A 72089-nucleotide genomic window follows, 5' to 3' on the forward strand; every position below is an offset into this window, starting at 1 on the left:
GGTTTTCATATTATACGTAGAATTATGAAATAAATTAAACGAAGCGTACTTTCACACAAACCACTAAGTACATATATAATGATATCATCTTTTGTATGTATGTGTTAATTTTAAATTCAGTACGTATATAGGATTTATCAAATATATATATATATATATATATAATGATATTAATGCAAGTTATATAACAACTAGTAAATTGGTAAATAATGTTAGGTATAAGTTTTAAATAGATAAATATCGCATAGTCCTTTTGTTAAAAAGTAGATCACACAAAAATAAATATCGCATAGTCCTTTTGTTAAAAAGTGGACAACTTTTTACAAAAATATTTGTACAGAATTTATCTATCGGGACTTGTATGGATTAGGCTTTAATTGAATGTTTGTCAGTCTAAAACAGCCCAAATAATTGGCCGAAGTTTATTTGTGTCACGTGAAGATGCAACCCAACGAACTGAGTGTTCAATGTGGGCTTTGTTCCCATTCTCGTATAACTTACCACTCACAAACATTCAAGCCCAATAAAATCTTTAAGCAAATCTTTATTGATTTTTAACGTAATCATGCATTATTTTGAAGAAAAATCACAGATTATTCCTGAAATTGTCACTTATTTTGCAAAAATGACAATAAATTTAAAATCAATCATGGTCAACATGCAGGTTCATTTACTGATCGTTAAACAAAATTATATAAGTAATTTAACCCCTTGTTAAAATTCTGTCGTTGATAGCTTGGAGATTGATAATTGAAAAATAAGTAATGTATTACTAGTACTGGTATGATCTAAAAGGTTGGATCTTAATAGGAGCAGGCATTGCAAATTACAAAAAGGAGAAGTTTGAGAGATAAAGTTAGATTAGTTTGATGGTCACCTTGTAAAATGAGTACTACAGGTCGTTTGAGTAGATGAAGGGGTATTTCATTTTACTATCATCTTGTTCAACTTAAATGCTTGTCCATATCCAAATGTGCTTTCCAACAAATACGATCCAGATTCGTCCATGAGTTGAGTGAGAAGGATGTTAAAGTTTTCCAAATCTTGTAACCTAGCTAGTCTCCAAATTCTTTATCTTTATTATTATTATTTTTTTATTCTTTCTATTTGTAAGCTAGTGTGAAGGACACACCATCCACATCATTGAAATGACAAGAATTGATTTACAGTATTTAATTCTAAAATCTCTCTTGTAAATTAAATAAAGTCAAGTCTAAGATAAACTGCCTAAGATAAATTATTTGTACTTCTTGTCATGGTGATTCCAATTTCAATTCTCAAGTTTCAATGACAAGATGAACTACAACTAAGTTAAAAGAGCTTTAGATTAGGTATTGAGAAATTTCTGATTTTCCCTACAATTATAAGCCTATTTTTCTTCTTCCAATAATGTTTGTGCATATTAGAGAGAGAGAGAGAGAGAGAGAGAGAGAGAGAGAGAGAGAGAGAGAGAGAGAGAGAGAGACCTGTGTTGTCTGAACTTGAAGAGTTTTCTTCATCAATTCTCGAATCATCATCTTCTGTCTGTATTAACTTGTCATGTCCATTACTTTCCATGAACATTTTAGCTAACATTTTCCAAACAATTTTTGCAGAACAATTGTTATTGATCCGAGATAGTATGTCCATCCCGCATGAACTTTGAATTGCTTGTAAAGTCGTATCATTCCTTTTCCTCCAAGCCTCAAATTCAACCACATCATCATCTGGTTTGGGGGGTTTCGAGCTGCTTGTTTCAACAATATCCCAAAGACCTTGACCCAACAGATAGTTTTTCATCTTGACACTCCAGTTCGCATAATTATCATTTCCAAGAAGTTCAAGAGGAAAATTGTTTGTTTCCATGTTGTGATCTGTCAATACACAGATTAGTGGACACTCCAAATACCAAGAAATACTATTGTGATATGTTTAATTTTTTGTGTTATTTCCAAATATAACATTTCTTTGGCTTTGAAAAATAACAAAATTAATTAAATTTCTATGACTTTGAAAACTCAATTAAAGCCATGTTTGATTTCACATAAATTTCCAAAATGTTTTCCAAACCAAACCAAACATCTCTAAATCTCAAAAACAAAATTCTATTTCAATTTTTAAAATTTTCATCTAATCATCACTCAAAAGCAAAAATCAATACAACTTTTACAAACTTTAAAATAAAAAGTAATTTTAAAAAATTATATTTGTTGAGGGAAAAATGAGCGTGTTGGCATATTCTTGTGAAAACCTGTGTAAAATAGTGTTGTAACAAGTGTTGTTGCGAAAGGCTTGAAGTGTGCTCATTATTGGTCAAAAGAAGCGACTTCGCTCGACCCTCGCTCGACAGAGCGCTCGAGCGAACTCAGGCAGATTCAACCGCTCGACCATCGCTCGACATACGGCTCGAGCGAACTCAGGCAGATTTAACCGCTCGACCCTCGCTCGACACTGAGCTCAAGCGAACCCAGGCAGAGTGTGTCGCTCGACCCTCGCTCGACACTGAGCTCAAGCGAACTCAGACAGAGTCGACCGCTCGATACTCGCTCGACATGGCGCTCGAGCGAACTCAGGCAGATTTCGGCGCTCGACCTTCGCTCGACACTTCGCTCGAGCCAATGTTCCAGATCACTTACAATGTAGGGTTTTGAACGTCTCATTTGATGGGAACTATAAATAGAACATGTTAGCTTCTGTTATATGTGTGGAGAATCAGAGCAAAAACCCTAAGGGCCTCCAAGAACTTCTTAGAGCAACCTCTCCCCCATTTGGTTGATTCTTTCTTGGATAAATATTTCTCCATCACAACACATACAAAATCAACTCTTACTTGAGTCCATTGAAGTGGACATTTTTGTTGGCCGGAAGAGTCCGGAGCTGCCGTTGATGCAGAGATCGAGAAGTTCTCGTGGGAAGCTATAGGAAGGTCGGAGTTCCGACACTACATGCGTGTAGAGATCGAGTGGGTCACTCGTGGTGTTGCAAGCCAAGTTTAGCTACTACAAAGGTTTTGTGAGTGTCTCTAAATTGGTTGTAACAAACTAAAGTTTCTATAGTGGATTTGAGGTGGTGTCTTACACCCGGAGTGGTTTTAGATTTTGAAGATGTTCTTCAAATGAGTTTCCACTCCGTGAACAAAATCATGTGTTGATTATTTGTGTTATTTGATTTATTTATTAACTGCTTGTTTGATTAATTTTCAAAAGGCCATAAAAATTAGATTACACCTATTCACCCCCCTCTAGGTGTAGTGTTGTGTAGAACCACTGCTTTTTCAATATTCAAATAATTTTTCAACTTTATTTATCAACTTTTACAAACTCTAACAAAATACTTATTTTAAAAGAGATTTTTATTCAAATTTTTCTTACATTTTTCAAAACCCAAACAAATTCTTAAATACTTTCAAATATTTTTGGCTACCAAACGTGGATATCTCTCTAACTAACTAATTTTCTTATAGCAAGCACTTATTATGCTACTTTTCTTTATCGGTCTTAAAAGCAAGAAATTTATGCTTTACAGTGTCAGAGAGTACTTCCAAAACGTAAATCAAATGATGGCAATTATCAATTAAATAGGCGTGTTGCCGTATTTAGGGAATTAGTATATAAATCAAACTATATATTGACACTTTTTTCACGCATTGTTAATTGACATACATCTCACACAATATTAATGTGTCTTATCCTCATTTAGGTGTCAGACTTTGTACAGGGATTCTAAGGATCTCAATATATTATATATATATATATAGGTACCATTCATATTGAATTGAAGGTGATAAATGTGATATTTAAAAGTGATGCAAATGATTTAAACGATATGCCTTCAACAAAAGTACGTTGACAATTGACGTGCTATCTTTTTCCTGGCGAGAAACTCTACTCGGCAGCCGGTTTAAAATTCCTACACCGCACACGTGACGTGGCAAACCCGGTCTGGGCTCCACATCACGGTTCTGAGCTTCCTCGAACCGATTTGATTTCCTCCCCTGAAACATGTGATTTCCTCCACTGAAACAGGCGACGATTTCCTCCACCGAACGTCTGAAACATCCTCTCCTCATGCCCAGCCGATTTCATCCACAGAAAGCTTTCCTCTCCTCATCTCTCTCTCTCTCTCTCTCTCTCTCTCTCTCTCTCTCTCTCGTGCTTCTCCCGTGCTCTTCTCTATGATTCTAGGGCAAATTCGTCCCTTGCGAACTCAAGTCGACGTTGAATAGAGACCATGCCTGCATCCAAATCTGTGGCCACACCAACGGTAAGTCTCCACAAACATAACCTGGCTTTTGGTTCTCCTGTACTATTACGAGGTAAACTAGTTTCTATGATTTAAACTAATTTTTTGTGGGTGAGGCGTGATTGAAGTCTGTGGTTGTGTATAGGTTTTGTATGGAGGTTGTTTTCTGTAAATTTTTGCATGAATTCTTGAATTTTTCTTGTTGCCCATCAGCTGTTTGATATTGGACCTGAGATATAACCCATCATAATTTTCAGTACGTATGCTTCTTTCTAAGAAGTGCTTATTTATGCCAAATTTAGTGAATCTGCTTTGATCCTTCAATATTCTTTATATATGATCACTCTATGTATCCACGTTGCTTGTGCATTACTTATGTCTGGAGAAAATCTTGAAAATCATATTAATATGAAGAACATTTTGGTCGAAATGGGAATTTATTTTCATGTACAGGTAATTGTTTGTTGCAAAAAGGAATCCATCTTTCATTTGATTGCTGAAAAACTGTGAAGTCACAAGTATGTACCTGAAGCGTTACAACTGCTGTTTCAATAGCAAATTATAATAGCCATGTTTTTCTTTCTTTTCCCATGTCTTGTCAGCAAATGTAGATATGTCTATGTTCGTGTATGGATGTATATTTGTAAATTTGCAATTTTTTTATGGATAATTTCCCAAAGCTTCTGTGGCAGTGTTAATGATACTCTGTTCTGTAGGATGAGTACACAAATTATTTTGGTGCTCTTGAAGTGGTCGGTAAGGTGCATTATGGGATATACTCATATATGACTCAATTAGTACTGATATTTCCTTCAATATTCATTTACCCATTTTCTTCTTGAATTATTATTATTATTATTTTAAATTTATAAACTACTTATGATGCAGGGTGTGATTGCAATTTGTGGAGTATGAGAGTGAGAATTACGAGAAGCTTGTAAAATCCATTGAAGCTCATACAAGCGAATCAATCCATGGATGTATAACTGCTGGGTTGTTGCAGTAGGCCTAAGACAGTTGAAGAAATCCTAAAAATATATATGAAACCTGGTTGGAAGAAGGGCATGAAAAATAGATATGAAACCTGCTTGTCATCATGTAGTCATACTCAAAAAGATAATTTTGAGTCTGATCATCATGGATGTGTGTGAGATTAATCATTTATTGATTAATGTCTTTGCTTTGTTTTCATCATGGATGTGTGTGTGATTAATCATTTCTACATGTAAATTTGCATGAACTAAATTCGATTTTACCACATTGTCGTTTTGAAAGCCTTTTGCTGCTAAGTGTTGTAATTGTACTACTAGATATATATATAAAAATAAAATAAAAAAATAAAAAAATAAAAATAAAAATTGTACTCCTAGTTTTGGTTTGATTCGGATAAAGTATGTAAATTTATATGTTGTATGGAGTATATCATTTTTTAATGGTCCCCCTATGTTTTGGTTATGATGTACAAAATGGGTATATGTAGATTCATTAAATTAACTTGTGTAATGAAAAGTTCAGTAATGAAAACAACTTGTACACATGGTTTGATCTCTATTGAAAGCTATTTTAAGAGCCCTCGTAAATAACTAAAGTACATGCTCATCACTACTGTGTACATCAATCTCATGAATGAAACACACCTAGATCCTTTTGCAATCTTGCCAAATTCCCTCATCATATACAAGTGAAATAAACTTACAGTTTTCATCTACACACTAAAACTCGTGGTCTTGTCTCTCTCAATATAGACAGAGATCAGTGCATACTTAGCAACCACATACCAAACTAAAGTTATACATGAACTAAATATATAGCAAATGAAAATTGTGGTCTTGTCTTCGCTTCCAATCTTGTCAAACTCCTCCTTTTGAAGTTTGCACCACAAAGCCATTTAGAATGCTGGGTGGAATGTTTACCAAAGTTCAAGACTAGATCTGAAAAATGGCATAAACAAACACATCAGATATTGAAAGCCATAATAAGGATAATCTGTCTAAAATAAACTAGAAAAGGAACACAAAAAGGAGTAATGATGAAACTTAAATAGTCAAAATACTCAATTATTACACCAATCTGCACGTAACTAACATCCATAATTGATCTAGAAAAAATTCAAGCAAAGTACTCCAAACAATTACGAAAGTACAGTAAATTTTAGTAAGAGAAAGGAAAGAAACAGACCTCCTCATGTAGCTCATGATCAAAGACACAGATAACCAATGTACACATGGATGATGCTACCAGAAACCCTTTGCATGTGGACCACTCGGCTGATGCTACCAAAAATCCTCTCCAAGAAGTACAAAAATTAAACATAGCATCTCCACAAAGATATAGCCTCTCCATAAAATACAAAAATTCTTAAAACAACATAATCTCCACAAACTGCACCACATGGCATACTGACATCGCATCTCCACAAACATAATCTTCACAAAATCTTCATGGAGTTACAAAGTATCAAGATGGTCACACATTTGAAAGACAAGCTTACAATGGTTAATAATAGCAAACCAATTACAGTTCTCCATGAAAATTAAAGATTTCAAAGTGCAATCCAAAGTCAAAGATTTCAAAGTCCTCCATGAAATATGGGGTTCAACAATTACAGTTTCTTTTAAAAAATTTATTTTCAGATTTATTTCCAACGAGAAAAGTAATGTGCTTTCAACTCAACACCCACATCATAGCTATTTTTTTCAAAAATAAAAATAAGAAATTCTCACATCATGTGGTGGGAAGAGTCACCACTCAAGCTCAATATCTTCATATTTATTATTCTTGATATTATCACCTCTCTTTTTAAATTTTGTGAAGGTGATTGGAACAAAAAATATTATATGATGTTTTAGAATGTAAAAGACTATGATCATCTCTAAATATAAGTTCATATTGAAAACTTAATTATCAAGTTCATATTATAATATATATATATATATATTATATATATATATATATATATATATATATATATATATATATATATATATATATATATATATATATATATATAGGTACCATTCATATTGAATTGAAGGTGATAAATGTGATATTTAAAAGTGATGCAAATGATTTAAACGATATGCCTTCAACAAAAGTACGTTGACAATTGACGTGCTATCTTTTTGCCGGCCCTCTGAATCGACGTGTGTTTTAAGCTTTAAAACACGAGTAATGATATGCCCGCAAAAAGACTTATCAATTTTTTTTTTAATAAATCGACATGGTTGGATAAAACATGTTAGTTTTCATTTTAAGATTGATGTGACGTACAAAATCAAATCACGATTACTCAAAATTGATCGTATGCATGTTACTTGATCAAACACTAAACAAACGAATCTTCTATAGAAAAATCTAGTCGAAATTATAATTATACATTAATAATATATCAATTTAATATGATTAGTAAAAAGGTAAATTTTATTAAAAATAATATAAATTTAAATTTTAAATATGAAAAAATCAATATTGATATGCAGATTAGTACGTCACTTTATTTATACGTAATAAAATTCATATTCTATTGACTGGTAGAGTTACATGGATCACATCCAATGTTGTTGGAAAACAACAATTCCACGACTGATCGATCATTCATACATATGATCCTGGCGGACGTTGCCTCATGCTAGGTGATCAAATTAAAATTGAACTTCACCTCTACATTGATGCGTGGATATGAAAAGTATGATGCAAACAATGATCGAATTAAGTAGATCATACTCACAATTAGAAATATGGATGGATGGCGTGCTACCTGTTCCAAAGCTGCCGCCTGTAAATCCAACCGCGCACACGGCTCATAGTCGATCGATGTACCTAGAGAGGGATGGTTGGATATATATATATATATATATATATATAGGGATGCTGACGTGAATGAGGTTAAGAGAATTTTGTTAATAGAAAATTGTTTGTGAATAGTAATAAAATAATTTAAGTTAAAATGTTTATTGGAGTTTGGGAAGTGAGAGAGAAAAAGTTAAATAAAAAATATTATAAAGTTGACATATTGTTAAAATATAATATTTTAATATTATTTTTGTTTTGAAATTTAAAAAAATAGTATTATTTTTTATGTTTTATTTAGAAGTTTGAAAAAGTTGTAATGATTAGGTATTTATTAGATGAACATGTTGAAAGTTTAAAATTAAAAAGTGTTTGTGTTTATATGATATTTGAAAAAAAATTATGAAAAATTTTAAAATTAGATGAGATAAACTTTACCAAACACGCCCAGAGAATGTAATGGAATGACAAATGGTTTAGCTAACTTTAAATCAATGGGGATTACTTTCTCTTTTCATCTACTTCACAATTGTCTTCACAACTTTGTGGCGTCTTTGTAATTGATAAATTTAGTTTGCCAAACTTTAGATGGAAATAGAAGCTTCAGTTTTGATTTTATAAATTGTTACTCCATTGCAAGAAAAGTGACTTTTTACGTCACTTAAATTACATACAAAAAATACAAAATAATTGTCAAAATTTTTTTCGTAACTATTTTGTGTAAAGCTCGTATTATAAAGTATAGGAATTTTTTGAAACCTTGATTAGAGACTTTTGTAACTGAATTATACATATATTTAGATACTAGATGAATCAATGAACTAACAGAATTTTTCCAATCAATCTACTTCTAAATTGACTGATACGAGAGGTCCAAAATATAAAATATTAAAGAGTAATAGAGTCAACTCCAATACCAAAAGACAGCTTTAAACAAGTTAATTAGAGCTGGCCAACATCTCGATATGAATTGTTGTACGTGGGAATAAAGAGGGATTCCAAAAAGTGTGGCTTAAATTATTCCATTTATTTATTCGTCTTTCTTTTTTTATTATTTTTTATGTCGTCGAATGAAAGCAAGTATTAGAGATTTGGTTCGTACAACTTTTGGATGTCGGCAATTGGATATACGTACATTTGGATCCCATAGCTAGTTTTCTCTCTCTCTTGACGTCCCTCTTCATCCTTAAAAAACTCTCTTGCTAAAACTAAATTTAGATGAAGAAAGTTCAAATCAATACATATAACTTTTCAATTGCATGAGTTTTTCTGACGGAATGTTTAGTTTTGTCCCATCTCAAATGATAGAAACGAAGGATCGATTTAGATCTCCTAAATCAATTATTGCCGGAATTAGGAGGTGTAGAGTGGGTGACTCGGTGAGCGTTATATGCATAAAGTGAGTTTCGCAATATTTATAATTGTCATTATTAATTTATTTGGCAGCAATAAATTGATCAATAAATATTATAAAATAAAAATTAATTATTTGTTTATATCTTTCCTACTCTAAACTTTAGGGTTCACTAAAAATTCCAGAAAATCCAAATTCAAAAACTATATATATATATATATATGAATTTTACTACGTACAACTGAATTTATGTATTGATCTGCATACCAATACTGCTGCATTTATATTCAAAGTTCAAATTGGTACTATTTTTATTAAAATCTAGTTTTTTGACCAATCAAGTTGGATGCGTGTGTGTATTGATACGTAGAATCACTTATAACTAGATTTTTCCTCTATATATATAAGGATCCTTCAAAACACAATAAAGAGTACGTCATCATGATTTTATGGTCGATTGGGGAAAGACTCCTTTCATGGTGACGCTGGACAAAATTAGTATTATCTTGACAGTTAATTAATTAACAAAAACTAGGGGTTGAGATAGGGAAAAGATACAAAACAGAAAGAAGATACTGAAAAGTGTTGATTAATAATAAAATTCAAGATTATTTTATGAAGACAACAAAACAAAAAGCTACAAAATTCGAAATTATGAAGATTTTCCTAAAAACCAAAAATCCAAATTATTGAATGAAAATTAATTACGCAAGTAAACAAGAATCCTGGCAAAATTTTAACCAATATCAAAGTTAGAATCACATCCAAAACTTAAAACGAAATATTTCTTAAAAATACAAAAGCACAATCAATATGTTTTATTCCCAATGATAACTAGTGAGACTAAAGAGGGATTTCAACGGGTATCACTTTATTACATTTGCTTTGGATATTGCCGAATGAAAGCAAGGTATTAGAGACTTGATTCTCACAACTTTTGGAAGTAAGCAAATAAAAGCAAAGTATATTAGAGTTGGCTCCCCACAACTTTTGGGAGTCAGAAAATGAAAGCAAGGTACCATTTGATTCGCATAATTAATTTTGCCTCTTTCAGATGTTCTTCTTGTTCGTCCACAGAGAGTATTTTGTTCAAATCAATATCGATCAAGGATGATCATTTACTTTTGAATGGTATATGTGTTTTTCTTTTTTAATGTTTAGTTTTGATGATTCTCCCGATCGATGCGCGAGATAGATTGTGATAAGAAACGAAGCCACAAAATTTATTTTGTTAAAAAATTATTACGAATAAAATTTAGGGATAAGGAAAAATTATTTATATATATATATATAGAGAGAGAGAGAGAGAGAGAGAGAGAGAGAGAGAGAGAGAGAGAGAGAGAGAGAGAGAGAGAGAGAGAGAGAGAGAGAGAGAGAGAGAGAGAGAGATTCATGAGTAGTACAAAAAATTCAGCTAATACGTGTATAAAATTAAGTATATATATATATATAAAACAAATAATAAATACTGAAATATCAATGCACAAATTTTGGATAGAATGAGATAGTAATTAACATGAAATAATAAATACTTAATATATCTTTTTGTGTTCTAAATGTGTTGGGAAACTTTAAATAATGTGCATTTTTTTCTCTAAAGATTACACTTAGAAATCAAAATTTTTTGTTATTAACAAAAGAAAAATTTTATTATCAAATCGGTGTGTAAAATAATACTTAGTAAAGTGTTGATATGAAATAATTTGATTTAAAGATAAATTTTAAAATTTAAATATTACAAATCAAATATTATTATTTAAATCATGACATAACTAGACAATGTGCTCTACACAACACTAGAAAATAAAACAACTCTTAATAAATTGAAAATGATCTGTGAATAATATTAAAAAAATAATGATAAAAGATTAAATAATAATTAATAATAATTAAAAAGATAGATAAAAAATAATAATAAAATATTAAATAATAACGCAGTGATTACCACTACTCAGACACAGTCTTAGTCAAGTTAGAGCTGGCCAACATTTCGATATGGATTGTTGTACGGGCCGGGAATAAAGAGGAATTCCAAAAAGTGTCGCTTAATTTATTCCTTAGTCTCTTTCCTTTTTTATTTATTTATTATTTATTATTTATTTTATGTAGTCGAATGAAAGCAATGTATTAGAGATTTGGTTCGTACAACTTTTGGATGTCGGCAACTGAAGGTTTGGTATATATACGTACATTTGGATCCCATACCTAGTTTTCTCTCTCTTTGGACGTCACTCTTCATCCTCAAAAAACTCTTTTGCTAAAGCCTAAAACTAATTTAGATCAAGGAAGTTCAAATCAAAATAAATAACTTTTCAATTGCATGAGTTTTTATGATTGGAATGTTTAGTTTTGTCACATCTCAAATGATAGAGAAGAAGGATTTAGATCTCTTAGATCAGTTATTACCCGAATTATGAAGTCTAGAGCATGTGAGAGAGGTTTCACAATATTTATGATTACCCTTATTAATTTCTTTGGCAACATTAAATTGATAAATAAATATTGTAAAATCAATATTAATTACGTATTTATATCTTTCTAACTCTAAACTTTAGGGTTCAGTAAAATTTCCAGGGGATCCAAATTCAAAAACTATATATATACACATAAATATACCCTCCAAAACACAATAAAGGGTATGTCATGATTTTAGGGTCGATTGGGGAAAGACACATTTCATGGTGACGCCAAACAGAAGTAGGATTATCTTGACAGTTAGTTAATCAACAAAAACTAGGGGTTAGAGATTAAGAAAAGTTACAAAACAAAAAAAAAAAAAAGACTCTGAAAAGTGTCGATCAATAATAAAATTCGAGATTATTTTATGAAGCCTACAAAATAACTGCAAAATGCGAAATTGTGAAGATTCTCTCAAAAAAACTTTTTTGCTAAAACTAAATTTGAATCAAGAAAGTTCAAATCAAAATAAATAACTTTCCAGTTGTATGAGTTTTTCTTATGGAATCATGTGAATATTTGAACATACCTAATGATGGAATATTATCTATTTTTTCATTACAAATGACAGAAATGAAAGATTTTAGATTTTCTAGAGTTCTTATCTGAATTTTAGGGTCTATAGTGGGTAAATGATAAAGATATAAAGTGAGTTTTACAGTATTTATAATTGCTCGAATAACTATTTTGGAAAGTATTAAATACTCAATAAATATTGTGAGATCCACTTTATGTATCTCTCTCTCACTCTAAATCTTAAATTTCAAGCAAAAACTACCTTTGCGTTATTCAAAGGGGTTCACTTTATTACCTTTGCTTTGGATGTTGCTGAAAGAAAGCAAGGTATTGAAGCCAGCTAGGGTTCATTTTCGCAACTTTTGGAAGCCGGCAAATAGAAGAAAGGAATATTAGCTAGAGAGTTGGTCATTGGTTCCCCAAACTTTTGGATGAAGGAAAATGAAAGAAAGGTACTACATTAATTTGGTTCCCTTAATCTTGTCTCTTTAGATGTTCCTCCACAAAAACTATTTTGCTCAAATCAGTATGGACCATTAAGGATCATTGATTCTTTACTTTTGAATGGTATTATATGTGTTTTTTTTAATGTTTAGTTTTGAATATTGTAGTCCCAATGCATAAGTATTAGATAGTGTGTGACAAGATTAATTAACCAAGCCAAAATTAAAATCTTGAGAGCTAATATGTGTCGTTGTTTCAATGTTTTTAATAGCACTAGTAATTAATTAACGAATATCATTTTGCGTTGAAAAATTATTACAAATAAGATTGAAAAATTCAGATTCAAAGGTAAAATACCAGAAACTCAAGTAATTTTTTAATTAACTAGTGTATAAATTTGAGTAAATGTAGATATTTAAAAAAACAATGATAAATACTGAAAATTATATGAATAAATTTTGGATAAAAAGAGTTGGTAAAAAACAATCAATACTAAATATATATTTTTGTGTTTTAAATTTGTTGAGATACTTTAAAATATATGCATAAATTTTTTTCTCTAAAAATTTTCCTTGGAAATCAAAAGTTTTATCTAATAACAATTTTTGTTTTTAAAAATAATAAAAGAAAGGTAACATTAGGATTTAAGTTTCAACTGGTTCAAAACAATCAGAGAAGAAAAGAAAGTGCCTTTTTAAAGGAAGAAAGTGTCAACCATCGCAGGGCTAGGGCTCCAGAAGGAAGGTGATGATGGGTTTGATGGTGCGTCGTGGGCCGTCTGAAGGAAATGGATTAGAGGCTGCTGATGAAACTGGGCTCAAGGCTGGAGTGGGCCTTAGTCATTTAGATGGAACCATAGCTTATTTTCTTCTTTTGTTTTAGTTATTATTGTAAGGCCCATGGGTCAGATCAGACGTAGAAGTAGTCTAGAATGATAGTAAGCATTTTACATTAATGTCCTTTATTTTGTTAGCCGGGTTGTTAGTCATTTCCATTGTGTGGGAATACGTCTTAAGGCAAGATCTCAAAATAGCAGTGGGACCATTCTGTAAGGATTATCTGGAAAATCAATAAAATCTTTTATTGTTATAAAACTTTTAAAAGGAAAAACAGAGATAGAGTTCAGAGAGGTTATGAAACTTATGAATTTCTTAAAGGATTCAACGATATATATAGGAGTACAAAGGGGATTATGCATTTGACGGCTAGCTCACTATGCTAATACTATGCTAGCACTATGCACTGTGCATTTGACGGCTAGCTCACTATGCTAGTACTATGCTAGCACTATGCAATATGCATTTGACGGCTAGCTCAAGGTGGTCATACAATTATTTTACAACAATGTTATTTTACAACACTCCCCCTTTGGATGACCACATATAATGAATATGCCTCGTTAAAACCTTGTCAAGGAAAAACCCTGTGGGAAAAAAACCAATGGCGAAGGAAAAAGAGTACAATATTCATGTGTACCGTAAAATGCTTTAAGATTGCCTCATTAAAACCTTGCAAAGGAAAACCCAGTGGGATAAAACCTTAGCGAAGGAAAAAGAGTACAATCAACATAAGTCTTCAAGACATTACTCTCCCTGAAAAGTGCATGATAAAAGGTCTTCAAGTCTCCGCATTCCAATGTTCTGCACAATCTTCTTAAATGTTGCAGTTGGTAATGCTTTTGTGAATAAATCTGCTAGATTATCACTTGATCGTATCTGCTTGACTTTAATTTCACCTTTCTCTTGAAGTTCATGAGTATAAAAGAATTTAGGTGAAATATGTTTGGTTCTATCACCTTTGATATATCCTCCTCTAATTTGAGTAATACAAGTAGCATTATCTTCGTATAAAGTTGTTGGACTATCATTAATCACTGGAAGACCACACTTTTCTTGAATATGTTGGATCATTGATCTTAGCCAAATGCATTCTCGACTTGCTTCATGAATTGCAATGATTTCTGAGTGATTTGAAGAGGTAGCAGATAGTGTTTGTTTGACAGATCTCCATGATATAACAGAATTTCCATAAGTAAATACATATCCAATTTGAAATCTACCTCTGTGTGGATCTGAAAAATAACCTGCATCTGCATATCCAACTAATTGTGGACTTGAACCATATTGATAAAATAATCCCATATCAACCATACCTCGAAGGTATCGAAGGATATGTTTAATGTCATTCCAATGTCTTCGAGTTGGTGCGGAACTATATTTTGCAAGTAAATTAACTGAAAATGCAATATCAGGCCGAGTGCAATTTGCAAGATACATCAGGGCTCCAATTGCACTGAGATAAGGTATTTCAGGACCAAGAATTTCTTCATTGTCTTCACAAGGACGAAATGGATCCTTCTGCACATCAAGTGATCGAACAACCATTGGAGTACTCAGGGGATGAACTTTGTCCATGTAAAAGTGTTTCAAGACTTTCTCTGTATAATTTGACTGATGAATGAGAATTCCATTTGGCAAATGCTCGAGCTGCAGGCCGAGACAAAATTTCGTTTTGCCAAGATCCTTCATTTCAAATTCATTCCTTAAATATGTAGCGGTTCTTCTGATCTATTCAGGAGTTCCAACAAGATTTAGATCATCAACATAAACCGCAATAATAACAAATCCGGAGTCTGATTTCTTAATAAAAACACATAGGCACATTGGATTATTCTCAAATCCTTCTTTCAATAGATATTCGCTAAGGCGTTTATACCACATGCGTCCGGATTGCTTTAACCCATATAAAGATCTTTGAAACTTAATAAAATACATACTTCTGGATGTACTCAGATTAGAAGCTTCAGGCATTTTATATCCTTCAGGGATTTTCATATATATGTCATGATCTAATGATCCATATAAATATGCAGTGACCACATCCATCAGCTGCATATCCAATCTTTTTATAACTGCCAAACTGATCAAATATCTGAATGTGATTGCATCCATAACAGGAGAGTATGTTTCCTCATAATCAATCCTCAGTTTCTGCAGGAAACCTTGTGCAACAAGTCATGCTTTATATCGCACAATTTCATTGCTTTCATTACGTTTACGTATAAATACCCATTTATATCCAACGGGCATTACACCCTTTGGTGTTTGTATAATTGGTCTAAAGACCTCTCGCTTTGCTAGCGAGTTTAATTCAGCTTCAATAGCTGATTTCCATTTTGGCCAGTCATTTTTACGTCGACATTCTTCAACAGTTCTTGACTCAATTTCTTCATTATTTCTGGTAATGTCAAGAGCCATTTTATATGAAAATATGTTGTCGACGACAATTTTATTTCTATTCAAAATTTCTCCTGTACTCATGAAATGTATCGAGATCTCGTTATTTTCAGGTACCTGTCCCTCTTCAAGGGAAGACATTTCATGAAATACCTCTTCAGGAGGTTCTTTCCCAGGAGATTTACTCTCTTCAGGAACATCAATTACTCTTATGGACTGTGTTGGTATGGACTCTTCATGAGTACCAAATTCATTTTGTATTTTCCTCTTCCGATGAATTTTTTCCTTAGCACCAATAGGCCGTCCACGCTTCAGGCGTATCTTAGACTCGCCTATTGCTGTTTTGGCAATTTGTCCTTCAGGGACTGCAATCCTTGCTGGAATATTAACAGCAGGAATATATGATTTTACCACACCTTTAGTGTCAGTAAATACATCCGGTAATTGGTTTGCAACATTTTGCAAATGAATAATCTTTTGAACCTTTAGATTGCATTCTTTTGTACGAGTATCAAATTGGGAAAGAGTTTTATTTTTCCAAGTAATTTCCTGTCGTGCTTCAGGCACCGACTTCTCATTACCCAATGTTGGAAAAATGGATTCGTCAAAATGACAATCCTCAAAACGTGCCTTAAACATATCCCCTGTAAGAGGCTCAAGGTATCTGATAATAGATGGAGAATAAAACCCAACATATATCCCAAGTCTACGTTGAGGGCCCATCTTTGTACATTGTGGAGGTGCAATTGGAACATATACAGTACATTCAAAAATACGAAGATGAGAAATATTTGGTTGCTGACCAAATGCAAGCTGTAATGGTGAATATTTGTGATATGCTGATGGCCTAACTTGAATTAATGATGCTGCATGAATTATAGCATGTCCCCAAGCAGAAATAGGAAGATTTGATTTCATGAGTAAAGGTCTAGCGATTAGCTGAAGCCTTTTAATCATTGATTCAGCTAAACCATTTTGAGTGTGTGTGTGAGCAACTGGATGTTCAACATCTATTCCTATTGACATGCAATAATTACCAAAAGCTTGAGATGTAAATTTTCCTGCATTATCCAATCGAATAGTTTTAATTGGATAGTCAGGGAATTGTGCTCGTAGCTTAATTATTTGTGCAAGAAGTTTAGCAAATACAACATTTCTAGTGGAAAGTAGACAAACATGTGACCATCAACTTGATGCATTAATTAAAACCATAAAATATCTGAACGGTCCACTTGATGGTTGAATAGGCCCACATATATCCCCATGAATCCTTTGTAAAAAAAATGGAGATTTAAAAACAATCTTTGAGATAAATGGTTTGATAATCAATTTACCTTGAGAACATGCAGAGCATGGATATTCATTGGGTAAGATAATCTTCTAATTCTTTAGGGGATGCCTATACGAATTATCAATTATTCGTCTCATCATTATTGATCCCGGATGTCCAAGGCGATCATGCCAAGTCATAAATATTTTGGGATCAATGCACTTCTGGTGCATTACAACATGTGATTCAATTGTTCTCATTTCTGCATAATACAATCCAGATGAGAGGGCAGACAGTTTTTCTAATACGAGCTTCTGGCTCGAAATTATTTTAGTAATGAGAAGATGCTCTTTCTTGTCTTCGTTAATGGTTTCAATATGACAACCATTACGATGTATATCTTTAAAACTCAATAAATTTCTTCTGGATTGTGAAGAAAATAGAGTATCATCAATACAAAATTTGGTGCCATTAGGCAACACAATATAAGCTCTTCCGGAGCCTTCAATTAGATTCGATGAACCAGAAATGGTATGAACATAGGCTTTACACAATGTTAGATTTTGAAAATATTTTTTATCCTTAAGAATTGTGTGAGTTGTAGCACTGTCAGCCAGACATACATCTCTATTATTCATCTCAGAGATAGAAAGTTCATCAATAAGACTCATGATTCTACAAAATATATAAAACTTTTATTACTACAAAATATTGCAGAATATAAAAATATTTTACAATAATATAAAGGAAATACATTAATTAAAAAGGAACACTTCCATGATCAACTCTACCACTAGAATCCTCAAAGAAATCAGAAACATCAATGCTTGTAATATCTTCTCCATCTATAGAATCTAAAGCATATGATGGTTCAGCAAAATTTGTTTCAAATTTCTTTGTTTTTTCTTTTATAGAAGATTGGTATAAGTCAACCAAGTGCTTGGCTGTACGACAGGTACGAGCCCAATGTCCAGTCATACCGCATCTATGACATCCATCTTCATTTTTCTTTAAAAATTTGTTTTGAGGACCTTTGCCATTCTCTGAGTTGAACCACTTCTGGTGGTACGATGTATATCTATTATTATCCCTTTTAGTGTGGTCACTTCTAGGACCTCCACTTCTATAGTTTTTCTTACCACGTCCACGCCTTCTTTTTCTTTGAAAAGATGCACCATTCGCTTCTGGAATGATGTAAATCTAATACCATTCACTTCAGGGAATGATATAGAACCAGTAGGACGTGACTGGTGATTTCTTAACAAAAGCTCATTATTTTGCTCAGCTAATAGAAGACAAGATATAAGTTCAGAATATTTCTTGAACTTTCGCTCTCGATACTGCTGCTGCAGGAGCACATTTGAGGCATGAAAAGTAGTATATGTCTTCTCTAATAAGTCATCATCAGTGACTTTTTCACCACATAATTTCAATAGCGAGCTAATTTTAAAGAGTGCAGAGTTATACTCACTAACACTCTTGAAGTCTTGCAACCTCAGGTGCATCCAATCATGACGAGCTTTTGGGAGGATTACAGTTTTCTGGTGTTCATATCTCTCCCTTAATTCATTCCATAAAATAAGTGGATCTTTCACCGTTAGATACTCAGTTTTTAATTCTTCATGAAGATGGTGCCGAAGGAAAATTATTGCCTTAGCACGGTCCTGCAGGGACCCTTGATTTCCTTCTTTAATTGTATCTCCCAGGTTCATCGCATCCAGATGGATTTCAGCATCAAGGATCTAAGATAAATAATTTTTCCCAGAAATGTCAAGAGCAACGAATTCCAATTTTGTAAGATTTGACATTTTCTACATATATAAATCAGGAACATAAGTATGTTTAACATTTCATATTCATTTTGAAAACTACAAAAACATATTGAAAAACTTACTTGAAGTAAAGGACTACTAACTTCAAAAATCGTCAGAACTTTCGTGCTGATAACATGTTATAAAACTTTTAAAAGGAGAGAGAGAGATAGAGCTCAGAAAGGTTATGAAATTTATGAATTTCTTAAAGGATTCAACGATATATATAGGAGTATAAAGGGAACTATGCTTTTGACAGCTAGCTCACTATGTTAATACTATGCTAGCACTATACACTATGCATTTGACGGCTAACTCACTATGCTAACACTATGTACTGTACATTTGACGGCTAGCTCACTATACTAATATTATGCTAACACTATGCATTATATATTTGACGGCTAGCTCAAAGTGGTCATACAATTATTTTACAACATTTATATCATTTCTCTTAATTTTGGAGGTCTCACGTAAGTATATTCTTATGTGCTGGACAAAAGATGGACATGTGACAGAAAGCGAATAAAGGTGCAAATTACTGTCAGAACCATGGAAAACAATGTTTATTTTTGGAAAAGACCTCCAGACCAGTCGGGTCATGTAAAACCCATCTTTACACCACCACCCAATACTTACTTGCCAGAGCTAGACTTTCATTTAATTCCAGTAGTGTGCGCAACAAGAAGAAAGTAAATGATAGACCATTTCTTTTTATAATTTTCTACGTAATTTTATTTTAAATGAAAAAATATTTATATACAATAACTTATAAAATGGTCACGATAAGAAATATAGATTTTTGGGACGGCATTATTTTGTTGTAAAAATCAATTTTATGCCACAAAACACTTTATTTTGGTGAAAAACTTGTCGTCACAGGATTGTCAAAAATAACTTGCTACCAAAAATACCATTGTGGCAATATGTCATCTCCGACGCAAATGTTCAATTTTAGGCGAATATTTTTCGGCGCAAGAAGTTAAATATTTGCCACAAAAATTATATAAAATATTGTTATTTTCAGCGGAAATTTTCATAGGAAATAACTATTTTTGAGTAAAAGTTTCATCGCAAATGTTTATTTTGTGAATAACTCTTCTCTACAAAAAGTAACTTGCGGTCAAAAAAATATTTTCTACAAGTTATATTCTTCACAAATACTAAAACTTTCAAAAAATATATATAATCGTAAAACAAAGAAAATGAGAATGAGCACGATATGTTCAAAAGCAATGGTCTAATATAAGCCTAAATATAAATATAAGATCCAAATTCAGAATTATATAATAATTTTAGAAAAATATGTTAAATTGTGCTAACATGCTTACCAACTCAACGTCATCAAAGGAGTTTAATTTACATATTAGGCGGTTCAAGTCTTTGCATTCTGGCTAGAGGGCGTTTGGGCGAAAACAGAGAGGGCAAAAACAGAGAGAGACAAAGGGACGTTAAACCCGGTTAGGGTTTGGTTTGAGGGGTGCGGCAGCTGCCGATGGCCATGCTAGGTGGTCATGCGGGAGCTTCTGGGAGTGGGGGAGGCATCCCTGAACCGAGTAGGGAGCTTGCTGCTGCGACGGGCGGAGCTGGGGAGGACGGTGACAGAGCCGAGACGAGTCACGCAGGGGGTGGACGATCCTTTGCTCAGGCCCTCCAAAGACCGATTCCGACGGCAAAATTTAGGATACCGTTGAGGAAGCCAGAACTGATTTCTGGAGAGCTGGGCTTCGTTTTCTCGGAGGTGGAAATCTCAAGGGTTGCTAAAGAGCTGAAATATGCTCTGGTTCTCAAATTTTTCTCTAAGAGACCCTCTATCGACGTACTGAGACGGCAAATCATCAAATCTTGGGGTTTTTCTGAAGTGCCGATAATAAGTTTTATGGATGAACTCCACGTGCTCCTCCACCTGGCCAATGAAAAAGACTACCTTCATGCTTGGGCGAGGGAGGGAAGATATGTGGCGGGATGCTCTTTCAGATTGTTCAACTGGACAGCGGATTTCAACGTGAAAAAGGAACCGTCCATAGCTCCCCAGTGGATCTACCTTCCAGGTTTGCCACTACACCTTTACAGAATGGATATTTTACAGATTTTTGCTTCTCGTTTTGGTAGATTTTTAGGAACGGATAATGCCACCTTATATAGGACGAGGGCAACAGGGGCTAGAATGTGTGTTGAAGTAGACTTACTAGAAGAACCAGTGGCTGGTTTTCCGCTGGTTACAGGCAAAACACAGATTTGGCAACGGGTAGTTTATGAGAAAAAAGGTTTCTATTGTAAAAAGTGTTTTAGACAAGGGCACACAGAAATGGTTTGTAGAACAGGAGAGACAGTGAACAGAATGAGTAGAAGGGAAGGAAAGAAAGTCTTGGAAAAGGAGGGAGAGGAGAGAGTATGGAAGGAAGTGGGACAGAAATAAAAGAACCTTACCTTGGGGGGAGAAGAAAGTGTGAAGCTTTTGCCAGAAGAGAAACAAGACTCTCAACTAGGAGAGGAAAGAGGAAAACAAGCTTCTAATATTAGAATGATAGTGGAAGATGGAGAGGAACAAGAGGCAGGAGTCTCGCAGGAAGTTGAAGAGGGGCTTGATAGTGGTGGTGTGCAGGAAACTGTCAACTCCATAAGAATAGAGGAGGTGGTGGGAGAGGACAAATCTCTTGAAGAATACATGAAACTAGTTGAACAAGTGGAAGAAGGGGAAATGCGAAAGGTGGGATGCAGCTCTATCCTAAACACGGAAACGGTTGTCGTGGAAGATTTCGAAAGTGATAAAGAAGAGGATGCTGTAATTTGCAGGAATAGCTTTGCAATACTATCAGAAGAAGAAAAACAGAAATAGTTAGGGAAACACAAAAAGATTACCGATCAGATCCGGGGACAAGACCAACAAGTGAGAAAGGACTACAAAATTCAGATGACACTCTGGTGAGGAAATCTAGAAGGGCCAAAGCCCAACCAAAAAAACTGAATTTATGATTGAAAAAATGCTAGTGTGGAACATTAGGGGGTTGGGCACATCGAGAAGAAGACTAAGGAGTTTATTGAGGAAATATGAGGTTTCGGTATTGGTTGTATCAGAGCCTTTCCAGGAGGACTCAAAGTTACAGAAGTGGGCGGCAAGTTTACAGTTCTCCAATTATTGCTCTAACTTAAAAGAAGGAGGAAAGATATGGGTTGTTTGGAAGGATGAAATAAACATGGATTTTTTAGAAATCAACAAGCAGTCGATGACGGCAATAGTTGTGGACCCGGGGGGTAATTTGCGGATTACCTTTGTATACGCAAAGTGCTCCCAAGCTGAGCGTAGAGATCTTTGGGACAATCTGAAGGTCATGTCGAATACCAGTGATGCCTGGATGGTGTTGGGGGATTTTAACATAATTCGTTATGACATGGAAAGAGTGGGGGGCAGACCTAGACCCTCTTCGGCAATGGAGGAATTTAACGAGTGCATTAATAGCTGCGGTCTAATGGATTTACCATTAGATGGGAAACAACTATCTTGGTGTAATGGGCAGCAAGGCTTAGCAAGAAGCTGGGCAAAGCTTGACAGGGTTCTAATAAACACTCATTTTGGGCACGAGCATGGGCAAGCCACGGCAAGGTTGCTCAGTAGAAAAACCTCGGACCATTCTCCTATTTTTTTAAGCTTTACTAAGGTAGACGAAAGGTATGGACCAGCGCCGTTTCGATTTCAGAATATGTGGACATCACATGACAGTTTCTTAGAAATGGTACGGATTTCATGGAATGAGCCGATAAGGTGGGAGCCAGGTTTGCTGAATCTGGCCGGGAAACTAAAAAGGCTTAAACAGAAAATGAGGCAGTGGAATAGAGAGACTTTTGGCAGAGTTGATGCAATAATCAAAGAACTGGAGGAGAGGGAAGAAATCTACGAGGACATCCTCCAAGAAAACTACTCGGAGGATATTGAGCAAGATCTCCTTATCACCAAGGCAGAACTGGATATTTGGTATAAAAGAGAGGACATGAGACTAGCCCAACAAGCAAAAAAAATCTGGTTAGAGAAGGGCGATAAGAACACTAAATTTTTTCATGCTACATTGGCTCAACGTAGAAGGAATGCATGTATTAAAAGCATGAACCTACCAGACGGAACAGTTTTGGGATCGATGGAACTAGTACATGAGGGGGCGGTCAAGTATTTTGAGGATTTCCTTACGATAGAAGATGACGTTGAAACACCATGTTTGGAGGAACTGATCCAACCTGCTGTGTCGGAAAACATAGTACAATGCCTGAGAACAGAACCAACTGAGAAGGAGATTTTTCAGGCTTTTGCGTCCATAAAGGCAGATAGCAGCCCGGGACCCGATGGCTTCGGATCCGCTTTCTACGTATCATGCTGGAGCATTATCAAGGAAGATGTTATGGCTGCTGTAAGAGAGTTTTACTCGGGTCAAACTCTCCCAAGATATTACTCTTCTTCTTTTCTAGTGCTTATTCCAAAAATTAAAAATCCTCAGAGTTACGATAGCTTCCGTCCCATAAGCTTATGTAACGTGATTTATAAAGTTTTCTCGAAAACTTTAGTGGATAAACTATCCTTGATACTTGATGATGCTATTGCGCCAGAACAAGTGGCTTTTGTGAAAGGAAGAAATATCTTGGAAAACATCACCCTCACCCAGGAGATGGTAAAGCTGCTACACCGTAAGAATAGAGGAGGAAACATTTTGATGAAGATAGACATGAGCAAGGCGTATGACAGGGTAAACTGGAAATTTATGGACCACACTCTTAGAGCTTTTGGTTTGCCGGACTTCTTTTGTAGGTTGATAAAAAATTGTGTAACATCGTCGTGGTTCTCTATCATGATGCACGGCACTTATAAAGGGTTTTTCAAGGCAAAAAGGGGGCTACGACAAGGGGACCCTATTTCTCCTATTTTGTTTATCATCATGGAAGAGGTTTTCTCAAGATTGCTCAAGAGGAAGGCTTTGGAGAAGAGGATCTTAACTTTTTCTCAGCCTAGCGGAACCCCTCCTATCTCACACTTATTATTTGCTGATGACATAATGGTTTTTGCCAATGCTAGTAGGGGATCCATCCGGTGCCTAATGGAGGTGATAAAGACTTATGAACTGTGGTCTGGTCAGAAGGTTAATCTGGAAAAATCAGCAGTATACTTCTCTAAGCAACTGAAAAGAAGAAGGAGGGGAGAGATCTTGATGGAAACGGGTGTTAAAGAGGGACATTTTCCTTTCCAGTATTTGGGGGTCCCAATAGTGGAGGGTAAATTGAAGGCTAGAAACTTTGACACATTGATTTTGAACCTTGAGAGGAAACTTTCAGGTTGGAAAAGCAGACTGCTATCACAAGGGGGAAGAATGATTCTTATGAGACATGTACTATCTAGCATGCCTGTCTATTTACTCTCAGCAATACATATGCCAAAACTAGTGATCCGAAAGGTGCATAGTCTTTTTGCAAATTTTTTTTGGGGTGAACAAGGGGGTAAGAGCAGAAGAAAGTGGAGGTCGTGGAGGAAACTTTGTGCCCCTGAGGAAGAGGGTGGTATAGGTATGCGAGACGTTGCTGAGGTCCAAAAATCTCTCTTCATGAAATTCGGATGGAATATTCTAACTCAAAAATCACTTTGGGCAAATTTTTTCAGAGCCAAATATTTGAAAAATGGCCACATAGAAAGGAGACCAGAAAACAAGCTGGTATCTAATTTCTGGAAAAAAGTTAAGGAAGGAATTAAAGAAGTTTTGGCTAAATCAAGGTGGAAAGTACGGGAAGGAAACATCTCTCTTTGGTTTGATAATTTCCTACCAGGGGGTCCTATCTCGGAAATGATATCACAAGTGGAAGAGCCAAACACAAGACTAAAAGACCTTTTAGACAAAAACAGATGGGAAGACGAGAGAATACAAAGACTGATGGATAGACAGACGGCAAATGAAGTAATACAGCTTGTAGGAAAGTTAAAAGATGAAAAGGACGTGCTAGTGTGGTTACCAGAGAAGAGTGGAACCTTCTCCACAAAATCAGCTTGGAACGAAGTGAGATTAAAGAACCCGAAATTCGAATGGGCAAAATGGGTCTGGCATAAATTTCTCCCCAAAAAGATAGCTATATGTGTGTGGAGGGCAGCTTTTAACTGTCTAAGTGTTGATGAACAAACACGCAATATTGGTATTCCTATTGCGTCGGCATGCAACTGCTGCAAAGAAAGGCAAAATGAAGACTTGGAACACCTGCTAGGCAAAGGGGATCTAGCAGTAAGTATTTGGAAAAGGGCATCAGCTGAGATGGGAGTCCCTTTCCGGATACAACAGAACTGGAAAGAGAGAGTTCAGATCTGGTTTAACAGGGCCTCACGCAAAACTCAGCTTGGTTTCCTGCTGGGATTAACGCCATGTTTAATAATCTGGAAAATATGGAGCTGGCGTTGTGCAGCAAGAATGGAGGGGTTTTATAAAAACATCATGGAGGTATGGGGAGATATTAAATTCTGGTTAGGGTCCATAGCCAATACAATCATCAAAGCCCGGAAATTAACCAGCTGGGATAATAAAATGATCAGAAACTTAGGTATTCATACAGTGCTAGTGAAAAAGAAACAGGTGAAGATTATCAAGTGGAGGAGGCCGAATGTTGGTAGACTAAAGCTAAACATGGATGGTAGCAGCCTCGGCAACCCAGGACTAGCTGGTGGGGGTGGTATTCTGAGGGATAGTGGGGGAAAAATAGTTTATGGTTTTTCAAAACATTTTGGAAATGCCTCAAGCATGGAAGCTGAACTAAGAGCTTTACTGGAAGGGGTAAAACTATGTCAACATCTGGGATACACAGCTATAGACATTGAGTGTGACTCTATAATTCTTGTGAACTGGACACGGAAGCAAAAATGCACAGCTTGGTACCTTTGGGATTTCTGGGAAGAACTGCAGGCTGTTTTACAGCACTTTGACTTCACAATATCACACTCCTATAGAGAAGGCAACCAAGTGGCAGATTCTTTGGCTAGAAGGGGTGCCTTGGGTGAGTCATCTTTATTCTCAGAATGGAAGCAACTCCCAAGGATAACGAGAGGGCTGGCGAGAATTGAATCTATGGGGACTGCTTGTTTTAGATGCACATGATAGTGTATATTTTGTGTTAGCTTTTGTAAAGTCTTTCTCTTCTGTAAAGGCTGCTTTTGTGTAAAGGTTTTCCTCCGCTTAAAGTGAGGGTATATATATAGTTGGTGGAGGTTCCGTCCTCCTTTTAATCAAAAAAAAAAAAAAAACTCAACGTCATCAAAATAACATCAAAGAATTGAAAAAACATAAATAACACATTTATTACATAAATTGAAGATCATAATAGGGGAATGATAAAAGGATTGCAATTTCCAAAGGTTAAAAAAATTCAGAAGGGGAAAAGTAATCATTTGCAAGATTTCGAGGGGCAAAACTAGGTTTGGGCAATGGGTTTCTGGCCCCCAACCCATGTGGTACCTGGTGGGCAGATCAGATAGGAAATAATATTTGATCAAGCGAGGTCGGTTAAGGGCAGAATATCCACCTATCCGAATATCCACCAGCCTAGTCACCCCACCTATATCAAGACAAAAAAAAAAAAAAAAAAAAAAAAAAAACCAAGTTCAGTTTCTAACTTTCTAACCCTAGTTGACCCCAACTGCATCTTAGAGTCCCGAGCTTTTCATCATCTTCTTCTTCAACCTTCTTTCTCTTCTCGTGTTTATGCCATTTTCTTTTTCTTCTTCTTCTTTGCCTTGTTCTTCTATAGATCTCCCTTCACGTTCTTTGTGTTCTGTTTCTTCGTGTTCTTCTTCTTCATCTTTAGTAAATCTGATATTGTGTTCCTCTAGTCACGATCCAGAAATCCACGGCCACACGTCATCGTTTTCTAATTATGAACTAGAGATCCATGGTTGTACAACGTTCTCTGGTACCAAATTGATTCTTGTTCAATTTTTCATTGGAGTTTTGTTCGATTTTGGTTGGTTGATTTATTTGTTGCTTTCATTTGGTTTTATTTTTGTTGGATGATTTATCATTGTTAGATTACTGCAATTTTTTGTTGGATTTGGGTTTTTAGTTTAGATATTGGTCTCTATCTATCTCATTCTTTGTTAAGCTCTTGGTCTCTATCTCAAGTGGCTGGACGGCTTGTTGGCCACCCATTCACATAAGACGGGATAGGGCGGCCAGGATAGAAAGAGGGCCCCTCCCATGTTGTGGCAACAGAATGGCTGCTTGCTTGCCCACATAGTGCAGGTAGCAAGCCTAGGCAAAACTATACATGGAAAACAACTTTTACGTTTAGGAAAAATCTTCAACCTGGTGAGTTTAAAGGCCCAATTTTTACTCGCCACGTACACTCTCCCTTAATTCCAATAGTGTGCACATCACATAGGATAATCTCTTTAATTTGAATTGCTAATACCCTACTTCGTTATATCTTTGTCCATTAATCTTCAGGCTAGGTCATTTATTTTTCCATTAGATTGTTAAAAAATGATGCACTCACAACATTTTTTGCACCTTTGTACACAATTATATTTTAAATATGATGCGTTTTTATAAAATAACTTATAAAAGTAACAATTTTATAAATGGGAAGTGCTACAACCGTAAAGAAATCCTACAAAAGTAAATGCACAAACTGAAATGGCCTTGTATGCCACGTTAGATCTAATTACAATAAAAGTAATTTTAATATCTAATATACCACATCAAGTCACATTAGTTTATAAATTTATTTTTATGAGATCTTTTTATAGTTAAAGTATTTTATTTTACAAAAATACTTTTATTTTAAAGAGTTATTCTACTTAGCAGTTCTACATCTCACACCTACTGAGTAGACAAACTCTTTTATTTTATTGTTTTGCTTAACAGGTATGTAATGTGGGGCTGTTGAGTAGAATTTTTCTTAATTTTGAAAAAGATTGTTTCTCTATTATTTCTGTTATGATCCTTAACCCCGGTCCGTGAGTGACATCAGTCCATATCCAGCTAAGGTGGTAAATGACGCAAAATACATTCAAAGAAATGCAAAATTCAGTTTCGTGCGTGTAGATTAAAGATGTTGCCACAAATTGTACTGTTTATCTGTGAAGATCCTTGACTTAGGTTCATCCTTATCTGCTGCATATCATGCATAGTTTAAGATGACATTATATGATCAATATCATGTCTCAAAAAATTGTATTCTGCATTTCAATGTTTAATTAAATTTTGAATCAGTTGAAAACCGAGTACATCTTACTCTTAGTACATTTTAATAATCGCTCATAGAACTGGTCCAATGGGCCTATTCAATCAGATTCTAACTCATTTCAAACCCATTAGAACCAATTTCAACTAATTTAAATGCTCTTTTATTATTATTATTTTGTGAAACGAGTTCCTTTTTATATTTTTTGTACATAAATACAACAGATAACTAAACATATATTAATTTATTCGTCCTTGTGTTCAATAAAAAGTATAGTAAATTTGAAAGATAAAGCACGGTGTTTTTTATACTTAATTGAATATAAAAGAAAATAGGGGAGAATGAGTATTTTTTTTAATTTGTACCATTTTCATGACCTTATAACTTAAAGAGTATTTATCTTCTTCGTAGACGAGAGCATTTGAGGCAAAAATGATGATAAATGAGGTCAAATACATAGATTGTATGCTTATTGAATCTATTTAAATTAATACTGTATTCTTATGGAAATTAGTAAATGAAATCTTACTTTAAATTCTTGTATACATTAATTTAAATGCTCGAATGGCATTATATATATATATATATATATATATATATATTTTAATATGCTTTAAAAAAATATCTGATTTAAAATTGTCATAAATAGCTTTATTCAGCCAATTGAATCAATCATATGCCGAATATAATATATGTTTTTTTAATAATTTAATATCACATAATGAGATGATAAGAGAATAATAGTAAAAGCCAAAAGGGATAATATTATCATAATAAATAACATTACTCATTCAAATTTGATTCCCCTTTTTCAAGCTTTGATCATAAAAAATCTATTGAGTCTGATTGTTCACCTCCACCTTGCATTTTAGGGCTTGTCTAGAAAGTGAGATGATATGAGAATTCTATTAATAGTAGTAAAGTACTTCATAAATAGTAAAAAAATAGTACTTTGAGTTAAAATGTTTTATTGGATTATGAAAAATGAGATAGAAAAAGTTGAATAAAAATATTATAAAGCTAAATATTGTTATAATATAATTTTCTAATATTATGTTTATTTCAAAATTTGAAAAAGTCGTATTGATTTTTATATTTTGTTTGAAAAAATTATAATGATTAAATCATAATGATTAAATAAAAAAGTTAAATATTTGTAATTAAAAAATATTTATGATTAAGTGATATTTACGAAGGAAATTATATATGGGAAGCTTTGAGATGACGTCAATACAAGATCGTAGATTCATCTCACTCCCAAACAAGCCCTTAATCTCTCCTAATGAGTTGAGCCGGTCGCTTGGTTTTGTTTTTCTAATGAGCTGTCATTAATTTCAATTTGGGCCTAATGGAGTGAGGATCCACACATTATCTAGTAAAATTGAAATTTACATATTTTGAACTTTTATGAGTCTGTTACAATTCAAGCAGCAATTCGTTAAATCGGTTTTTTGTTGGAAATTATAGAGAGAAAGCAAAGAACTGGAGGAAATATTTTAGATAAGAGATGAACTTCTTAAATATATTCCAAGAAAAAAAAAAAAAAAACGTTCAATCGAAAGACAAAATCAAAAGGCATAAAGAAAATAAAAACCCATCAAATAGAGACGGTTGGACGAAGCCATTGAGGGACGCAACAGAATGCTACTCAAGCCTTGCACCTTGGGCTTGAAAATTTGCCATCTTTAAAAACACCAAGTACTATTGCTAAATTGGTAATCCTCATATGATCAATTACTGCAGTTGATCTTACAGTTGATCTTGATGCAAGGGTAGATCATGTAAGTGTGTAATCGCACTTTCTGTTTGGTTCTTAATAAAAGAGTAACAGGCGTACTTATCAAATAAAGAGTAAATATAGGCATTTTCTTATATAACTTTTTGAGCATGTTCTTCACTTCAGAGAGAGAGAGAGAGAGAGAGAGAGAGAGAGAGAGAGAGAGAGAGAGAGAGAGAAGGTAAATCTCAATGTAGGAAAAACATAAATGTCAATGTTTTATGGCTCTGAAGCTTCATAATTCACAATATGAAACACATAAGGCTCACTGGCTCAAAGACTCAAAGTGATTGGATTCTATCTTTGTTTGGTTTTTACTAAAAACTTTTTAGTGGTCACAGTGTTCACATTTTTTGTCTAGCTTATGCGCTACTGAAATGATGTCCTATATATGACTGTAGCTGCATGAGCTGCGATTATGAATAACATGTTAGATGTGAATCTGAGTCTTCTTGGGAGTCTTTGTGTAGTTTAACTTTTTGTTTTCCCTTTTATTTGTGGTCAGAAACCTGCCAAGAAAATAAACAAAAGCAGCTAGCCTAGCTACAATATCATGTTTTCAAAGTTATTAGTAATATTTCGCTATTTAATTTTGGTAGATAGATTTCTAGAGTGAGCTGATAGATTTTTGGTAGATTGCTATCACTATAGTTGCAATAGAAAAGGAGAGGAATATGAAAAGTACTATTATCATCTTTTAGATAAGGATAAAAGAAATTCTTCTTCTACATAATATGATGCAACGACTCTCAAAAACTTCATGAGCAATAGAGACTATAAAGATCTTAAACAATTTTTCATACATGATGATTGGCAAGCCTATATCTTGGTGGATACCGCCTAAAATAGTGAATGTTACATAATAATAACAAGAGAAATTCTTTATGCAGTCCCGAATCATGGGACTCGTCGTGCACCCTTGACGTGGAAAGGTAGAGATGAAATTTCATTTATGTGAAAAAATGGTGCGTATTAAACTGAAATCGTGCCCTGTGTATTTCCTGTAAAAAGAGTCGACAAAATTCAGTCTGCCTTCCTCCTCAACTGGAAACCATCGTCCCATTCCTTCCTCCTTAGCTGGACACTGTCGTCCCCTTCCTTAGCTAGAAACCGTCGTCCCATTCCTTCCTCCTTAGCTAGACACTGCTGTCCCCTTCCTCAACTCGAGTTTGTTGTCCCCTTCCTCGGCCTTAAATGCCTTTTTCTCTCAGGTATGCATATTATATTCAACTGCACAATTTTCTTGTTCGGAATATATTTTTCTTTTGGTCATCTTCGCTACCATTATGTCCCTTCTTAATTTTTGTTATTTATGCTATATTTGAGTTTCTGGTTGGTTGCTTGGAAAATGGGGGTGGGGGGAGCAAAAGAACATGGATTGGATTGTGGGTTTTTATTTTTGCCCACTAAATGTTTGCTTTGATGCTCACCTAGATTGGATGGTGGGATTTTATTTTCTTGGGCCTCACATTTGGCATAGTTTCTCAAGTTCATGGAATCACATGATGGGAAGGCCTTGTATACGTACATGGAAGCACATGCTGTAAGAAAGTAGAGAATAGATAGGATATAATTGAAACAAAGTCAAGCTTTGCAGAAAGCCAGAGAATAAATAATTTTTTGAAGTTTGGGTTACGCACACCTCTATACTACTTAGATTTCTTTTTTTTTTTCTTTTTAATTTTTTTAACTTGACGTTTCCTTCTTTTAAATGATTTCTCATTGATCTCAGTTCTAGCTCCAAAATACTTTCTTTGTGGATCAGTAGAACTGTCTACGCTACTTGTTTTGCTTCTTACTATGAGCGTCTTCCTTTTAAGTCCACCGATCAAACATCCTTTACTGAGAAAATAGCAAGAATGTGCCTACATAAAATGCCTCTCATCTAAAATAGTCCACACATGCACTTTATTTCACACTCCTCTTCATTAAAGTATGCCATATATGTAACTCTTTTAATGGATCCTTCAACTTGCAACTGGTCATTAACTTCATATGTCGAAATTGCCCCTTCCTTCTTGATAAGAATACAATGAGAATAAATAATTTCCATTACTTTAGACTGTACCTCCTTAAATTTTGAATTAGTACACAAATCTTGAAATTGTTTCTCCACGGGTAAATGAGTTATACATGGGATTTTGCAGTTGAAAGAGTGGAAGTCCGCCACCATCTCTGCCTATCCTCTCTTCCTCAATGCATTGTCAAATTGATCAAAAATGGAGATGAATGCGTGAAGAAACGGAAGATGCAAAAATGCATGATAAAAAGGTGACAGTTTATGAAAAGAAAGGGAAGATGATAGAGGAAAAGGTTTACCTGAGATGTAGGGCATTGCCAAGGACAATGATGGAGAAGAAATAGAACTGGTAGCATGGGTATCCTGTGAAGGTGAATTTTGCATGGTCTGAGGTGTTAGGGGAATGAAAAGAGGGGGGCAGATATAATCATGTAAATGAGGGGAAGGGCGACGAGTACAGGTTGAGCGTTGAGGAAATGGAAATGAATTAAGGGATGATTCTTCAATGGAAGCTGGGTTAGTGGGTGTTTCAGATGAAGTGGGAGCTGAGTTAGTAAGTGTTTCGGATGAGATGGGAGCTAGTTGATGAGTGTTTCGGATGAGGTGGGAGGTGATACATGTGCGTTGGCTGGAATTGACTCAGGGTCAGGGAGTTGAATGTTGGGAAAATTAGGATTAGGGGAAGGGATAAAGAGCTGGGGAGATGGGATGGTGTGTGAAAAGGAAATAGATGTTCATGGAAGATAACGTTCCTAGAAAAAAATATTTTGTGTGTGTCAAGATCAAGTAGACGATAGCCTTTGACGCCAAAGGAGTCATCTATTCCGGGGATCAAATTTGTGTCAATTTTGAGAAATTGTGGAAGCAAAAGCTAGGCACCCAAAAACTCAAAGATGGGAATATGAAGGAGGTTTGTGGAAAAGAACTTCAATAGAAGACCTGTTTCGAAGGAGTGGAGTGGGTATCCGATTTATTAAGTATGTTGCAGTGAGTATACAATCTGACCAAAAATGTAAAGGGATGCCAGATTGACATCTAAGAGTCTGAGCTATTGAAGAAGGTGTTTATGTTTTTGTTCGATCAAACCATCTTGTTGGGTCTCGACATAAGATTTTTATGGGTGATATTGTGTCAAAATAAAAATTGTTCATGGAAATTCTAAGCCATTGTCACTATGTAAAATTTTGACTCGAGTATTAAATTGAGTAATGACTAAATGGAAAAAAGTTTTAATACAAGGTTGTACATCGGATTTATTTTTCAAAATGTAAACCCAAGTATAGCGAGAGAAATCGTCAACAATAGTAAGAAAGAAATGTGAATTGGCTGGGATTGAGTGTGGCCCCCATAAGTCATGGTGCACTAAATCAAAACAAGCAAGAGTAGAATGGGTGCTAGAAGAAAAAAGCAAACATGTTTGTTTGGCGAGAGGGCAAATTAAACAAGGTAAATTTTTATTTGTATTCAATTGAGTAATTACATGAGGATCATGGATAAGTTGTATTCAGGAAGGTGAGGTATGACCTAATCGACAGTGCCATAAATCAAAGGTGCTGTCGATAGGCTTTACAGTAGCTGAAATAAAATTGTGATGATGGAAATTCTGAGATAGTGTATGCACCAAGGCATGAGGCAAGACATTTTCGGTGAGGAGGTGATAGAGTCTGTGTGCCATGCTACCCTTCCCAATCATTGTCTAAGGAGGAAGGTCCTGTATAAAACACAAGTCAGAAAGAAATTTAAGGCAACAGTTGAGTTATTTGGCAAGCTTTCCAGCAGATAGCAAATTAAAAGAAAACGTTGGAACGCGCAAAACATTATGAAGAATAAGAGTGGCTGTTAATTGCACAATACCAACGTGAGTGATAGGGGTGAAGTCGCCATCGGGGAGTTTGAAAGAGTATGAAACTGAGGATGTGATGTGAGTGAAAAAAGAGGGGCTACAAACCATATGGTCAGTAGCATCCGTGTCAATGATCCATGTTGTAGAAGAATTAAAATAGGATGATAAACAACAAGAGGTATCAGCGGTGTTAGAAGTATGTGGGTGAGGAGAGTGAACTATTTGGAGGTGATTTGTGGAAGAAGCAGGAGAATTCCGGTTGTGCAGCAAGGCTATGAGCTCATTGTATTGCTCCTTAGTCAACGCCATGTTGGATTCAAAAGAGCTTGTGGAATTAGGAGACTCGATAACAACAACATTGATGTGAGGTTTATAAAGCTTTGTGACCGAGAGGGTAACCGTGTAACTTGTAGCAACGATCATCTACGTGTTCGGTCATCTCGCAGTGAGTACACAAGGGGGCCTCAGCATTGCCCGACTTGAAGCATTGAGCCAAAGTGTAGCATGTGATCTTACAGTGGGAGTAGTAAGGTATGTCCCCCTTGACAGCAAAATTGGAAGGTTTGGAAGAGAATTTTCGAGCTACCAAAGCAACTGAATCAACGCTAGGGGTAGCCGAAGTAATGAGTCGATGGCGTTCTTGTTGTTGAATGTAGGAGAAGAATTTGGTAACTGGTGGCAGTGGGTCAATGAGCACAATTTGGTCCTGTACGTTGGTGAAAGAGTCGTGGAGACTCATGAGAAATTGAATCACGCAGTTCCTTTGATAATAGTTAGAGATAACCTTCATTGAGTCACAAGAACAAATAGGTAGCGATCATATATAGACAATTCATCCTAAAGAGATTTTAATTTAATGTAGTAGATGCTGACAGTATCAATGTCTTGGGACAAATTGGTGAGGGTCTTCTTCAACTCATAGATACGAGGTCCATTTTGGAGAGAGAATCACTCCATAATTTATCGGCAATATCAACAACTGCAATTGAGGGGCGTAAACGCAGAGTAATGAAGTTTTGGAGCCATGAGACAAGCATGTCATTGCATTGTTCCCAAAAATCAAAAAGGGGCTCATCGGATGAATAGGGTTTGGAGAGGGTTCCATTAATGAATCCGAGTTTATTTTTGGCCCAAAGAGCTTGTTGAATGGCATGAGACCAGGGAGGATAATTTTCCGTGGTAAGGGGTTCGGTCATAAGCCAAGTTCCTAGGTTATTAGAGGTCTCAAGTTGATATGGGTTGGTTGGGTTACTGAGGTCTGTAAATTTGGTGGTGGGAGGATCAATGGTAGCCATTTTCACCTGTTTGATACCATGTCAGAGTTGGCAAAAGGTCTAGTTTGGTGAGGTTACTATCAGATGAAAGGAGAAGGTAAAAATATGAGGAAGACGATAGAGTGAGGAAAATGTTGATCAATTCTATTCAATGTGTAAAACCAAAATGAACAGTACGCTATTTATCTAAGAAGAAAAGAATATTATGTACAAATGAATATACTAAATTGCCCCTAAACAACTCTACACAATTCAAGAAGTTTGTTAGCATTTTGGGAGGCACGCAATGTTGTTAGCACAACAATGTTGAGTGCTCTGTTTTGCTCCTTTTGTACTTTGGCAAAATCATCATCTGGTAATAATTTCAATTTTTTTTTTCTAAAATCGGATCAGACCGGTTCATATATATATATTTTAAATTTTAATATTATATAAAATATTTTTATATTTTTATATTATATATAATTTATATATAATATATAATTATATATAAAATAATTTGTATTATATAATAAATTACTATTTAATATAATATTAAATTTTTAAATCCTATAGAACCAATTATATATTATCATTGTAGTCTATTGTATTAGTAGTTTTACTAATATTATATCTATTATAATATACTATAATACATCACTATAGTCTATAATACATTTATAATATATATTATAATATACTATAATATATTATCACCATATTTTTATATACTATAATATATATACTATATAATATAGTGAAAAAACTGGACCGGAACCGGTAAATCTAAAAGTACCAGTTTAGGGGTGTAATTGGTGTGGTATAGGTTTTTCAAATCTTAAAACCGATATATACCGATTCAATTCTAAAATATGTCCGAAATCGGACTAAACCAGACTTGTTACACTCCTAATTTTTAAGCATAATCTTGCAAGACTCGGTTAACAACATCAAATTTTCCTTTTTGTTTTCCCCTCCCAAGCAAGTATTGCATGATTCATAATTGCATATAATCATATTTTAAATTGAAAGTTTTTTTGTAAAATGAGGTTATTTTATAAGTTATTTTTATAAAAATATCATTTATTTAAAATATAATTGTAAAAATGATTGTGAGAAGAGTTGTATGTAAATGATTTTACAAACTAAAAAAGCTAAATTGATGTTTAATAATATATAAATTAGAGAGGTGGATCTTTGCGCAACATTATGTGCACATTCTTAAAAAAAAAACATTATGTGCACATTGATTTTGAGATTGATGTATAGTAGTCACTCCAATCGTCAAAATTATTTATAAAGAATCTGACATCGGTCAATTATGAGTTGATCTTCCAATTTGTGGTTAACAAGGGCTTGTTGATAGCTAAAATGATCACTACATTGGAGTATCCTTCTAATACAAGATATTTTAATCCACAAGCTTGAGCTTCTTTAAGAACTAATTTAGTCATTGTAGCTTCTCCGAAGATAAGATTTGTGCCGTCATTTTCTCTACTCATAACAAAAATAAGTTATCCTGTAGATGATCAATGCATTGCTGTTGCTATACATCTTGAATTTCTAATTGCCACATCAAAAGCAAAGGGACTGGAGGTGAATGAGTGGAGGATTTCATGCGAGTTGGTTTGCTCAATATAGTTAAAACCCTAGATTAATTTTAAGAATTGGAATGGGAGAGGTATAAACATGTAGAAATGATATAATAATATTTATCAAGTCTTGTATCATAGAAGTTTAGTCCTAATTCTTCTGTAGAAAAAAATCAAACACAAACAAAATTATATTGGGTGAACATTAGTGTAAAATAGGAATAACAAAATATGCGACATAAGTTAAGCTATTTGTCCCAACAAAAAATAATCATCAATTCTACTTAGTTTACCATATATCAATACAACATTATAACAAATAAGGTAAAAAGTTAAAACAAGGACTTTATGTTCCTATCAAAGATGCCTGATCCATAGGTTAAACCAAGCATGTCAATAAGAAGGCGAAATTGCACCAATACAAATAGAATGATGGGAATACCAGCCAATCCAATGATAGGAACAACAATCAAATATTTTCCACTTAACATGAGTAAAAGAGCAATAGAAAAGGCTATCATCATAGTTGCAATAGAGAAGAAGAGAGCGAAAATGCCTATGATCATCTTTCTGGGCAAGGATGTAAGAAAGTCTTCTTCTGCATGCCGCGATGTGAGGATTCCTAAAAACATCATTACTGAAGTCGAAGAAGAAAATAGTGAGAGAGAATCAGCAACTATAAAGCATTAAATAGTTTGTCATGCATGAAGATTGGCAAGCCTGTATCTTGGTTGTTACCACCCGGAATGGTAAATGCTGCCGCGAACATGATGGTCATGATAAGGGTGCTGACCACAGTACAAGAAGTTGCAGTGCCCTTCATCCATTTTTCTCCATCTTTCCTCAATTCTTGGTGCTCTGTCGTAAACAATTGTATGGCAGTCAGACCGTTGTTGTTTAAATGGTCCTTACAAGAGGGAGGGCAAATGCTTTCCACCTCCTACATTTATTAAATAAAAATATTAGGAAAAAATCACAACTAGAATATTGCAAAAGAATTATCTATAATATATCACTATTCAACAATCATTAAGTTTTTTTTTATAGCTTCTTCTTGGCTTCTGCGCACCTATTACTTCAATCTTTTGCCTATTTGAATTATGAAATTTATTGTCTTAATTTTTATACAATTATATTTTAAATTGTATGTATTTCTATAAAAAGAATATTATTTTATAACTTATATTATAAAGACATCATTCATTTAAAATATGAATGCGTAAGGAATTGTAACGATAGTTCTTTTTTCAAATTTGTAATTTTTTTTTTAGTTTAATCTGTTTACCATATTTTTGGAATGAAAATTTGACAGCGAGAATTTTAGCTTTCTTATAATAAATGCTTAGCTGCAATCTTGCAACACCAGCAAACATAGAATGCAAAACAAAGTTATTCTATTACTATATATGAATATAATACTTCAGAGTTCTTAAAGTTTCTAATTAAGATATATGATTCCATAGTAGAGTTCTTAAAATAAAAAAAATTACCGCTATTTTGAAGTTAAGTGCCACATTCCCTACATTAATGTAGGGGAATTAAAAAAATAGAAAATAAAAGAAAACGTTTTAAAAGACAGCAGCAAATTAATCCTGTCATGGTAATTTCTCTGCCTATCAATAAATTTGGTAATAAATGTAGATTTTAAGACATATTAAAGTACAGCAAATGGGCTCAAGGTCATGACTTCAGACACATTACATGGTACTATTGCTGTACGTTCTTCTTTCTCTCTTTGAATATCTATCTCTAGATCAATTTAAAGAGGGTATGGTCAAGAGCAAAATAATAAAGGAGGGAGAGATGGATGGAACTGACCTTAAACCATTGAACTTCTCTTTGCATTTGCAAAGCTGCACCTCTTATGTGATCGATAGCAGAATATTTTGGCAACATCCCTGCCAGATGCAACATGGTATTGTTTTAGTTATCTACTGTATGTAGTAGATAATGCTTCTTTTTTAAGTTGTATGCTAGGCTAAAGATCCTATGTTGACGATGCACGACGGCCCAATGGAACATGTTCCTTCTTTCAATAGGATCTGTGATCCACAGAAGACTAGGATTTGCTTTGAGTAACTGATAAACAAATTCAAAGTTGCCTCTACTGGTAGCAAGCTTGATTAGTGGCATAGTAATATCAATTTGCTCTTCTTGCCTTGGAATAGTTGATATCGCTTTGCACATACGAGACAGAAGTTCTTGGAATTGTTCTCGTACCAACTTCATCTCATAAAAATGCTTGCATCCTATATAATTAATTTGAAAATTACAAAACATTAATACATGCGTGCGGGTTAATTTATAAGTTGGATGAAACAATAATAAATAATGATGACTAACAAATTTTAAAAAATTTATTAAAAAAATTATACCCAAGAACTTTAAGAGATGGCGCCATATAGCTCGCACTGCAAATTAAGTAAAAGAAAATTAAACTTGCTCATAATCTTTATTAATTCTGATAGAAAAAAGAAGCCGCCCAAACTTTCATCATTAACATTAATGTCAGTAGTCAAATTCGAGGAAAAGAAATTAGGTAAAGTCATTAACGTACGTATGTACATACCTGATCGATAATCGAAACGGTTGTCGCAATGGAATTGAATGGCATCACGACCTAATGAAATGCGTGTACCTTCGCCCACCAAAAAACAAAATAGGCAAATAAAATCCAAATAATAATATGGCGGTACTTTTAAATTTTAATAAGTAGTAGTACTTGATCATATATAGAGCAATTAATATTCTTTTGAGTAAAACAAGAAAATTAATAAATAAATATTCAATAAACGAAGTTTGCATTTGGATGAAATAATAATAAATAATGATGACTAACAAATTTTAAAAAATTTATTAAAAAAATTATACCCAAGAACTTTAAGAGATGGCGCCACATATCAGCTCGCACTGCAAATTAAGTAAAAGCAAATTAAACTTGCTCATAATCTTTATTAATTCTGATAGAAAAAAGAAGCCGCCCAAACTTTAATCATTAACATTAATGTCAGTAGTCAAATTCGAGGAAAAGAAATTAGGTAAAGTCATTAACGTACATATGTACATACCTGGTCTGATATCTTCTTCTCCATAACGGAAACGGCTGGAACGGAATTGATTGGCAGCACGATCTAATGAAATGTGTATACCTTCGCCCATCAAAAAACAAAATAGGCAAATAAAATCCAAATAATAATATGGCGGTACTTTTAAATTTTAATTAGTAGTACTTGATCATATATAGAGCAATTAATATTCTTTTGAGTAAAACAAGAAAATTAATAAATAAATATTCAATACACGAAGTTTGCATTTGAGAATTGATACGGATTATTTCATTTATGAATTGATCATAACTTTGTATTCACAATTAACATTAATTCATTTAATAAACGAATCAAGTCAAACTAATTTCTAATAACTTGTCAAGTAGATTTGTTTATTTGCATGCAGCCTTAGTTGGTAGAGTCAGAGAATACTTCAATATTATGTTATCACCTTCAATTATTTAAGAGTGAATAATAATAATACACTTATAATTATTTTATGATATTTATACAACTTTGTTGACATTCAAATACGCTAGTAATACCGTTGATGATGTTTCACTATCATATATATTAGTTGACTGTAAAATGAGCTGTTCATTAATGTTACTCAACCAATTAGGTACGAGAATAGGAAATTCTTGTATGCATAAAAGCATGAATTGTATTTTAGAAATTCTTTTTACGAAAAAGAGCCCAATTAATGGAAAAGTTAAGAGATAAAAAAGAGTGGTACTAACAGTGATCGTAGATCCATTATTTTCAAAACACCATCCCTTTTCCACTCTCGAATGCTTCAGTCGAATTAGCCAATACCTCCAAAGGGGAGTAATCTCGCCTCCCCACGGCAAAAGCCAAACGAGGACAACGCAACATTAAATCCAAAGCAATATCTTGCATCATCATCATGTGTACGTTGTTGTATATACGTACATATATCTAATTAATTAATCCAATCACCGGAATGAATAGTTGGAAGAGGAAAAAACATGCAGTAATATTTGTTACCTAAATCTCTGGCATAGATAGAGCTCTTAAGAAGTGCGGCTCCTTGCCAACCTTCTTCTGCCTCCAAATCTCCAGGCGGAGTTAAATGATAGAGCTCGCGAGCCAATTTTTTATGCCCAAAGCCCATAGCCATAGTAACTGGAAGTTCTCTGTCAATATTTCTAACGCTGACCAAGCCTTCGTACTTCTTAATCAAGCACATTGCGATTCGGCAATTCCCACTAGTAGTTGCCTGATGTAGAGCTGTAAAGCAAAAATTATCTCTCATTTCTTTTAAGCTATCAGGTTCCGAAATCATATCGACCAACTTCTCCACTATAAGTTCCTGTTCAGCATCAACAGCAGCGTGAAGAACTGTCCCACCCATAATTGTACAAGTTCTTCTTTTCAATGCAGCTGGGTCGAGCTTAAGCAATGCTCTTGTAGTTTCCCAATCACCACTTCGCACAGCCTTGAGTAAGGCAGCAAATTCATTCTCCCCCAGAGGCCCTGCCATGCATATATATATAGTATACATATAATTGATATGCTTTTTGATCTCCGCTTTTCATATTATACAAAGAATTATGAAATAAAATAAATGAAACAACGTCTTCGACACGTACGTACTTTCCAAAAAACAAATACGTACATATATAATGATATCATATTTTGTATGCATGTGTTGATTTTAAATTTCAGCACATATATAGGATTTATATATATAGATATAAATATATATATATATATATAATGATATTAATGCAAGTTATATTAAAACTAGTAAATTTGATAAGCAATGCTAGATATAAGTCTCAAATAGACAAATACCACGTACTTTTCCAGCATCTAAGAAAGGTAAGTTTATTACTCTTTCTACTGATCATGATTGCTGTATTAAGATTGGTTCTAATAAAAAAGTTAACTCTATATTGGGATCGGCAGTGGCTATGCAACAGCCCTGCCGGGAACAATGAGTCTTATAAGTTGGAACTCCCGTGGGCTTGGGAACCCAGTGGGAGTTTAGGCCCTTTCTGACTTGGTCAGAAATAAAGTTCCTGACATTTTGTTTCTTCAAGAGACAAAACTTAATGCAAGAGTTATGGAAAGGATGAAGTATAAGTTGGGATTTCAAAATTGTCTTGCTGTGAGTTGTGAAGGCAAAAGTGGAGGAATTGCTCTTTTCTGGAATAACAGATTCAAGGTGGAAATTCAGACTTTTTCTAAGTTTCACATACATGCAAAAGTTACTGAGGAGGAGGAGAATGTTGAGTCATGGTGGTTAACTGGTTTTTATGGCAATTCAGATGTGAGTAAGAGGCATGAGTCCTGGAATTTATTGAGAACATTACTGGTTCCTAGTGATAAAGGCTGGTTGATTTTGGGAGACTTTAATGAGATTCTAAGTAATGCTGAAAAGAGTGGAGGTAGAGACAAACCTGATAGACAAATGAAGGCTTTTACGGATGTTATTGATGAATGTCATTTACATGATTTGGGATTTAATGGTACTCCTTTCACATGGTGTAACAGAAGGGAAATGGCTCATTGTATTAGTGAAAGATTGGACAGGTTCTTATTAAATTTGAAGTGGCATTCTTTTTATCCAATGGCTTCTGTTATTCATGGGGTTATAGCTTATTTTGACCATGTGCCAATAATGTTGAAGCTCACAGCTGGGAGTGTACAAGGTCCAAGAAAGAAATTGTTTAGATTTGAAGCAATGTGGGTTGATGCTACTGACTGTAAACAGGTTATTCAAGAGGCTTGGAGGGGCGTTGAAGGAAGGAAAGATTTGAGCCTTGTAATGAGGAAAATTAAACACTGTGGTGAGAAACTTACAGTGTGGAATAAAACTATTTTTGGTCATGTGCAAAGGAATTTAAAAAAGGTAAAAGACTAGCTATGTTTGGTACATCAGGCAGACCCTCTCTCTGATAACAGACAGAAGCTACAAGAAGCTAGAAATGAGGTCCAAAAATGGTTAACCAGAAATGAGATAATGTGGAAACAGAGGTCCAAGGCCTTGTGGTTAGCTGAGGGTGATAAAAACTGAAGGTACTTCCATCATAAGGCAACACAGAGAAAGAAGAAGAATTGGATAAAAGAAGTGAAGGATTCGAATGGAGTTTGGCAGAATAATGAAAGAAGAGATGAAATTATTCTTGATTATTTTAACTCTCTCTTTAAAGCTGCTGATGAAGTGGGAAGTATGGGCTTTTTACAAGGTCTGGCAGGCAGAATAACACCTGATATGGTTGAACAAATGGATTTGCCTTTTTCAGAAGATGAGGTAAAGAGGGCTTTAAATGAGATGCATCCAACAAAGGCACCTCGTCCAGATGGTATGAGTCCCCTCTTTTATCAAAAATATTGGTCAGTGGTGGGCAAGGATGTTACTGAATCAATTCTTCATGCATTGAATAATGGTTACTTTCCATCTGCCATCAACCACACTTATGTCACCCTGATTCCAAAGAGAAAAAACCCTGAGTTAGTGTCAGATTATAGACCAATAAGTCTATGTAATGTGATATACAAATTGATTTCAAAGATTCTAGCCAATAGATTGAAGCTGTGTTTGCCTGCTATCATTTCACCATCTCAAACAATATTTGTTCCTGGAAGACTTATTACTGACAATGTGCTAGTTGCTTATGAGATGGTTCATTTTCTGAGAAGGAAGAGGAAAAGGAAGGATGGCTTTATGTTACTAAAATTGGATATGAGTAAAGCTTATGACAGGATTGAGTGGTGTTTTCTTCATAAAGTGATGGAACAGATGGGGTTTAGTGAAAAATGGGTGAAGTTGATTATGTTTTGTGTTCAAACAGATTCTTTCTCTATTCTTCTAAATGAAGAACCAAAGCGACCTATATATCCAACTCGTGGGTTGAGACAAGGAGATCCTATCTCTCCCTATCTTTTTCTACTATGTACTGAAGGTTTAATTCTATTATTGGATCAAGCTAACTCCCATAATCAAGTTGAAGGAATTCGAGTTTGCAGAGGGACCCCCAAGCTAAATCATCTGTTATTTGCAGATGATGTGGTTCTGTTTAGTAGAGTTAATATGCAAACATGCTTAAACCTCCAACATCAGCTGGACATCTATGAGAAAGCCTTTAGTCAAAAGGTTAATCGTGAAAAAACCTCCATGGCCTTCAGTCAGAATGTAAATCAGCCCCAGATGGATGAGATTATGCAGTTTTGGGGAGTGCACCAGTTTCAACAATATGATAAATACCTTGGTTTGCCAACTATGGTTGGAAGAGGTAAATATCAAGCTTTCTCAACCTTAAAATATAGAGTTTGGGCCAAAATGCAAGGGTGGAAAGAGAAGCTATTATCACAAGGGGGAAAGGAGATCTTACTCAAAGCTGTGGCCTTATCTATACCAACATACACTATGAGCTGTTTTAAATTACCAAGGTCTTTATGTTCTAATTTAGAAGAGATGATGGCAAGGTTTTGGTGGGGACAGAAATCAGATGAAAGAAAAATATGTTGGTTAAGCTGGAAGAAAATGTGTGATTCAAAGCTTAGTGGTGGATTGGGATTCAAGAATTTACAGTTGTTTAATATGGCCCTTTTAGCTAAGCAAGGATGGAGGATTATGACTCAGGAATCATCTCTTCTTCATAGAATTTTTAAAGCTAGATATTTCCCTACTTCTAGTTTTAAAGATTCAATGTTAGGTGGCACACATTCTTTTGTTTGGAGAGGTATTTGGGAAGCTAAAACATACCTCCTTAAGGGATGTAGGTGGCGTGTTGGAAATGGTCTATCTATTAATATCTGGGAAGATTATTGGCTTCCAAATCACAAGTTGGTACCTACTCCTCCTATAACTGCAACTGATTCAGCTTCTGAGAGGGATAATTCTGTGGCATCTTTGATGATGCAGAATCCAAGAAGATGGGACATAGAGAAGGTCAGAAGCTTGATACCAGCAAGGGAGGCAAATGAGGTGCTTTCTATCAGATTGTCTTCTGAGGATGTTTCTGATTCACTGGTATGGGAACATGAGAAAAGTGGGCTGTATTCTGTCAACAGTGCTTACCAGTTTTTTCACTCTATGGATACAGATAGAAACAGAGCTGAAAGTTCAACTACTACAGACCAAAATCTACTATGGAAGAAGTTATGGAAGCTTAATATACCTCATTGAGTGAGAGTATTTGCATGGAGGACATGTAAACATATTCTACCTACACTGCAGAATCTTAAAGCTCGGAAAGTGATTGATAATGCTGTTTGTCAATGGTGTCATACAGAAGAGGAGGATTTAAATCATGCTCTATTTTACTGTCCTCTAATTAGAGACAGTTGGAATCAATTCTTTCCTATCATAACAGATTCATCTCCTAGAGTGGACTGTCTGCACTTAGCTCTATTAGTTCTGAGAAGTAAAAGGTAGGGGAGTTAGAGAAGTTCTTAATAGCTTGGGGTTTATGGTATAGGCGAAATCAAAAGATGTTTGAAAACAACCTGCTGACAACAGACCAAGTCATTCAGCATGCTCTCACCTTATATCAGGAACATACTGCAGTACATGAAGCACAATAGAGAAAACAGAAGTATAGTTGCAGATGGAAGCCACCTCCTGCAGGTTCATTGAAACTTAATGTGGATGGAGCAATCTTTAGTGATCAATGTCGATCTGGTATTGGTGTGGTTTTAAGAGATGATAAGGGACAAGTGACTTTTGCTGCTAGTAAACTAGAAGATGCTCTTGCTGACCCAATGGAGATAGAGCTCATTGCTATATTGAGAGGAATTCAGTTGTGTATTCCTCTAGGTATTGCTGAGCTTCAAATTGAAAGTGATGCACTTCTTGTTATTGAAGAACTAAAAAAGGATGGAAGATCTTCAACCCTATGGAGTTCTCTTATTCATGAAATCAAGACCCTTCTATCCTCTTTTCCAGCTTGGTCTATTCAATATAGAGGCCGTGAGTCTAATGGTGTAGCACATAATCTAGCTAAGTTTGCATGGCATCTTGATAATATAGCTCTATGGTGGGATGTTATTCCTGAATGTATATCCCAAACTATTTGGGTTGATTCATCATTGTAATGCTTGTTTTATGAATGAAGTTTGCATATTTCCTATAAAAAAAAAAAAAAGTAGATCTCACTAAAATAAATAAGTTGTTTTATACTCTTTTAATGTGGCGGCAACTTTTTACAAAAATAATTGTACAGAATTTATCTATTGGGGCTTGTATCGATTAATTTTCAAATTTCATTGTACCACTTCTTTTCATGGATGATGCTTTATTTAAATGTTTGTCAGTCTAAAATAGCCCAAATAATTAGCCACAGGCAAAGCCTATAAGTTAATTTGTGTTATGTGAAGATGCAACCCAACGAACTGAGTCTTTAATGTGGGCTTGTCCCCATTCTCGTATGACTTACCACTCCCAAATATTCAAGCCCAATAAAATCTTTAAGCAAATCGTTATTGATTTTTAACGTAATCATGCATTATTTTGAGGAAAAATCACAGATTACTCTTGAAATTGTCACTTATGTTGCAAAAATGGCGATAAATTTAAAATCAAACATGGTCAAACATGCAGGTTCATTTAATGATCGTTAAACAAAATTATATAAGTAATTTAACCCCTTGTTAAAATTCTATCGTTGATAGCACGGAGATTGATAATTAAAAAAATAAAGTAATGTACTACTAGTACTGGTATGATCTAAAAGGTTGGATCTTAATGGGAGCAGGCATTGCAAATTACAAATAGGAGAAGTTTGAGAGATAAAGTTAGATTAGTTTGATGGTCACCTTGTAAAATGAGTACTACAGGTCGTTTGAGGAGATGAAGGGGTATTTCATTTTGCTATCATCTTGTTCAACTTAATTATTTGCCTACCCTTAAATGTTGGTCCATATCCAAATGTGCTTTCCAAAAAATACGATCCAGATTCATCCATGAGTTGAGTGAGAAGGATGTTAAAGTTTTCCAAATCTTGTAACCTAGCTAGTCTTCAAATTCTTTATCTTTATGTTTGTTTGTTTTTTTTTAATTCTTTCTATTTGCAAACTAGTGTGAAGGACACACCATCCAAATAATTGAAATGACAAGAATTGATTTACAATTTTATCTCTCTTGTAAATTAAATAAAATCAGATCTAAGATAAACCACCTAAAATAAATTATTTGTACTTCTTGTCATGGTGATTCCAATTTCAATTCTCAAGTTTCAATGACAAGAAGAACTACAACTAAGTTACAAGAGCTTTAGATTTGGTATTGAGAATTTTCCTTTCCTACAATTATAAGCCTATTTTTCTTCTTCCAATAATGTTTGTGCATATTGAGAGAGAGAGAGAGAGAGAGAGAGAGAGAGAGAGAGAGAGAGAGAGAGAGAGACCTGGGTTGTGTGAAGAGCTTAATTCCTTCACACATTATCTGATAAATTTCCATTTGTATTTTACCCAACGTTTCCCAAGCAATTTTTGCAGAACAAACGTTATTTCTGCATGAACTTTGGATTGCACGTAAAGCTGCAACATTCAAGAATTTAATATTGTTATTTCTTAAAAATACATTTTCGATCTTGACTTTGAAAAATGATTTTTAATTTCTTCTACTGAGTTCATGTTAGGAATTTTGGTAACATGTTTTGGATTGCGTGGTAGAGCTTTTAATTGCAGAGCTTTACTAAAAGTCTTTTTAGTGAAAATTAAGTTTTTTACTTTTTTAAAACTAGTTGAGATGATTTTTAAAATTATGTGCAGGCCAGAGAATACTTTTATACAATCGATACATGTCAATATATTGTATGTCAATATATAAATAAAAATATATGTTGACATTTTGCACGCATTATTGCAAGCAATGTTAGACCCAATGGCCATTAATGGTACTCAACAATATTAATTGACATAGATTTCATAAATTATGTTCTTTTTCCAATTAATTTAAGTGTCAGATTTCGTACAGAAATTCTAATTAAGGATCTCAATATATATAGCTAGCTACCATTGTTATATATATATAAAGACAAGGATCCTTCAAAACAGTGAAACACAATGAAGAGTAGTGACCTCATGATTGATTGAGGAAAGTCTCATTTGATATGGTTAAGGCAGTATGTATATCACTATCTCGTATCCCTCAAGACTTGGGGACACCAGTATGTCTTATTCACGATGGTGACTGATGATACTAAAGAGGGATTCCAATCGATGTGATTGATGATAATAAAATCATCCACGAAGAGTACTAGTGATGCTGCTATTAATTCTTCTTGTTTAAGAGTATTAATAGTGCCCTAATTTAGAAAATTTACGTTAATAAATTTAATTAATCACTTTCCACACTATTAAATAATGAACTCTTTAAATCTATTATCTTTCTATTAAAATATTAATTTTAATATTTTTATTTATTTTAACATTCGTTTCTCCCACTAGGCTGAAAGCTTAAGCTCTACTACAAGTTCTCTTTCGCGTCAGTAACTTTTCAAATAGCAATTATTTCTTTCCCTTATCTTCTCTCAACTCTCAGGAATCATATAGAGAATCAAGAAACTAGACCCCAAAAAATAAAATACCTTCCATTCCATTCATACTTAAGCAAACTAGCTAAAGTTTGGCCAAGATTTGACAATACCATTACTTAGCACAAGGTAGATATAGACAAAGAAGCTCAAGTAGCAATTACTTGGAGAACTTCTTGGATTCGGAAGTAGCGGTTTTCTTTGGTAAGCATGTTGAGTATTGTGGAGTCTGGTCCACACCACTCGAGCGAAGGTATTGGCCGCTCGAGCGAAGTCAGACAGATTCGAATGCTCGATGTTAGCTCAACAGTGAGTTTGAGCAAGAAGTTTTTCGCTCGAGCGGAGGCATTGGCCGCTCGAGCAAAGTCAGGCAGAATTGAACGCTCGATGTCAGCTCGACAGTGAGCTCGAGCAGATGTGGGAAGGAAGTTCACTCGACGCGCGCTCGACCCGCCGCTCGAGCGAACACACATTTTTCACAGCTCTAGGGTTTTTCCGCCGTTTGAGTATATATATGGTTGATATATCATATGGCCGTGTAAGAGAACATAGTAGATGTGCTGTGTTGAGATCCATCATTGTAGTGTGATATTCCTCAATAATAAAATCCTCTGCAGCTCCCGTGGACGTAGGCAATTTGCCGAACCACGTAAATCTTGTGTTGTGTGTGATTGTTTTTTCTCGTTCTATATTCTCTTTTTCGATTCATTGTCATCATTTTTCACAACAATTGGTATTAAGAGCCAAGGTTCGGATCTGAGAAACAACGATGGCTGGAGATGAATTGAAGGCATTGGAAATCGAGAAATTTGATGGCACGAATTTTAGATACTGGAGGATGCAAATAGAGGACTACCTCTATGGGAAGAAACTTCATCTTCCACTATTGGGAAAGCAACCGGAAAAGATGGATGATGCTAATTGGAACCTGTTGGATCGACAGGTTCTGGGGGTTATTCGATTAACCCTGTAGAGATCCGTTGCACACAACGTCATCAAGGAGAAGACGACTGCGGATCTCATGGCGGCTTTGTCAGGTATGTATGAAAAGCCGTCAGCGAATAACAAGGTACATTTGATGAAAAAATTATTCAATTTGAAAATGGCAGATGGTACGTCTATTGCACAACATCTGAATGATTTTAATACTATCACAAATTAATTGTCATCTGTTGAAATTGAATTTGATGATGAGATACGTGCACTGAAACTATTGGTTTCACTGCCAAATAGTAGGGAAGCCATGAGAATGGCTGTCAGTAATTCTGCTGGTAAATCTAAATTGAAATATGATGATATTCATGATTTGATTTTGGCTGAGGAGGTGTGCAGGAAAGATTCAGGAGAGACCTCGGGTTTGAGTTCAGCTCTAAATGTTGATTCTCGAGGGAGATTACACGATAGGAACTCAAACAAAGGAAGATCAAAATCAAAGTACAGGCGCAAGAGCAAGTCGAGGCTTGGTCAGCAGGCAACTTGCTGGAATTGTGGCAAAGCTGGCCACATAAAGAATAACTGCAAAAACCCTAAGAAGACCGAGAATGATAGTGCTAATGTGGTAACTGAAGAAGTACATGATGCACTATTGCTTGCAGTTCATAGTCCAGTTAATGACTGGATACTGGATTCAGGAGCTTCCTTCCATACATCTTCCCACCGGGAGCTAATGCGGAACTATGTTGCAGGTGATTTTGGGAAGGTGTATTTGGCTGATGGAGAGGCTTTGAACGTAGTGGGGATGGGAGACATTGATATTGCACTCTCTGGCAAGAACAAATGGACCTTGCAAAAGGTCAGGCACATTCCTGAGTTGAAGAAGAACCTCATTTCTGTTGGGCAGCTCAATGAGTGTGGTCATTCAGTGGTGTTCTCAGATAGCACCTAGAAGGTCACAAAAGGGGCATTGGTACTGGCTCGGGATAAGAAAACTGGTACACTATATATGACTACTGGTTTGATTGACACTATTGCTACTACCGTTGCAGAGAGCACAGCAGATTTGTGGCATTGCAGGCTTGGCCATATGAGTCAGAAGGGTATGAAAGAACTTCTGTCTAGAGGCAAGCTACCAGAACTGAAGTCAGTTGATCTCAATATGTGTGTGAGTTGTGTTATAGGGAAACAAAAGAATGTCAGCTTCTTGAAAAGTGGCAGGACGCCTAAGACAGGAAGACTGGATCTTGTGCACACAGATGTGTGGGGTCCTTCCCCAGTGGCATCTCTTGGAGGTTCTCGCTACTATGTCACGTTCATTGATGACCATAGTAGGAAGGTATGAGTTTATTTTTTGAAGCATAAATCTGATGTATTTAATGTATTCAAAATTTGGAAAGCCATGGTTGAGATAGAGACAGGCTTGAAACTGAAATGTTTGAGGTCTAACAATGGTGGTGAGTATGTCGATGGTGGGTTCAAGGAGTATTGTGCAGCTTTGGGTATCAGAATGGAGAAGACCATTCCTGAGACACCACAGCAAAATGGAGTTGCTGAGCGTATGAACAGAACCATTAATGTGCGTGCTAGAAGCATGAGGTTGCACGCTGGACTACCACCCACTTTCTGGGCAGATGCAGTCAGCACTGCCATTTACTTGATAAACAGAAGGCCATCAGTTCCATTGGATTGTGGATTGCCTGAGGAGGTTTGGAGAGGGAAAGAGGTCAAATTTTCTCACCTTAAAACTTTTGGTTATCTTTCTCATGTGCTCATTGATTCTGATGCTCGTAGTAAACTTGAGGCTAAGTCAAAGAAATGTTATTTCATTGGCTATGGAGACGAGGCATTTGGCTATCGTTTCTAGTATGATCAGGGTCGAAAAATCATAAGAAGCAGGAATGTGATTTTCAATGAGAAAATTATGTACAAGGATAAGTCTAGTACAGCTTTTGTAGTAGCTCCTCAAGAGTCCGAGTTTGTAAGATTGGATGACCTACCAGAGGTCACAGTGCAGTGTAGAGATGTGAGTGACGGGGAGAGTGGGTCCAATGCACCCATTCCTATTATTCCGCAGGCAATTTCAGAACCATCCACTCCTACAGTTGCAGTTCGTAGGTCAGTTAGGACTATACGTCCTCCACAGCGTTTCTCACCTATTTTGAATTACATTTTGTTGACAGATGGTGGAGAACCACAGAGTTACGAAGAAACCTTGCAAGATAAAAATTCTAGCAAGTGGGAGCTGGCCATGAAAGATGAGATGGATTCCCTATTAGGGAATCAGACATGGGAGTTGACAGAACTTCCATCAGGGAAGAAGGCATTACACAACAAGTGGGTGTACCGGGTGAAAACTGAGCATGATGGCAGTAAGAGGTACAAGGCCAAACTTGTTGTAAAAGGCTTTCAGCAGAAGCAGGGTATTGATTACTCTGAGATCTTTTCTCCTGTGGTAAAGATCACAACCATCAAGATGGTACTGGCTATGGTTGCTACTGAAGATTTATTTATTGAGCAGTTAGATGTGAAGACAGCTTTTCTTCATGGAGACCTTGAAGAAGACATCTACATGCATCAGCCTGAGGGGTTTGTGGTACAGGGAAAGGAATGTTCAGTTTGCAGACTGAGGAAGAGCTTGTATGGCCTGAAGCAAGCTCCTAGACAGTGGTACAAGAAATTTGATAACTTCATGCACAGTGCAGGGTACACTAGATGTCAGGCAGATCACTGTTGCTATGTCAGGCACTTTGACAATTCTTATATTATTCTACTGTTGTATGTGGATGACATGCTTATTGTAGGGGCTAGTATTGATGCGATCAATAATCTGAAGAAACAGATGTCAGAGCACTTTGCAATGAAGGATTTGAGAACTGCAAAGCAAATCCTTGGCATGAGAATTGTCAGAGATAGAGTCAGAGGTACGTTGAAACTCTCACAGGCTGAGTATGTGAAAAAGGTACTCAGCAGGTTCAATATGGACAAGGCCAAACCAGTTGGCACACCCTTGGGCAGTCACTTCAAACTCAGCAAGAATCAGTCACCTGAGTCAGAGGAGGAACAAGATTACATGAGTAAGGTTCCTTATGCCTTAGCTGTTGGTTCACTTATGTATGCTATGGTTTGCACAAGACCGAATATTACCCATGCAGTGAGAGTTGTGAGTAGATACATGAGTAACCCAGGAAAGCAACATTGGGAACCAGTGAAATGGATTTTTAGGTACCTAAAGGGTTCCTCAGAAACTTGTTTGTGTTTCTCTGGAGAGAGCTTGGAGGTGTAGGGCTATGTTGATAGCAGAAAGAGTACCACAGGCTTTGTTTATACACTTGGTGGTACTGCAGTGTCATGGGGTTCTAATCTACAGAAAACAGTTTCTTTGTCCACTATAGAAGCTGAGTATATTGCAGTGTCAGAGGCTGCAAAGGAGATGGTATGGCTACAGGGCTTCTTGGAGGAGTTGGGTAAAAAGAATTAGAAAGGCACTCTCTACAGTGATAGTCAGAGTGCCATATTCCTTGCCAAGAATACAGCATTTCATTCCAGGACCAAGTACATTTAGATCAGGTATCACTTCATACGATCATTGTTAGATGACGGACAGTTGTTACTTGAGAAGATTTGTAACAAGAACCCTGCTGATATGTTGACAAAGGGTGTTACACTTGAGAAACTGAAGTTGTGCGCAACTTCAGTTGGTCTTCTAGCATGAAGACAGGGGCAGTGAGTTGCAGAGGTGGAGGATATCGTGTTTGAGGAAGATGGCGATACAGCGAGTGTACTAGTCTCCAAGTAGGAGAATTGTTGAGTATTGTGGAGTCTGGTCCACACCGCTCGAGCGGAGGCATTGGCCGCTCGAGCGAAGTCAGACAGATTCGAACGCTTGATGTTAGCTCGACAGTGAGCTCGAGTAGGAAGTTTTTCGCTTGAGCGGAGGCATTGGCCGCTTGAGTGAAGTCAGGCAAAGTTGAATGCTCGATGTCAGCTCGACAGTGAGCTCGAGCGGATGCGGGAAGGAAGTTCGCTCGACGTGCGCTCGACACGCCGCTCGAGCGAACACTCATTTTTTCACAGCTCTAGGGTTTTTCCGCCGTTTGAGTATATATATGGTTGATATATCATATGGCCATGTAAGAGAACATAGTGGACGTACTATATTGAGATCGATCATTGTAGTGTGATATTCCTCAATAATAAAATTCTCTGCAACTCCCGTAGACGTATTTAATTTGCCGAACCACGTAAATCTTGTGTCATGTGTGATTGTTTTTTCTCGTTCTATATTCTCTTTCTCGATTCATTGTCATCGTTTTTCACAACAAAACAATACTGGATTGATGTTTGGTAGAACTCCACCTTTGATAATGGTGGGTCGGTCACCCCTTAAAGCAGTTTTTCCCAATTCCTTGTCGTTCCTTATCACAAAAGAACTACTTTTGATGGGTCAAAGACTCAAAATTAAAGTATTGAATTCAGTCTCGGCAACTATTCGAGTTGGGATATTGGAATCAAAATATATCACCATCTTTCAATTATATACCATTTTGAGATAATCATTATATATAAAAATTATATTATATATATAAATAATTGTATATAAAAAATTATATTTTAAAATAATAAAATTATAATTTTAAAAACATATTACATATTTGAAAAATTCAATAATATTTCTCAATACAAGTTTTAAATATATATATATATATATATATATATATATATATATATATATATATATATATGAAACCTTCAATTTGTTAAAAAAAAATAATTTATCTTCATCGATCCTAAAAGACAATAATACTTCTCAATCCGGATTCCATGGGTATGCCTCGCTCCTATATCAAGTTACAATTTTATTCAAGAAAATTAAGATCAAATGACTGAACCAAGTAATTAACATAGATAGAGGGGAAAAGTATATAGGTAGGGGTAGTGTTAATTAAAAAGTTGAAACAACTTCATGATATCACTAATGCCCAAAAATCACACATAAACTGAAGAATAAAATCTCAGATCTGGGTCTCTGTTTTTTTTTTTTTTTGAAGGTATATATATATATATATATGTTCCTTATATTTAAATAAATTATTTAGCAGCTACATTCATTTTTTCATAGGGTCCATTAAAAATACTTGGGTTTCAAATCTTGTTGAAGTTCCATGCAGTACCATTCTTACTTAGTTTTCTTACTCATATCACGTGAAATTAGTTGAAACACAACTAACAAACTTATAATATTGATGAACGAAAAAGAAGAAAAAAAAAAAAAACAAATCTTCTGGTGCGGTGTTGGAAACATTAGTCAAAATTGGAATTGTGCGTTTGCTTTATTATACTAGTGATGAAATAAAGTGTTGAACTGCATCTCTAAACTGAAAAAGAAAACAGAGTAGATCTTACTCACAAGGACGGATGAGGGGCCGCTCCAACTTCAACTGCTTGTAAATCCCACTGTAAAAAGTGATCACCTGTCGAAGAAGAACTTAGATCGATGGTTATATACACACACGCACGTACACTGATGGCGCTCACAGAACCGAAGAACATACATATATATATATATATATATATATATATGCAAGCTGTCTGTCATTGAATATTAATTAAGAGCAACTTGGGTATTATCTATATTTCCACAAGATCAGAAATGACAATGACACCTTCTTCGCTACTGTTTTAGTACTTAGCTATTTTTTTTTTCTTTTTGCTTTTTGAGTTTAGATTAAAAATCATAAAACATGACCACTTTGCATAATTTAGAACAAACTAAATTCAATCAATCAACCTAATCGTGTAATTTAATTTAAAAAATTGAATTTTATAAATAAATAACCTTCTTTTACTCTTATTAAAGTTTCAAAAACACTCTCGAGACTCCTTTTCATAGCACTTAACTGTGATATACATATTGTAAATTATAATTAATGAGAATATCAAACTTATAATTTTTTTATAATTTTATGTTAAAGTAGAAGATGTTTTTATAAAATTAAATTTATTTTTAATTAAACTATATGATTATGTTGATTGATTGAATTTATTTTCGTCTAGGTTATACAAGAATGTAATGTTTTGAAATTTTTAATCCAAATTCAAAAAGTAAAAGTAAAAAAAAAAACAAATAACTGAGTAGTAAATTTAAAACAGAAAGAAAGTAGGTGTAAGAAAAATAATAGAGATATTACTGTATAATAACTTGTTTACAACTATATAATAAAATAATATTATTTAAATTTTATTTTGATTTTGATTTTTGATTTGATAGGTTTAAAATTAATAAAAAAAATATTATTATATTTACAATTGTATATAAATAATGAATAAATGGTAAGCCGGCCTATTACTACTCTTAAAATTTTAAACGGACAAAAGTACTTATAATAAGAAAGTAAGAACATTGGTATTGGATTCATCAAAAGTTAGCCAACTGCAAAATATGATAATTTCATCAAAATAGAACTACATTGAATTTGCTACAATGATGAACGAGAAGCTATGAGCTACATTTAAACTTGTAGTTCCTTTAAATTTGAAGGGTTACTGTTCATCAAGCAAATGTCGTTTTTATTCAATTTTAATCCCTTAGTTTAAATGTTACAGAACAGAAAAAATAAAGGCTACATTTGGTTGAAGGTCGATACTTTGCAGAGGCCAAAAAGTCTGTGCTTTGTGCTTCGAGGATTAACTTCGAAAATATAAATCAAACAACAATTCTACACTCAGTCGGGAAAGGTAATCGGCAGGCAATCCCGACCGAAGTAAAATGGAAGAAATCAGTCGATTGAATCATTTCGGCAAATATTTTCCCGCTTCTGGTGTGCGACTGAGACCGAAGAGAAACTTTCCCCCATTTTGTCAATCCCAGCTTCTTCAGTTCGTCGTGGGTGCAGATCGGTTGAAAGCACCGTTGGGCCTCTGTTTTGCTTGGGTGGGTTTAGTTCAGGCCGGTTGCGTTGGGTGGGTCAAGCCTGAGTCTTGTTTGGGTGAGCTTGGTGGGCTGAGTTTGGGTCAGATCCGTGGGCCATCACCTCTGGTCAGCTTCGTGGGCCATCACCTCGGGTCAGCGACAGTGGGTCAGCGACGTGGGTTGGCAGTTCGTGGGTCGGGCTGCGTTTCGTGGGTCATGATCTAAGGCTGCCGTCAGCACCACCACAGCCAGGTTCTCTATCCACCCTCGATCGGAAAACCAACATCATATGCTTGAAAAAATGTTTGATTTTCCTAGTATATAAATTGCATGAAACGTGCTCAGTTTCGGTGCAGAACTCATGGACGGGGTAGATATATATGTGGCTATGTGGGTCTGTGTCGTGGCATTTGCATTAACAATGTAAAGTGAGATGTTGGAGCATTAATATGAGGAACAAAAAGATGTTTTTAGAAAATGTTGTTTACAGTTGTTGTTTAGTTAGATGATTGAAAAATTTAATAATTTTCATCTGCAAAAGATTGAATACAAGTGTAGAGTTGTTGTTAAAAAAATACCTTCGAGTGTTTTTTATTGGTTAAAACTGTACCAATAAATTGAACTAATTGCATAATGCTAATGGTTGAGGATTTTAAAATTGATGGTGATAAGTCTACTTAAACATTTGGAAACAAATTGTGTATAATCAGCATGCAGCTATGGACATGCCATTATCAAGTCCCCTTTCAATGTGGCTCAAATTTGTTTTTTCCTTTTGGGTTTGAAGTGAAAATTGTCGGCATTTTTGTTTGACATAAGGAAAAATAAATTACAAGACTCATGATAATTGAGAATTTATCATTATTGTTATAATTGGCCATATTTTTCTACTTTAAATTGAAAATGTTGAGGGTGTGATGTACAAGTTTTGTAATAAGAAAATAAAATCATGGCTGAGAAACATGAAGGTTTTAACTCCAAATGTAAGATGTGATAATTGATTAGTAATTGTCATTTGTTTTTAAATTAAAAGAAAAGTTTTATTATGCTTGCTTCACAACTGCTTCATGAAATGTGATCATATTAGTGAACAACTTGTACAGGCCATGGGAAAAGCGGAAGAACAAGCATCTACCTTAACACCATCTAGCTCAAATCACCCAACCACAGTATGTTATTTTATAATTTAAAAACCTAATGCAATGCAACTCAATTATTTAGCATCCTAATTATTATTATTTCTTTTATGTTAGGGTATCAGTCAAACTAGTCTACAAAACTTTCCAACGCCCATGCATGGTTATTTTGGACCAGTTCCTGCATGGTCACCACCTTTCATGCCATATGTAGATGGCAACAAAAATGTAAGCAACATTGTGGTGCTTTTCCTACAAGTTGCATGAATTTATAATTTATATTATTTATATTTTATTTCTTTCCTGTGAAGCAAAATGTTGGATATGCATTTCAATATGGAATGGGACCTCCATGGCCATTTATGAGTACAAGCGCCGCGACGAGCGCAAGATTTGCTGAAGAGGATAGACCGGACAAATTTGAAACTGAAGCACCATGTACTTCCGCCGCTAGAGTTGATGAAGAAATACTGTTGGATAGACCAGTTGAGACTGTAACTGAACCTGTTTCCCCCGGTACACCACATGTAGTGACATCGTCAGATGGTGATGATATTTTTGAGGAGCCAAAATCAGGGATGGAGTTCAATTCGTTTGAAGATCTGTTGAGCTATTATAAGCAGTATGCAAAAATATGTGGGTTTGGGGTGATGACACAAAGGAGTGAGAGGTCTGACGATCACGGTGTGAGATATGTTACTCTTGGTTGTGCACGGGGAGGGAAGGCCCGGATTAAGAGTTCTAATCCTGCAAACCCACGTCCGACGGGAAAGACGGATTGTAAGGCCCGGATTAATGCACTAAGAATTGAGGGGAAGACGCGGTTGACAACAGTGAATAATACACATAATCATGTAATCAGCCCTTAGAAATCCCGCTTCTTTCGATGCAATAGAGCAGTTAGTGAAACCGTTAAAAGAGTCCTAGACACAAATGATTTAGCTGGCATCCGAATGAACAAGAGTTATGGATCTCTTGTGGTTGGCGCAGGTGGCTTTGAGAACCTCCCTTTTTTGGAAAAGGATTGTCGCAATTACATCGACAAAGCCCGTCATCTGCGACTTGGTGCAGGTGGTGCTGGAGCACTTCGTGACTATTTTATGAGAATGCAGTACAAGAATAACGGTTTTTTTGCGTTGATGGATTTAGACGATGACGGGCGGTTAAAAAATATTTTTTGGGCAGATCCACGAAGTCGGGCTGCTTATCAGTATTTTGGTGATGTCGTGACATTCGACACCACATACCTGACTAATAGGTATGGGATACTCTTTGCACCTTTTGTCGGTGTAAACCATCACGGGCAGTCGATTCTGTTAGGAGCTGGATTGATTTCCAATGAGGACACGGAGACATTTACATGGCTGTTCCAAACATGGTTGCAGTGTATGGATGGAATAGCGCCAAAGGCAATTATCACTGATCAAGACAGAGCAATGAAAAATGCAATTGCTATTGTCTTTCCTGAAAGTCGACATAGATTTTGCTTTTGGCATATACTTAAGAAAGCCCCCGAGAAGCTTGGATCGTATGCCACCTATAGAAGTGGGCTGAAAACCGAGCTGATGAAATGTGTGTACGACACACAAACTATTCAGGAGTTTGAAAACTGTTGGGCCGGTTTTATTAACACATACGACTTACATGAGAATGCTTGGTTGACAAGTTTATACAATGAGCGTGAGCATTGGGTACCGGTTTTCCTAAAAGAGCACTTTTGGGCTAGAATGAGTACAACACAGCGAAGCGAGAGTATGAATGCTTTTTTTGACGGTTACGTCCATGCGAAGACCAACTTGAAGGAGTTTGTTGACCAGTTTGACAATGCATTGAAGAAGAAAATTGAAAATGAAAATCAGGCGGAATTCCTGTCATTTAGCGGCACCATTCCCTGCGTATCTAGATCCCCAATTGAGAAGAAATTTCAATCCTTGTACACCAATGCTAAATTTAAGGAAGTTCAACAGCAAGTCATTGGCATGCTTGATTTGGAAATTAAGCTACACAGTTCTGATGGCGTAACTAGCACTTATGTATTAGAGGATGAAGTTCGTATTAAGGAGTTCACAAAACAGGTTACATATTCAGTGGATTTTAATGTGGATGACTGCAATGCAAAGTGCTCATGTGGGTTATTTCAGATGAGGGGGATACTGTGTAGACATATTTTGGCTGTATTCAAAACAATGGGTATAAAATTATTGCCAGACCAGTACATTTTGGACCGATGGAGGAAGGACATCAAGAGGAGATACACGTCAATCTGAAGTAGCTACGATGTAGGGGATCAGAGGCCAAATGGTAATAGACACACAATTCTTCTGAATATGTGCTACAAGATGATAGATTATGTTGTGGATTCTAATGAGCAATTTGAAGATGCAAAGAAGAGGATAAATGAGATGACTGGATTATATCGTCAATACCAACGCCCCTTGGCTATGGCCGAGACAGGTTCGAAAGCGACAAACCTATTTCTTGTGTATTTACTACAATAATGAAAGTTATAAAATCCATTACCTATTTCTTGTGTATTTATGTCCTATCTAACATCTCTTTTCCCAAAAAAGGTTCGGAACATGTATTTACGACACAGGATACTGCAGTTGGTAGTTCACAACAAGTGAAAAGTCCACGTATTGTCAGAGGGAAGGGAAGACCCCCATCTCTTAGAAGAGCATCTAGGATGGAGATAGACATGCGGAAGGTTAAAGCCAAACAAGCTAAACAAGCCAAACAACAAGTTGGAGGAAAACGCAAACAGGTTCGGGTTTATACGCTAATGTGTTTAATTTTTTGGCAATTAGGATATTTTTGTAAATAATGTAATAGAGCAGTTTTTTATTTCCTTAATTGGTAGCGAGATGAGAGAGAGACATCATCCATTGGAACGTGTATGAATTTATTTCATGACGGAGATATTGCAGCACTGGACACGCGCAGGAATTTATTTGGGCCATCGGAGGTAGATATTTGTGTCAATCCTGGACAAGTGCAGGTATTAGATCGATTGTTCAGCTAAAAGCTATGGTTTGATACGGGTTTCAATATTTGTAATCTGATAGGATCTGTTTGAAAATAAACAGGGAGTTCGAGACAGCTCACCTTTTAACAGTAGTGGACCCACCCAATCTCATCCCATTATTGATAGTCAAGAAAGTGTAAGATGGAAGGATCTTGCATATATTAGATTCTAATGGTTATTGGAGATGACTGAATATTTTCTCCCATTTTTCCTATCAGATATTTTATGATTGGATGGCGCACAACCAGAACTCTTTGGGTGGAGATGGGTCACAAGCATTTTAGACATGCGGTTAATGGTTGAGGCACATAGGGTATATTAGATATCTTTGATGCGTAGCCCTTAAAAATGAAACAGTTTTTTTTGTAAAGAAAAGCACTGTAATTATGTATGTGGATATACAGGATAAGTTGGAGGAAAAGCAGGAAAAACAGGCCAGGGCATATTTTTGTATTTTTGTAAATTTTGAAAATTTCTGTTGTAATTCATTTCTTCAAAGTATTCAGAGAGCTAGATTGACAATGTGGCTCATGAATGAGGCTAGACACATGATTCGTTTGAAAGCTATGTATTATTGAGGTTTTAGAAAATTGAAAAGTATTAATGGTTTATTCAGGTGTTGATGGTGAAAAGTATTCAGAGGCCTTTTGTGTGTAAGATGGCCGGATTATAAGCAGGTCATGTATTGGTTACCTGAGTTTGTGTCAATCGGGATGGTGTAATGGTAGTTCACGTGGGCTGGAATTTGACACAGTAACAGGGTGTATTTAAGTTCAGGCGTGTATGGCTCAAAAAGGCTCAATTGGCCAGACTAGTGTGGTAATTTGGTCTCAGAAATGACCACACTACTTAACGTTAGTGGCCAGATTAATGGCATACCAGCTTCAGTAAAACAAACATCTAGAAATGACCAAGCTATTATAACTAAAATAATGAAACAGTTTTTTAAAAGCATTAATTCATACAAGTTGCTACAAGTGAAGTTAGAACATACAAATAAAAACAGTTTCTTTATTTGAAGTTCCTCTAAATTGTTCTTTGCAATACAAATCACAAATTACTAAGACAGCGAGCAACATATATACAGGAATCCCTCATTACAGTCATACAAATGAGGCCAATCCTGGACAACTTGAGAAAGGCTCATGAAGTACCCTTTTCAAAAACAAACCCAAAAGTCCAGTTCGGTTTTACATATGACACAAAAAGTACCAATACATTCCAACTGATAAAGTCACATTCAAACAGGCCAAAAACTGGCTACATCAGTCGTAGCATTGGTTGAGATAGGTTACAAGACACTGGATACACTAAAAGTACAGCACAAAAAGTGACTATGAAAAACCATGTCAATCCCAGCAAATTGAAGACTCCCTTGTACTTCTTCTCCAATGCTTTATATTTTACTTCCTCGCTACGTAGCCGCGATTGAAGTACCCTGTCGTGCCTCCGTTCAGCTAGCTCCAACGTCATCTTACAGCAACTGTTTTGCTCACTTTGAATATCAATCCACTCGAAAAAGTCACATTGTTTTTTCATCTTATAGTTTGGACAATTGAAAAATCTTCTACCAAAAGAGTTTGCTTTTCCAGAAATCCGTAGCTTCGCTTGGGAGCCACAATAGCAAAGTGGTCTCTCCAAACTTGATCCGGAATGAGAAGCAGAACTCATTTGCTATCATGGATATTGTAGTAAAACGAGCATTCAAATCAGTATATGGCATTTAATAAACAGGTTATCACTATATATAAGGCAGTATTGTGATAAATTTGGTCTCAGCTATATACACAGCAGCTATGGCATTTCATAAACAAGTTACAGGAATATATGTCAATCCCAATTGAAAACAGTTAAGTAAAAAGATGGGTATAATAACAGATATATGTCAATCCCAATTGAAAACAGTTAAGTAAAAAAAGGGCCTTATAAGCAGTATGTCAATCACGGGTCCCAATTGAAAACAGTAAAGTGAAACAGTATGTCAATTTGATATATGTCAACCCCAATTGAAAACAGTTAAGTGAAACAAAAACAAACAGTTAAGTGAAACAGGTTCTAGGAGATACATGTCAATCCCAATTGAAAATAGCTAGGTGGAACGGGGCATTACAAGCGGTTTTTCATTCTCAATTGAAAACAGTTAAGTGAAACAGCATAATACACAAGCAGTATGTCAATCACAGTTGAAAACAGTTAAGTGAAACAGGGTTATTTCAGATGTAAGTCAATCCCAACACAAAACAGTTAAGTGAAACAGAATAATACACAAGCAGTGTGTCAATCCCAATTGAAAACAGTTAAGTGAAATAGGGTTATCTCAGAAGTAAGTCAATCCCATTTGAGAGCAGTTAAGTGAAACAGAATAATACACAAGCAGTATGTCAATCACAATTGAAAACAGTTACATGAAACAGGGTTAACAATGATATAAGTCAATCCCAATTGCAAACAGTTAGGTGAAACGAGGCATTAAAGGCAGTATGTCAATCCCAATTAAAAACAGTTAAGTGAAACAAGGATATGAGGCACAGGATTTGGGTAGCATATATGATGCCCAATCCCAACTGATACAATCAAATATGAGGAAGAAGGTTGTGTTTGAAAGTATTTATTGCTAACCTATCAACAACCAGCTTTTTCTCAGTACTCAGACGCATAAATCAAGAAGTTGAGCCAAATAAAAATAATGTTAGGTGGCTAGGTTGTAAGCATGTGTGTGTGTACCTCTCCATCCACCATTTACATTACTGATCAACAAAAACATACCACCCGGAACCAAACATATTTATTTTAAAAACATTTTTTGACAAGTATTTCTTTTATAAACATAACAGATTTCTTTTATCAACTCTCAATAGTCATTACAGAATATTATGCTTCGCAGAAACTACAGAAATACAAAACTAAAAATATCCTAAAATACAGAAATCCAATCATACAAATACAGTAATTTAAAAATATGATATGAAATAACCTGGACACGGCCGACTGATTGTCAGTTTCGGGATGAAAAGTTAAGGTTAGATCTAGGTATAAATAGGGCTAGGGTTTCGGTTTGGGATGATGACTTAGGGTTTTGAAAATGGTTAGGGTTAGGTCTAGCCTGCTTAGGGTTAGGGTTTTGCACAGCTTTAGGTTCGGTCACCTTTGAGACTACGAAAGGAATGAGATCATGATGGACTCGAGCAATGGAATGAGAGAAGAAGAGAGACAGAGAGACGGAGAGGGAAATACGATGAGAGGGACTGAATCGAGGGAGAGGGAGGGAAGATGATTAGAGGGACTGACTGACTCGAGGCTTTGGGAAGACGATTGCGATGGACTGAATCGGGGGAGATGGAAGGAAGACGATTAGAGGGACTCAATCGAGGGTTTCATCAATCCGATGAGAGGCATTTAGGGTTTCGCATTTGGGGAAGACGATGAGAGGAGTTAGATGACTCGAGGGCTTCTGGGCTTCTGAGGGACTGAAATTTTATCCAGCGTTTCGACAGTTTGGAGAAGACGAGACAGGAGGGCATTTCAATCGAGGGCTTCTGGGCATGGGTGGGACTGATTCAGAATCGTGCGTTTCGTGCATTTGGGGAAGACGAGAGAGGAGGGAAAGGAATGTTGAGGCTTCTAGGCTTCTGAGGAGGGAGAGGAATCGAGGGACGTTTCGAGCATTCAAAACAGACGATGAGCTGTTATCACGGGGAAGACGAGAGGGAAATTAAATGAAGACGAGAGGGAAATTGGAAATTAAATGAAGACGATTGCATCGAGGACTTGAAGGAAGGCAATTGAATCGAGGGGCTTCTGACTTTAAAAACCAAAACGGAGCGTTTCCAATATTTTCCACGTCAGCGAAGCCATTTGCACGCCGACTGCTCAACACGATTGCATCCAGAGTTTTTCTAACAAATGATGTCAATTGTCAAATTAAAAGGGAATTCAGAGTGTTGAGAGATCTTCAAGGGTGCAGAGGAAGCTATATTGACTAACGTGGCATTCTAGAAACATGCCACGTGGCTAAAAAGTTGACCCCCGCCACCACTTCTCCTCCTCGTCTTGGTCTGACGCTTACTGTAAAGGTGAAAACCACTCCCTCCTTCATCACTCAGAATAAATACAAAAAAAAGATGCCCAACAAAAATAAAATAACAAGGAAGGAAAAAGATAAAAAATCATGAATGCTATAGGTTTTGTTTTTCATAAACACAACAAACCAGATCTGATGAGCAAGTAGATATATCAAATAGATCTATTTCTTTCTATCTGATGAGGACGATAACGATGAAGAGCTCTTTTTTTCAGCTGTTCATGTTTACGAAGAAGGAGGAGGAGCAGCGACTGCCAAACAGTCAGAAAAAGAAGAAGACGAAGAAAGGAGGAAGAAAGTGTGAGATGAAAGAGAGAGAGTGGAGGATTTTTTTTTTTTTTTTAATTTTAAGTAGTTGAGTCGGTAGAGATCCTCCGTATAAATCCACAGGAAGGGTAGCATTTTCCGGTTCATAAATTAAATAGTTTTGTAGTATGTTTCTATGAGTGTTGCTTTGATTAATTTAGCTGGTAAAGTCAGGCTTCTCAGCAATACAATAAAATAAATTATAATTTAGGTAATTACGTTTGAAGTTTGAAATCTTTAAGAGTGAGGCTGATCAATAGAAAAACCGAAAAGGGAATAAATCTATTAATTGAATTATTTTATTTTAAAATTTTATTTTTTGAATAATTTTACAAAGGTCATGTCATCCGGTTATGCGTCAACATTAATTTTTGCACCATCTTGTGTCATCAAAATTTAAGTAGAAATTTTATGTACAACCACCGGAATAGAGTAGAATGATTCATTTTATTGATAATTTTTAAATAAAACAATATTATTAGTATTCAATAAAAATTTTAAAATATTTTTTTTTAATGTGTCAGTTATTTATATATTAAAAATTATTAAATTTAAATTTTAAAAGAAAATAAATGAATATCATATGTAAAATTATAAGTACACAAATACATATAGTATTTACTATTTTAAATACCATTATCAATGGGTTGTTAACCACACACCGAAATATTTCTAAACGTAAAAATCAAAAATGTAAAGTCACCCAACAATGTTTTAAGTTTGAAATACATAATGAAATTAAAGCTTTTTTTTTTTCTAGATTAAAATCAAGAATGTAATAAAAAATTCTTACAGTTTTAGCTCATAAAAATTACTCACAGATAATTTTTGGCAAGCCAGGGATAACTTGGCCCCAAAAAAGTAAGTTCCAGGACAGAATACCAATCCACACTTTTACAAATGAGAAGTGTGGAATCATAACAGAGTAAGGGAATCCAAGTGTCCTGAATGGAAGGAACCATGAGAGGCTCACACTTATGCAAAGCTTGGACTGTTCTCAACATTTTTTATAATTTTTATTTTAAATAATATCTAAATATATATAAAACACTCTTTAATTTTAAATATTTAATTTTTTATTTAATTATTACCTTATCATCCAAACATAAAAATCAATAAATATATTTCAAAACTTTGTAACAAAATACAAAAAGTCATACAATTTTTTTAAAAACTTTGAAACAAAAATATTATTAAAAAATTATACTTAAATAATTTTTAAATTTTACATATTTTTATTTAAATTTTTCTCATTTATCTAAAAAGAATTGCTATGCATCCACAGCTGTTTAGATGCATACTACACATGTTTTTTTATTTTTTATTTCTTTTAAATGTCAGACTCCTCTCTCATCAGTCTCTCTCATCAAGCTCTCTCAAGTCTCTTTCTCTTCAAGCTCTTTCTCTCTTCAAGCTTTGTCTCTCTTCAACCTCTCAAACTCTCCTCAACATCTCTCTCTAAACTCTCTCTCTCTCCTCAAGATCTCTCTTTGACCTATCTCATCAAACTCTCTCTCAACAAATCTCTCTCTATCTAACCTCTCTCTCTCTCTCTCTCCTCAGGTGTTCTATCTGGTCAAGCTCTCACTCTCAAACTCTCCTTAACATCGCTCACTTCTCTCTTTTCAAGTACTCTCTCTTTGACCTCTCTCATAAGCTCTCTCTCATCAAATTTTCTTTTTCAACAAATCTCTCTCTCTCTCTCTCTTCAAGTGCTCTCTCTTATATCAAATTGTTAGTTTCAACGTAGAGAAAAAAATTCAAATGATAAAATCAGTTGACACTTAAGATGTAGAGTGTGTAAGGTGTAGAGTGTGTAATTTATTAGAGGGGCTGATGACAATATTTTCCCTTATTTAAAATCTAATAATATATCTTGAATTAAATTATTTTTTTATTGTTCACATAATTTCGAGATATTTAGATATCCAAATGAGCGCTTCATGATTAGAAAGCGCAGCCATTAGTGAATCGGCGCGCGGGTCTAAATTTCGGTTGAGCGTGTGTATGATGATGGTGATGGGCAGATATCTGACTTCAAACAAAATAAGAAGAAAAATAAGAAAGAAAGAAGGAGAAAAAGAGGGACAGCATGCAGAGACGAATACAGATCCTTCTTCCCCCGCCCCCACACGAGTTCCCAAACCACTGTTTCTCGATCCTCTGCAGAGGCTGAATATAGGTCCATGACCTATACAGTTTGTGAGTTGACTTGGCTAAGATCTTTACTTAATGATTTTGGTCAAAATCATTCTCCACCTTCTCTATTATTTTGTGACAATCAAGCTGCCCTACATATTGTTGCTAATCCTGTTTTCCATGAGAGAACAAAGCATATAGAGTTGGATTGTCATTTAATCAGAGAAAAGATACAAGCTGGACTACTCAAGACTTTACATGTTACCTCATCCCATCAGCTTGCAGATTTGTTCACCAAGCCTCTCGGATTTGCTCCATTTTATTCATTGCTGTCCAAGCTGAATGTTCACAATATATACCATTCATCTTGAGGGGGACTATTGTAAATAATGTAAATTGTAAAATTTTCATTTCATTTTATTTTGTTTTCTGTTAGTCCGTTTAATAAAGCAGGTACATGTAATTACATTTGTGTCTTAAACCAATTAAGTCGGTTAGTTGGTTTAATAGTCTTTAACCTTGGGTTAAGTTTTTACTCAATGTATAAATACTTAACCCAACACATGTACAGTTTTAGATTAATGAAATAAATTCTTCTCGTCTTCTCCAGTGCTCTGTTTTCTGAGAACTTGAGTTGAAATTGTCACAAGTATTAAAGAATCTTTGTGATCTAACTACTGCAGCAATACTAAAAAGCGGTTTGAATTAAAAAATTATTTTATCATATTTTATTATTATAATTTTTTAAAATTTTTATTTAAGATATAATAAATAATTTAATTTTTTTAAATATTAAAATAATAATAATATAAAACAATATTTTAATAATATTCTATCTAATTTTTTTCTAATACCATCTTATTTCATTATACAAACGACTCCTAAATTTATTAAAACCGAAACCATTTTTTAAGAAGGCCTGAACTCATGTATCGTTTATTAACTTTTTCTAAATTGAATAAATATAAATATAATTTAGAGAAATAATATTAGTTTCAAACTATAGAATTCAAATTTCAAACAGTGTAACAACTAGTTGTGGCCGACAAAAAAATCTAACAAAAAACTGTACGAGATTAGGATTTCACGTACGAAATTCGTAGCTCTCCCTCGCATTTCAAGTAGAGGAGAAATTTGAATTTCTGCCGCCTATTGATGGAGCCGAAATTATAAACTATTAAGGGTTGTCGGAGAATAATGACAAGTAATGAAATTACACCTATCATATTTTTTCGGATGTTCGTTGAAAGGATACGACAAAGAAACAAGGTAAAGAGGCACTCAGATTCAAATCCTGAAATAAAAAATGAGAAATGCTATGACTGACGAAAGGGAGGAGGCACAAAATTAGAAAACAGTTTATATAAGGGTAAAACATATAAAACAGTTTATTTGCACACTTAACTAAAAGAGAAAAGCTATCGATTAGCCACTATAGGAAATCAGCCGTTGCACAACTTATGTGGATGTACTTTTTTTTTTTTCCTGTTGAAACTAGCATTTTGAATTTTGAACCTCAACCATATTTCTGTATTGAACCTATCCCACTCCCGCGTCCCCTTACCTCCCTCCCTCTCGTTGAGGGTTGCCCAAAACTGGCAACTCGTCGGCCTGCCTTTATCCATCGCCGCCTAGCCTTTTTCCCCCACAGACCATTTCGAACAAGAGGGAAGAGTTCAAGGGGACCACTCATCGCCCAACACCCACAATGCCCTCCCTCCACTAGCGCCACCGCACAACGCATCTTGAGTCGTTACCGTCCCTCTCGTCGCCCAGCACCCATGACTCGTCGACCTCCCTTTGCCCATCATCGCCCAGCACCTGTGACTCCTACGTCTATTTCACCGCCCATCTGCTCAACAACAAGAGGTAACTCCACGTTATTAAGTTCTTTGTACTGAGAGAGGTAAAGTTTGGGGTAGATTTCTTCTTTCGGAGATGGGTATTGGGCTTAGGGCATGAAAATGTTAGTGAGTTGCAGAAAATGTTTTCTTGAAGTTAATGGTTGCTGGTGATGATCTTTGTTGGTTTATGCATTAGCAAAGTATATCACTTTTCTGCTTTTATTGTCTTTTCTCGCATTTTCTTTCTCTATCTCGCACTCTCTCAATCTCTTCAGCTGGTGAATGGATGGCTGCTTCTTATAATGGTGTCATGTGTTTGATGGCTATCCAAACTGTAATTAAGTAGCACATATCCACATTTCAAGGTTATGAGTTTATGATCAAGATTAACCTGTCTTCAATTCTAATTGTGTACGGTTGTCAAAAAATGAGACATTGATGCCCAACATTTTTCAAACGACTCGAGTTTAATGGGTGAGACAGAGGTTTCGAAAACAACTGTATGATTCCATTAGAACAAGGGAAATAGACCCTTGAAGGCATTTGATTCGGCATTTTCTACATTTTTTGTTTATCTCCCTCACACGTTTCAAAATTGTCTCAAGGTTGGTCATCTCATTTGAGCCTAAATTGTCTCAAGAAATTCCATTTTGAATTCCATGCTTCTACAATGTTGCCATTTAGTATAAGTCAATATTATTGTAGAGTAAGTTCTGATCTTTTAGTTTGCTTTCTACTACAAGTTTTGATCTTTAAGTTTGCTTTCTACTACAAGTCAGTTGACTGTAAAATGAGCTAGCTAGCTGTTAATTAATGTTACTCAACTAATTAGGTACGTACGAGAGATATATAGGAAATTTTTGTATGTATAAAATTAGTAAGAATTATTTTTTTAGAAATTTCTTTTTTACGAAAAAGACCCCAATTAATGGAAATTAAAGCTAAGAGATCAAAAAGAGTACTGGTACTAACAGTGTTTATAGATCCATCGTTTCCAAAACACCAGCCGATTTTCACTCTCGAATGCTTCGGTCGAAATGGCCAGTACCCTCAAAGGGAGTCCGCCGCAGCCAAAAGCCAAACTAGGACAACGCTCCACTAAATCCAAAGCCATATCTTGCATGATCATCACATATACACATGCATGTATCCAATTAATTAATCCAATCACCGGCCACTCAATGGTTAGAAGATAGAGAGAAAACATGCAGTAATATTTGTTACCTAAATCTTTGTTATAGATAGAGTAGTTGAGAAGTGTGGCACCATCGAGGCTTTGTTCTGGCTCCAAATCTTCAAATGGAGTTTAGAATAGAGATAGCGAGCCAATTCTTTATGCCCAAAGCCCATGGCCATAGTAACTGGAAGTTCTCCGTCAGAATAATTTCTAACGCTGACCAAGCTCTTGTTCTATGTCATCAGGAACTCTGCCATCCGTTGATTCCCACTAGTAATTGCTACATATAGAGCTGTATAGCCTAGTTTATCTTGCATTGCCAAATCATGTTCAGAAATCATATTGACCAACTCCTCGACTATACATTCCTGTTCAGCTTCAACAGCAGCGTGAAGAACTGTCCCACGCGTAAATGGAATTCTTGCTGTCGAAGCAGCAGGGTGGAGCTTGAGGAAATCTCTTGCAATTATCCAATCCCTACTTTGCACAGCCTTGACTAAGCCCGCATAATCATCCTCCCTCTCTTGCCCTGCCATGCATATATATTACACAAGATTTTAATTGATATGCTTTTTGATCTCCAGTTTTCATATTATACGTAGAATTATGAAAAAAATTAAACAAAATGTACTTTTCAACAAACCACCAAGTACATATATAATGATATCATCTTTTGCATGTATGTGTTGATTTTAAATTCAGTACGTATATAGGATTTATCAAATATATATATAATGATATTAATGCAAGTTATATTACAACTAGTAAATCTGGTAAGTAATGTTAGCTATAAGTTTCAAATAGACAAATATCGAGTAGTCCTTTTGTTAAAAAGTGGATTACACTAAAAATAGAATTTTTTTATACTTTTTTAAGGGGACAACCTTTTACAAAAATTATTGTACAGAATTTATCTATTGGGACTTGTATGAATCATTTTTCAAATTTCATAGTACCACTTCTTTTCATGGATTAGGCTATAATTGAATGTTTGTCAGTCTAAAACAGCCCAAATAATTAGCCGCAGGCAAAGCCTATAAGTTTATTTGTGTCATGTGAAGATGCAACCCAACGAACTGAGTGTTCAATGTGGGCTTTGTTCCCATTCTCGTATAGCTTACCACTCACAAATATTCAAGCTCAATAAAATCTTTAAGCAAATCTCTATTGATTTTTAATGTAATTATGTATTATTTTGAGGAAAAATCACAGATTACTGCTGAAATTGTCACTAATTTTGCAAAAATAGCAATAAATTTAAAATCAAACATAGTCAAACATGCAGGTTCATTTACTGATCGTTAAACAAAATTAAATAAGTAATTTAACCCCTTGTTAAAATTTTATCGTTGATAGCACGGAGATTGATAATTAAAAAATAAGTAATGTACTACTAGTACTGGTATGATCTAAAAGGTTGGATCTTAATGGGAGCAAGCATTGCAAATTACAAATAGGAGAAGTTTGAGAGATAAAGTTAGATTAGTTTGATGGTCACCTTGTAAAATGAGTACTACAGGTCGTTTGAGGAGATGAAGGGGTATTTCATTTTACTATCATCTTGTTCAACTAAAATGTTGGTCCATATCCAAATGTGCTTTCCAACAAATACGATCCAGATTCGTAGATGAGTTGAGTGAGAAGGATGTTAAAGTTTTCCAAATCTTGTAACCTAGCTAGTCTCCAAATTCTTTATCTTTTTTTTTTTTTTTTGTTAATTCTTTCTACTTGCAAGCTATATAGTGTAAATGACACACCATCCACATCATTGAAATAACAGGAGTTGATTTACAATATTTAAATATAAAATCTCTTGTGTAAATTAAAAAAAGTCAGGTCTAAGATAAACCACCTAAAATAAATTATTTTTACTTCTTGTCAAGGTGATTCGAATTTCAATTCTCAAGTTTCAATGACAAGAAGAATTACAACTAAGTTACAAGAGCTTGGAATAAATACTGAGAAATTCCCAATTTTCCCTACAATTATAAGCCTATTTTTCTTCTTCCAATAATGTTTGTGCATATTGTGTGTGTGTGTGTGTGTGAGAGAGAGAGAGAGAGAGAGAGAGAGAGAGAGAGAGAGAGAGAGAGAGAGAGAGAAACCTGCGTTGTCTTTACTTGAAGAGTTTCCTTTGTTAATTATCGAATCATCATCTTCAGTCTGTATTAGCTTGTCCTGTCCATTACTTTCCATGAACATT

At 35.2% G+C, this 72089-nt stretch overlaps 6 protein-coding genes and 1 long non-coding RNA gene across 9 annotated transcripts in view; 3 read left to right on the plus strand and 4 right to left on the minus strand.

The window, feature by feature from the left end:
* The window catches only part of LOC122293493, a 2425-nt gene extending 580 nt beyond the window's left edge, over nucleotides 1-1845 (minus strand). Inside the window, exon 1 of the mRNA XM_043102070.1 lies at nucleotides 1467-1845. Within this exon, the coding sequence (XP_042958004.1) occupies nucleotides 1467-1845 (379 nt within the window). The remainder of the gene's footprint in view (nucleotides 1-1466) is intronic.
* Nucleotides 1846-5694: 3849 nt separating this feature from the next.
* LOC122294848 lies at nucleotides 5695-7116 on the minus strand. The gene is made up of 2 exons (XR_006237755.1): nucleotides 6400-7116; nucleotides 5695-6152 (listed from the first exon to the last, which is right to left on the minus strand). It is a non-coding gene; the product is annotated as an uncharacterized LOC122294848 (long non-coding RNA).
* Nucleotides 7117-20593: 13477 nt separating this feature from the next.
* LOC122293494 lies at nucleotides 20594-21517 on the plus strand. Its single transcript, XM_043102071.1, has one exon. The coding sequence runs from the start codon at nucleotides 20594-20596 to the stop codon at nucleotides 21515-21517; it is 924 nt and encodes a 307-aa protein (XP_042958005.1).
* Nucleotides 21518-37454: 15937 nt separating this feature from the next.
* LOC122293495 lies at nucleotides 37455-41329 on the minus strand. The gene is made up of 7 exons (XM_043102073.1): nucleotides 40834-41329; nucleotides 39847-39927; nucleotides 39650-39688; nucleotides 39348-39416; nucleotides 39154-39189; nucleotides 38597-38676; nucleotides 37455-37718 (listed from the first exon to the last, which is right to left on the minus strand). Exons 1-7 carry the CDS (start codon nucleotides 41327-41329, stop codon nucleotides 37455-37457), a joined length of 1065 nt encoding a protein of 354 aa, XP_042958007.1.
* A 585-nt stretch (nucleotides 41330-41914) lies between these two features.
* Nucleotides 41915-45891, plus strand: LOC122293496. The gene is made up of 4 exons (XM_043102074.1): nucleotides 41915-42616; nucleotides 42734-42854; nucleotides 43005-44918; nucleotides 45425-45891. Exons 1-4 carry the CDS (start codon nucleotides 41915-41917, stop codon nucleotides 45889-45891), a joined length of 3204 nt encoding a protein of 1067 aa, XP_042958008.1.
* A 12376-nt stretch (nucleotides 45892-58267) lies between these two features.
* Nucleotides 58268-59581, plus strand: LOC122293497 (protein FAR1-RELATED SEQUENCE 5-like). The gene has a single exon (XM_043102075.1). The coding sequence runs from the start codon at nucleotides 58268-58270 to the stop codon at nucleotides 59579-59581; it is 1314 nt and encodes a 437-aa protein (XP_042958009.1).
* An 8619-nt stretch (nucleotides 59582-68200) lies between these two features.
* LOC122295172 overlaps nucleotides 68201-72089 on the minus strand; it is an 8028-nt gene continuing 4139 nt past the window's right edge. For 2 of the 3 annotated variants that reach the window (XM_043104256.1, XM_043104257.1), the window contains exons 3-4: nucleotides 71992-72089; nucleotides 69864-70415 (exon numbers count right to left, since the gene is read on the minus strand). The exon at nucleotides 71992-72089 is cut by the window's right edge and continues 187 nt beyond it. In XM_043104256.1, coding sequence (XP_042960190.1) covers nucleotides 70120-70415; nucleotides 71992-72089 — 394 coding nt within the window. In that variant the 3' untranslated portion in view covers nucleotides 69864-70119. Of the gene's footprint in view, nucleotides 68718-69681; nucleotides 69826-69863; nucleotides 70416-71991 lie in introns of those variants that run through there. The other variant, XR_006237874.1, reaches the window with a different exon arrangement.

This window comes from Carya illinoinensis, chromosome 14 (genome assembly GCF_018687715.1).
Source record: "Carya illinoinensis cultivar Pawnee chromosome 14, C.illinoinensisPawnee_v1, whole genome shotgun sequence".
In the NCBI taxonomy this organism is placed as follows: domain Eukaryota; kingdom Viridiplantae; phylum Streptophyta; class Magnoliopsida; order Fagales; family Juglandaceae; genus Carya; species Carya illinoinensis.

What these genes read in the sequence shown, in the direction of transcription:
- LOC122293497 (XM_043102075.1), top strand. Translation starts at nt 58,268, where the DNA reads ATGAACAAGAGTTATGGATCTCTTGTGGTTGGCGCAGGTGGCTTTGAG.
- LOC122293494 (XM_043102071.1), top strand. Translation starts at nt 20,594, where the DNA reads ATGGCCATGCTAGGTGGTCATGCGGGAGCTTCTGGGAGTGGGGGAGGC.
- LOC122293495 (XM_043102073.1), bottom strand. Translation starts at nt 41,329, where the DNA reads ATGGCAGGGCCTCTGGGGGAGAATGAATTTGCTGCCTTACTCAAGGCT. An exon ending in CCGTTTCGATTATCGATCAG is followed by an intron (nt 39,190 to 39,347) that starts GTATGTACATAC and finishes CTTAATTTGCAG; the next exon opens with TGCGAGCTATATGGCGCCAT. An exon ending in GAGAAGTTCAATGGTTTAAG is followed by an intron (nt 37,719 to 38,596) that starts GTCAGTTCCATC and finishes TAATAAATGTAG; the next exon opens with GAGGTGGAAAGCATTTGCCC.
- LOC122293496 (XM_043102074.1), top strand. Translation starts at nt 41,915, where the DNA reads ATGGAAAGGATGAAGTATAAGTTGGGATTTCAAAATTGTCTTGCTGTG. An exon ending in GGCCTTGTGGTTAGCTGAGG is followed by an intron (nt 42,855 to 43,004) that starts GTGATAAAAACT and finishes CTCTCTTTAAAG; the next exon opens with CTGCTGATGAAGTGGGAAGT. An exon ending in AGATAGAAACAGAGCTGAAA is followed by an intron (nt 44,919 to 45,424) that starts GTTCAACTACTA and finishes CACCTCCTGCAG; the next exon opens with GTTCATTGAAACTTAATGTG.